This window comes from Vigna unguiculata, chromosome 2 (genome assembly GCF_004118075.2).
Source record: "Vigna unguiculata cultivar IT97K-499-35 chromosome 2, ASM411807v1, whole genome shotgun sequence".
NCBI lineage: Eukaryota > Viridiplantae > Streptophyta > Magnoliopsida > Fabales > Fabaceae > Vigna > Vigna unguiculata.
In genome coordinates, this window is record NC_040280.1 from 24990885 (window position 1) to 25051314 (window position 60430).

The 60430-nt window shown below is 32.7% G+C and overlaps 5 protein-coding genes across 9 annotated transcripts; 3 read left to right on the top strand and 2 right to left on the bottom strand.

The window, feature by feature from the left end:
* Positions 1–20594: 20594 nt before the first annotated feature.
* On the bottom strand, positions 20595–25738 carry LOC114171547 (homeobox-leucine zipper protein HDG5-like). Of its 3 annotated transcripts, none has more exons than XM_028056501.1 (12): positions 25622–25738; positions 25178–25409; positions 24925–25085; positions 24654–24771; positions 23774–23965; positions 23023–23496; positions 22684–22785; positions 22384–22596; positions 22105–22273; positions 21750–22018; positions 21576–21671; positions 20595–21487 (listed from the first exon to the last, which is right to left on the bottom strand). In XM_028056501.1, exons 2-12 carry the CDS (start codon positions 25313–25315, stop codon positions 21044–21046), a joined length of 2376 nt encoding a protein of 791 aa, XP_027912302.1. In that variant the 5' UTR covers positions 25316–25409; positions 25622–25738; the 3' UTR covers positions 20595–21043. The 3 variants fall into 3 exon arrangements, with proteins under 3 accessions (XP_027912302.1, XP_027912297.1, XP_027912299.1); XM_028056496.1 differs by having other exon boundaries at positions 24925–25088; XM_028056498.1 differs by having other exon boundaries at positions 24925–25088; positions 25178–25403; positions 25622–25726.
* A 10279-nt stretch (positions 25739–36017) lies between these two features.
* On the top strand, positions 36018–39095 carry LOC114169725. The gene is made up of 5 exons (XM_028054997.1): positions 36018–36196; positions 36303–36409; positions 36826–37436; positions 38012–38114; positions 38661–39095. The coding sequence occupies exons 1-5, from the start codon at positions 36119–36121 to the stop codon at positions 38701–38703; spliced, it is 942 nt and encodes a 313-aa protein (XP_027910798.1). The 5' UTR covers positions 36018–36118; the 3' UTR covers positions 38704–39095.
* A 618-nt stretch (positions 39096–39713) lies between these two features.
* Positions 39714–44114, bottom strand: LOC114174004 (uncharacterized protein At1g32220, chloroplastic). The gene is made up of 7 exons (XM_028058724.1): positions 43881–44114; positions 42748–42841; positions 42561–42649; positions 42404–42459; positions 41515–41661; positions 40471–40596; positions 39714–40179 (listed from the first exon to the last, which is right to left on the bottom strand). The coding sequence occupies exons 1-7, from the start codon at positions 43994–43996 to the stop codon at positions 39899–39901; spliced, it is 909 nt and encodes a 302-aa protein (XP_027914525.1). The 5' UTR covers positions 43997–44114; the 3' UTR covers positions 39714–39898.
* A 286-nt stretch (positions 44115–44400) lies between these two features.
* Positions 44401–46813, top strand: LOC114174005 (dolichyl-diphosphooligosaccharide--protein glycosyltransferase subunit DAD1). Its single transcript, XM_028058725.1, has 5 exons — positions 44401–44641; positions 44730–44777; positions 45887–45974; positions 46176–46219; positions 46504–46813. The coding sequence occupies exons 1-5, from the start codon at positions 44558–44560 to the stop codon at positions 46585–46587; spliced, it is 348 nt and encodes a 115-aa protein (XP_027914526.1). The 5' UTR covers positions 44401–44557; the 3' UTR covers positions 46588–46813.
* Positions 46814–49182: 2369 nt separating this feature from the next.
* LOC114174002 (glycerol-3-phosphate acyltransferase, chloroplastic) lies at positions 49183–57827 on the top strand. Of its 3 annotated transcripts, none has more exons than XM_028058722.1 (13): positions 49183–49594; positions 50495–50592; positions 51113–51199; positions 51351–51448; positions 53037–53094; positions 53609–53710; positions 53807–53868; positions 53978–54088; positions 54530–54608; positions 55681–55800; positions 55875–55988; positions 56564–56733; positions 57377–57827. In XM_028058722.1, exons 1-12 carry the CDS (start codon positions 49255–49257, stop codon positions 56696–56698), a joined length of 1404 nt encoding a protein of 467 aa, XP_027914523.1. In that variant the 5' UTR covers positions 49183–49254; the 3' UTR covers positions 56699–56733; positions 57377–57827. The 3 variants fall into 3 exon arrangements, with proteins under 3 accessions (XP_027914523.1, XP_027914522.1, XP_027914524.1); XM_028058721.1 differs by having other exon boundaries at positions 49184–49594; positions 57351–57827; XM_028058723.1 differs by lacking the exon at positions 49183–49594 and adding an exon at positions 49986–50219 and having other exon boundaries at positions 57351–57827.
* The last annotated feature ends 2603 nt before the right edge of the window (positions 57828–60430 follow it).

Consider the following 60430-nt stretch of genomic DNA (forward strand, 5'->3'; position numbering starts at 1 on the left):
GTAAAATATGTAAAATATGGATATAAGGGTTAGTTTGCAATTTTATTTAAAATTTAATAAATGACAAATTAATATGTAGTGAATGATGTAAGATTCGAAAAGAAATAAATAATTTTTAGAGTAGTCGAATATATTTAATGTAAAATATTAAGTTTTAATTAATAGTAGTGACATGAAGCAGTGTACCCAAATTTGGTCAGAAATTCTCTCTCTTTCTCATTGGTATGTTATTTTGAACTTTTTGTTAGGAGAGGTTGGGCTAATGATTAGAATTTTACACAGTCAGCGAAAATGAAACTTGGAAGATACACCGTACTAACCAACCAACCAAGTGTAAAAATGGTTTGGGTTTATAATGTAATTGACAAAGAAAAAACAGACTAAAAAGAAAATTAATAAATTTACTAAATTTACCAACAGGAAATGACAAAAGATGTCTTTTATTAATAATTAAAGTGAGTGGCACGCAATAAATGCGGCAATGGGCACACGAAACCTGTTATTATTATTGACTGTGGGAGGCGAAGCTTCCCTGCTTTGCGTGTAAGCTCAGGTTGCGGATACCCGCTTAAAATAGCTGTGTCTGGTGTTGAAAGCAGAGGGGTATTTTGGTAAAGTTGATGAGCCAGTTGGGTTTTCGTTGGAAGAGTAAGGGTAAAGATTCTGTTTCTGGAAAGTTCTTGAATTGACTAAAATGCCTAAGGAAGAGCGCGAATTCACTTAAATACCTAATGTGCACACTTTGTGCTGTGACTTGTAAAACAAAAAATAATGTCCTTTTCTTGGGGACCACACCACAACCAACCACATCACAAGTAAAAAAAATTGTGTGGAGGGGTTAATTTATTGCTTGTATCAGATAAATGGAGTATATGCTAATTAAAGTTACCAACATATACATATTATTATTAAATAATAAAATAAAATAAAAAATAAAAAGAAGCATTGGATATGGATTTGAATCCATATCTGTGATATGATGGGATGGGACCAGAGAGGAATTGGATTGGATAGGAGATAATTGAGGAGAGGCAGAGGAGTTATGATGCCACATTTATAAAGGGTAGCTACAAAAGTTTAATGAGGTAGCTAGCACAAGATGATGATGATGATGGGTTTAAGAAGGGGTAACTTTGGAGGTGTCTATTTCCAAAGCACCCGCGATATTGGAAGTTAAATCACCCAAAATGGGTTGAAACTTGAACCGCAATCTCATTGGAGAATTTCAGTGAGATGGACCAACTTCAACTTCCTCATAAAATAAAGACAGAAAAAGAGCCAAAATTAGGAAAAGGATTATCTATACCAAAAGACCCCCACCCCTTTCTTATCTACAACATATATATAAAAAATGGAGCATATCTTCATCATTGACATGGTTAGATAAACAAATAGAATAAATAAAAAATAACGAAATGATTAGAAGCAGACACTAGCGATGTGATGGAAAATTTGGATTAGGAGATGATGGTGTGTGACTGCAATATTTGAGCATTAAGAGGCACATGGATTATTGAGCAAGGTAACCGTTGTTGTATTGTTGTATATTATTTTGAGGTACTAGAGGAATATCTTGTGCACGCAAAAAAGATACGAAAATACGTGATGGTTGTACGCGGAAGCATTCCTTAATTACGAAGCAGATTTGACAGAAAAGAAAGAAGGTCTTATTAACAAACAACAACTCATCCATTTCCCACGCAACGTTCTTCTTTTTCTTACCAATTCTCTTGAAATGCAGCCAAAGATTGAGGCCCAAACATAATCTAAGAATCAATCATTGTGATCCTCTCTATGGGGCTATGTCACATTCTCAAAGCTCCATTGCTTAAGGTATCGTTAATATTTTAATATTTAACATGAAGAAGAGAATAACTCGTTTGGGAAACAACTCATTCCTGCATCTTATCACTAATAAATACATACTTTTTTATTTCAATATTTCAAAGTCTATTACGACCCTTTACTACCTACTATTCCCGGTCACACTCAAACAAACTAAACTACTCATTATTTAAATTAGTTTAATTTGGTTATTTAGTAGCTTCCATTTGAGTTGACTCTAAAAACTTTGAGTTCCATTTATAGTTATTTCCATTAATAACATATTAACTATCTGTTTTTTGATGAAATGTCTATCTTTGCTTAGATCTAAAATGTACTTTCGATTTCTTCTGAATTTTGATCCACCACATGAAAAGGAAATGAGTTAACAAATCAACAACAACCAAACCATCAATTATTAAACCTAATATTTATATTGGAATCTAGTTGGTAGCGGTAGGTTTACTGTGGAAGAAAATTTCAGTGACGTATGTACACCAAATAATAATGATAGGTTTGGTTCTAGAACATTGTTTTTAAACACCACATATGAAATCACCAACGATCACTATTTCGAATTAAGTCAAACATCATCACTGTAAAATACCTACTAAGTCATTTTCTTTTTAAAGTAAAAAATATAAATACGAAATATATATTCAACAGTAGTACTAAATTTAATCAGCAATAATTAATATTATATAAAGTAAAAAATTAAAATTATTTGGCATTATTTCTTTAAGACTAAAAAAGACATCACAATGTAATAATATATCAGTTTCGTTTTATAAAGAAAAACAATAAATTGATCAAAATACTTTGTCGAATCTTATATTTATTCGAAAAACTCAATTAGCTTATCATATTTTTATTAATATCAATTGAGTTCTTACTTTTTAAAATATGTTATAATTAAATATTTTTTGTTAATATTGATAATATTAAATATCTGATATGTGCCAGTTTGTAATTTTTTTATATATTGTATTTTACTTCTTAATTTAAAAAAATAATATCACATATCAAGTTAAGATTGTGTCATATGTCAAGTTTTGTGTGAATCTCAATTCAATTTAGTTTCAATCTTTTTAAAAAATAAATACAACATTTAATTTTTAAATGTTATATTTATATTTTATTTAAATTGTGTTTTAAATGTATTTGTGTTAATAATTTATTACATCCTATTTTAATATTATTTTTTATTTAAATTTATATTTAAAATATTTGTGTAATATTATTTATCAATAATTTTTATACAAATGTTAAAATTGATTAAAATAAAAGTTTTATAAATTCAAATGTAAAATTTTAAAACAATTTTATAACAATTTAAGACAAATATATTTAAAATTGTTTAAAAAAATAAATAAATTTTGATATAAAATATAAATTTGAAATAGACTTAATGTTATAATAAATATTTAATAAATATATTAATTTTAATAAAAAATTCATTAAAATATCTGTATAAAAGTTAAATTTGTCCAAGATAATCAACTTGTTCAATTTTTTTTGAAAAAATAAGACTTAGATAAATCAAAACAAGATTAAATTGAGAATAGACATTGACGTCACATAACATTAATTTAAATGTTTTAAAGGATTTAAAAAATTAAAAAAAATACAAATTAACACGTAACAAATGTTTAACATTATTTCATTAACAAAAATAACTTGTTACACATTAAAAAAATAATATAACGAAAAGATTAATAAATTACTCCTGTAATTGATTGATAGTTTATATATAACATATTTATATACAATTAGAACGTGATCGATTTAGTTTTTAGTTTTCTAATTTTTGGTATAAAAATTTGAATATCTTTATAATATGTTTAGATCATGTAATTTAAAATAGTAATTCATATTTAGTGATTTTTTTATAGTAAAATATATTATTTGAAAGATAAAACAAAACAAAAATATAATTTATAAATTTTTAAAAACTGTTTCAAATAATTAAAAATATGATATCTGAAATGTATTAAAAAAATAAAATTCTACTATTAATCCTTTTTTTTCTTTATATATGCACTGAAAAAATTATTTTATAAATATTATTTGAATATTCTAATTTCATTACTAATTTTCTGTAAAATTAAATTTTAATATTTTATATTTTTAAATATCTTAAAAAAATTATCTTAAAAAAATAATTATTTTATTCAATCAAGAAAATTAAAACATAAAATATTTTAATTATTCTATCCAAAATATATTTAAAAAATTAAAATAGTTGAATTCCGAATACATTTTACTTTTTTGGAGTTATGATAATATTTCATCCAAACACAATCTTGAATTAGAAATAATCATGATATTAATTTTCCGATTGTGTGGATATAAGAAAAAATTTTAATTAAGTTACATTAAATTTTAAATTAAAATATTATATGCACCCACTTCTTTTTCTTTTAAAAAATGTTACTTTAGTTAACTTCTTTTCCAAGTCAAATATCTCCTTACTTGAATAATCTCTCTTCTCTAATCATAAGGTCCCAATGGTTTTTAAGGAATAAAAGGATGTTTTAGGAGAAACACCCTTATGCAACAATAAGTGTTGAGAGGGAAGGAGTATAAGTTTTGCCACGGTGATGGTTACAAAGGTTTTGGTATTGATGAAGAAATTCCAAGAATATTTTTTTATTAAAAACAACAATAAAAAAAATCAATGTTAAATACTGATAAAAGTAAAGACATGGAGTTTGACATCGCACAAAGAGAAATCCTAATAATCTTACGAAATTAACAGTGTAGATTAGTTTATTTTCGAGGGAAATTAATTTCTCGTTCAATAATATAGAAAACACAGAAGTAAAATAAAACAAAAACAATAAAGGCACATGGAACCTTCCCATTAAAAAAAAAACAGAAAAAAAAAGGGAAAAGATAAGAGTTTGGGAGGGCTTTGTGGTCTGAAAAGAACCTGTGAAACTCCCACTTGTGCACAGAACAACGAGGCATAATTCTTGGAATAGAGTTCGGAAGGTTTTATAGAAAGAAGTGACACGTGCCGTGTTCTGAGATTGGAGAACAAAAACACCGTACGAGAAACACACAGGTTTCCTTGGTAGGAAAGTTCTGCATGTGGTTAATCAATAACAACTACATGGTTCACAAATTCTATGTTAATATGGCTAAGTCATTTTGTTTTCTTACATAACCAAACCCTTCCCAAAAAATCATAACATAGGAAAATATGTGTTCAAACTTTCTTTCTTCACTATTTATATATATGTGTAGCCTTAGTCCATGAATGAAAAGGCATGTAGTAGGATATTGTTCCAAAAAGCAAAGCTTGCAAATCAGCAACAAACATGGTTGTGCTGCTTAAAATAGAGGCACCATTATTGGTGTCTATGAATATAGTACATAAGGATATAGAATGATGAGGATAATATAAAATTTTTGCTGTTTTTTTTTTCTCTTAAGAAAAGTTTTTTTTTCATCAAGTGCCCTGATTTGTACACTTATGAAGGGATGTTATTAGTAATGCCCATGTGGCCTAACATTTTTGTTTGTTTAAACAACATCAAGAAAAGTAAGACAATAATATAAAAAGAGACAGAGAGAAAGACTATAATATCTTTAGGTCTGTGTATATATGGATAAATTTATAGAAATTGAATTTTTGTGACTCTGATTAATTTGAACGAGTAGATTATGACAATATAATTTTTTGGTCAAAGAAAAGAACGAAGAATTGGAGAATTGGCCAAAGAAATGCTAAAGTTGAATTTTCCCTTTGAGATGTGGAAGACTCTGATCTAGGGTAATTTTCAAAAGTCAACTATTTGATGTATATGTAATAACCAAGTGTCATAAATTTATATAAAAATCCTCAGAAGAATTATTCTCTAATAAAAAGGATTGTGCATTTGATGGCGCTAATAATGAAAACATGGAATTAATTTTATGAATCCACATTAAAAAAAACATCAATGCTCTGATTAGAAATAAAAAGGTAGGAATCATTCTTAAAGTGAGAAGTGCAGACACTATCTCCTGGGATATCAAATCTATATACATGCAGTTATGAAAAAAAAAATCACACGAACCAATATTTATGGGTAAAATTTGTAATTATTTATAGATAAAATTTGTAATTCATATTAAATGAATATGTATGAATAAGGAGAATATATATTTAATCATATTTTTTTATGGTTTGGATAGTATCATGCTAATGTAGTGCATACCAAGTCATCATTGTTAATAAATTTTGTTTGAATACCTTTTTTAAAAATTAACAAATAAAAATAAAACTATTAATGATTAAAAAATAGTTTAAAATTTGATTTTAAATATTTATATTTTTTATTAAACGAATGAAATTAGTTTTTTTTCATTTATATTTAGTACTATTAAAATTTATTTATTTAAAAAAATTATTTGTATTAATAAACTATTCCAGAATTTATTTAGTTACTCATTGTTAATAAATTTATTTCATGATTTTTGTTACAAAATTTTTTCCATAACTTCAATATAAAGTTTAGTAATATTTGTAATTAATTTTATTGAAATAACTATTTTTTAATTGTATATTTTATTTTTATTTCTATAACAAAATAAAAACATAGGTGCCTATAGCCCTCTGTTTCAATTATTAATATTTAAAAAAAAAATCTTATATAATGTATATAATTCATTTATTTCATTTATCATTTATAATGTTTAAAATCACAATGGAAAGCTAATATCTACTATACCTTGTCATAAAGTTAAAACAGTATATATATATTGAAATAAATATATAAAGTAATTCAACATGACAAATAATATATATTTTGATTTATTCATACATTCAACATTGGAGTTTTGTTAAAATAAACTAGTATCGCAAATGTGAAAACACATACCCCATACCACCTTTGATTTTGTTAGTTAGTTGGTTACACACTCAGAATTATATCTATATAAAGTAATTTATTAAATAAAAAAAAGTAATATCTTTTTTTTAAGTTATTATTAAATTTAATAAAACTTGTAAATAAACAGTGAAAACATGTGCATGATATCCAAGTACAAGGTTTTGAAATGGAAGCAGAATTTGACTTCTTTATATTGGATTCACAAACAGGAAAACAGAGACCGAGACAAATTCCAAAACCACAGACACGGATAAAGCTAGCTACCCACTCTGACTTAAAAGTACCAATTTAGTTTACTCATTCCCACATCCCACATCGGATGAAAACTATGGGTTTTAAAAAAACTTTGCGCATTAACTTGAAAAAAAAAATCTCATTTCACACCACTTTCTCAGTCCCCATTTCATGTACATTCGTTGACCAAATCTTTGAATTCTCACTTCGCACCAACTTTTTATAGAGCCTTCGCGTTAGTATTAGTATTTCGTTAAATTTGAAATTTTAATTTTTGATTCATTAAATGCAGCTCGTAGCATAGGGGAAAAAACCCACAAAGAATGTGTGTGAAGTAGGAACATGGTCACATATTTTGAAGGGAATTTACTAGGGAAGGTGTGTTTTGATTTGATTTTTTTATGGCTATGGAGGTAGGATTTGTTTTATGGCAGAAGGTAGCACCACGTATTTGGGGTAGCTAAAAAGAAAAGAAAAAGTTGAGGTGAACTTTAACATAAATTTGTGGGTGCACAAGGTAACCAAGTTTTGTGTCCACATTTGGTTGAGAATAGCCTATGATTCACAGCCACATATGCAGAAAAAGGAAAAACTAAAGAAAAAGAGGTGCTCCTTTGTCTGCGCAATCACTGTTCACAAAGCACTTTTACTTAACCCCACTTGTTTTATTCCCTCGAATCAATAATATATGTTCTGAAATGTTCACAGTGACAACTTCAATGGCCCAGTATCTATCTCTATATATCTATGGTTTTGGTTTTGTGGGGTTTATTTTCTCACCAAATCACCTTCTCTAAGCTTAATTCTATAGGGTTCAATGAATGGAATAAAGTTAAATGACATTAAGTTGATCTAACAGTTTGAGTTAGATGTACCTAATTTATTTGCCTAAATTTTGAGTTCCTATTTCCTACCTAAAGGTACCATGCAATGGAACAATGCAAGGAATCCCCTGGGGTCTGTGTTGTGGTTCACATTAATATTCTAGCGGTGTGGTAGATTTCTTGATGTGATGTTGAATCATCCTTCCTCTTCCACTCTTTCAACCATTTTCTTCATTCCTCTACACATCACCAACACCCTTTTTCTTATTGTTTTCTAGTCATTTTCTTCAATTTTGTAATTTTTAAAAAAGTTGTAACAGATGAGATTAGACTTTTAGCTTCTAGTACATGATCAGTCGGTTTGAGAGATACATTAAAATTCAACTTTTATTTTTTTTTTCTTTTAAGAATTAGAGTTGGTTTAAAAGTAATTTCAATAATATATAATAAAAATTAAATTTTAATAAAAATATCAATATATTATTTATATAAAAAATTAAATGGTCTTAATTTGGATAAAGATAAAATTGTTTCATTTAAAAAATTATTGAGACTAAATTAAATTAAAATAATAAATATTAGAGTAAATTCAATATAAGATACTAACGATATTTATTTAAACGTGAATAAATTTTTTTAAAATTAAAAATTAAAAAGTAAAGATAAAAAATTTGAAAAAAATACAAAGCGACACGTAACATACATTTTTCTTATCCTATTAACTATTTAATCATAGTTAGAAAAAAAAATTAAATTAAACAAATTAACAAAAATTTTAACTTGATTGAAAAATAAAGTTTCGGAAAACATTGAAAAAATAAAAACTAAAGTGATATTTAAGTCTTAAATTTTTTTTTTCTTCAACTATCAAATATTATTTTCAAATTCGGTTGTCATGAAAAAAGTGTTTTACATTAATTTATACTTTTTAAACTAAATATTTTATAATTTAATTAAAGACGAAACATAGTTTTTAATATTACTTTTAAAAAAACTTAGTTAACCCAATGAATAAATATTTTATATTTAATTTAGATAGCTTAGACTAAAAAATATTTAAGTCAAATTTTTTAACGAATAAATTTCACTTTTATAGCATTTGATAAATTTTAACTAACACTAAAACTAATATGTTAAATAGTATGTTGGTAACTCCCTTTGAATAATTCTTTTTTTTTCTGGTTGGTCTAGCTGGTTTCGATTCCAGCTTATTTAGAAATTTGAAAAAGTATGAAAAACTTGTGTTTCTGTGATGTAGAAACATTGAAACATTTTATGCGTATAAAATTATTTTCGTGTCTTCACGTGCATAATCACTTAAATTCTAAAATAATTGATCCTCGATGATTAGAATATTCGTTACCTACTACTACGAACTTAATTTATTGCATCTGTATTCACTTTCCAGCACAAAATAGAACAAAGAAAATTCTTAGTTTCTTTTACCTTTCAAAGCGCTATTATTCAAATAATAAATTCAAATACATTTACCCTGAGCCAGTAGATAATATAAAATAAAATTTGAATACGAAAAGAAAGAAAGTGTTGAAATTAACCAAAGTTTGGTGGAATATGAAAGGAAATTTCCTTACAAGTGAGCAGAGACATCTAAAATATGAACATGGTGTGAAAATAAAACAGAGAAACATAGTTTTTTCTTTTTTCTCAATCATTTGGCCACTTGTCCCTTTATTATGTTTTGTGTAACACCAATTATATGCCTTTAAGAATGAATGTTTTGACCTTGTTAATAGATTGGTTCAAAGTTAAATGGGCAAAACTCTGACACACTTGAAACCTTGACCAAGTTGATAGTGTTGTGTGTTGATGTTAGGCAAAGACCATGACTAGGACCTCGATCATCTTTATTTATTTTTTCGTTGAACAGGTCAAAATCAAAACGACAACTTCTCAAAATTTGCTGTTAATTATGAATGCTTGGTTGGCCATTGCCTAAACGACACACACTCATTTCATTCAACGATTTTATGCTTTTGAGGTTTAGCTTCAATAGTTTCCACTATATATATTTTTTTAAATCTTATATCAGGTAAACATAAAAGTACAAATTTTATCTTGATTTATAAGATTAAAATTGAGTTATTTAAAGTTTATTTTTTAACGTGATATCCGAATTACAAGTTAAAAGTTTTGTAAAGTTTATTGCTTAACCGTTTTTGCTTTAACAACCAGTGTTGCATAGTGCATGGCATGCATCATATGCAGAATCTTGGTCAAAATTCAAGTTATGCCTTTTGTTCCTTCCTTTCCGCTTTAAAGGTGAAAGGTTTTACTTGCTTCAAACTTCAAGGTCATTTTATTAAGTTTTCTGCACTATTAGCACTTCATTTGTCTACGGGCCTCAAAGTTAGTGAACGACTACTGTTACAAATTGGAGGAGAGTGTGAAAAAATAACATGAATTAGAAAGAAACACTCGTCGACAAGGGCTGTTTTCAAACCTCGGATGAATTTTATAATGTACAACGTTTTGTCAACTTTTTAAAACCTTAATCATTGAAGAAGACATATTTGGGTCTCTTTGAAATGCTAAATTAGTTGTTATTGTTACTAATGACGGTGTAATTTAAACAAAAACAGAAGTCAACAGGAAGATGAGGAAAAAAAAAGTAAGAAAATGTTGAGTGGCTTGGCCGTTTGGAGTCTTGGTCGTAAAGCATGCTTCGGAATTGGTTTGATGGGCACCGACAATGATTATAGTGTTAGCCTTTTAGGCTATAATCAATGGTCGGAGCAAGAAGTAGGAAGAATGAGATTGATTGCAGAAAAAGAGGAATACAGAGCCAAAAAGAAAAAGAAACTAATTTTTTTTAAAAAAAATAGATATAGGAAGAAAAAGTAGAATAAGTGGGCCTCAATATTTGTTGTGCTTGAAAATAAGGTTTGAATTGGTCTTAAGAGGTGAGTTTCTTTCTATACCTCCATAGTTTCAATAGGCACCCTCATGAATTTCCAAATTCTAAATTTACAGTTTTCATTTTTAGTTCCAAATTATTTAATACAAAGATGTTTTCAAATGTACGGTTCATAATACAAATTTGTATTTCAGAATACAAAATTGCACAACTATTTTTTAATTACATAATCTAGAATTTAAAATTTGTATTTCGAAATGTATATTATGAAGTATAAAATAAAAAATACATTTTAGATCGCATAATATAATTTTTTTTTTCAATAAAAAACATAATATGAAGAAGATGAAAAACCAAGGAGAAATCTGCAGTAAAAATAAGAAGATGAAGAGTGGGGAAAAAAATACAGGTGTAGGAAAAAGAAGATGAAAGTAGTAATATAAGCCTAAACAGGTCATTTTACTACTTGTAAGGAGGTACAAGCTATTGTTTTGGGCCGAAACATGAAATTAATTGTTGGCCCATGTTCAATAGTCCTTATTGTTTTCGTAATTATAAAAAAAATTTCCATTGGTCGGCCTGTTTTGTTGCACCCACACGAAGGCTATAATGGCTATTTACCCTCCTTCTATTACTTATGCACTCCCTGTCTTGTTTTTTATTTCTTCTAAATTATACTCAATTTTCTCTACCTCGTATAACCCTCCTCCTTCTTTACAAGGGATACACTCACTTCTTGTCCTCAGCTATGAATCCAGAAAACATTGAATGGAGGCAATAGCCTTTTTTTTTTTTTTTATTTATCAAAATTAAGATTGTAACACATGTTTGATGTGTTATTTATGTCAGTGAAGATTTGGAGTGATTAACTAATTTTGATGTGCAAACAAGACAACTTAGACATGAGTAAAATTCATAAAAAGAGAAAATGCTAGATTATTATATGTTCAGTGAGCACTGAAAACTCAAATAATATGCTATTTTCCAATTAGAGTATTTTTGGTCATCAAAAAAAAATACTAAAATAAAAATTAATACAATTGCAGTAAAGTTTACAAACGGGTGAACTATATAGTAATGGTGGACAAAAAATTCAATTTTTATGATCCAATCCACTTTTTCTATGATCCAATCCATTTAATATCTATTCTATTAAAAATCCAATCCATTTAAAATCCATTTTATTGGATTTGGATATCAATTTAATCTACATTTTATATATTTTATGGATTGAATATCCATTCTCGAAATCTAGATTTTCAAAATAGATAATCCAAAATATCCAATCCAAATTTTCACTTTATATTTTTTGTTAGGTTAGGTTAAAGGTTGAGACGGACTAGCCCAAATTTAGTCGTATTTAATTGAGTTGACATGCCCCTGTACAAAATTTGACCGAATTAGGCCAAATTCTGTCAAGTCGGTCCCGATCGAGATTTGACCCAGTTGATCCTGGACAAATTTGGAAATATTCAGCCAAATCTGTCAAATTCTTTGGTGTCAGCCCTATGGACACAAATTTGGATCCACATCCATTATTTGGATCCAAAATGGATGTAGATTAGATTTTCGATAAAGGTGATACCATAGAATTTAACATATTTTTTGTTGAGGCCAACGAGGCCAAATTTCAGCATGGCATGAAACTGGATGACTTTCGAAAGAATTTCGGTCGGGGATGACGTGACAAAATTTGGGCTAAGGTCGACTCGACAAAATTTTAGTCGAGATCGACTTGACTGGATTCGACTGAATTTCGGCCAGGGCTGATTTTGCCTAATACGATCGAATTTTGGCCAGAGCTGACTTGGCCAAATGTGGCCACATTTGGGTCAGGGTTGACTCCACTAAATTCGTCGGCCGGGACCGACTTGACTGAATATGGCCAATTTTCGATCACAACCGACTAAGTTGAATATAGTCAAATTTCGTTCGGGACTTAGTCGACCGAATACGGCTAAATTTGGGCAAGTGCCGACTTGACCAAATTTTTGTCATGACCAACTCGACTGAATTTGGCCAAATTTAGGTTAGAATCGACTCGCCTAAATATGACCAAATTTCGATAGCGATCAACTCTGCCGAATACGACCAAATTCAGGCCAGGACAAACTCGATCAAATTTTGGTTGAGGCCAACATGACCGAATTTTGACCGGAGCCAACTCGACTGAATTTTGGTCGAGGCCAACACGACAAAATTTTGACCGGAGCCAACTCGACTGAATTCGGCCGAATTTTAGTCATGGCCAACTCAGTTGAATACGACCCAATTTTGATCGTGACCGACTCATTTGAATACGGTCAAATTTCACCCTAGGTCGTCTCAACCAAATACGACCAAACCTCAATCGGGGCCAACTCGGCCAAATCTCAATCGGGGCCAACTCGATTGAATTCGACCAAATTTTGACTGGAGTCAACTGGCTGAATACAGCCAAATTTTGGTCGCGGTTGTCTCGGTCGAATACAGTCAAATTTTGTCTAGGTGGACTCAAGCCAATGCAGTCAAATTTGGGTCGGTGTGAACTCAACCGAATACTACCAAATTTTGTCCAAGATCAGTTGGGCCAAATTTCGATCGAGACCGACTTTACAGAATTTGGCCAAATTTTGTATAGGTCACGCCAACTCAATCAAATACGACTAAATTTGGACTAGTCGGTCTCAACTTTTAGCCTAACCTAACCAAAAATATAAACTGAAATTTTGGATTAGATATTTTGGATTATCCATTTTGAAAATCTAGATTTTGAGAATGGATATCCAATTCATAAAATATATAAAATATATATCAGATTGATATCCATATATAATAAAATGGATTTTAAATGAATTGAATTTTTAATAAAATAGATATTAAATGGATTAGATCATAGAAGAAATATATTGGATTATAAAAAATTGATTTTTTGCCCACCCTTGATTAGAATTTTGTGACACATCTCTTCGCATATTGAATGTCAGAATAGAAAATCAATAAAAAAATATTGTCTGCCAACATCTAAACACTTTTCTAAAATCATCAATGTAATGATAGGAAACATCTGTAAAAACTTCAAATTATTGTTGTTGCATAAGGTTAACTTTCCTATTTCCGGTAAAATAATGTTCTTTCTCTTCTTTCGATCAATAAGAAACTTGAAGAAGGATAAACAACAAAAAAGAACCTTAGCTATACTGCAACCAGTAAACCAAAGCACCATTATTTTATGAAAGAATCAAGTATTTCACTGCAATAATGTGAGACGTGAAACATGGGACGTGGAAGGTAAGACGTGGGCGTGATACGTGGGACATGCGACGTGCGACATGAGGCGTGAGACGTGAGACGTAGGACGTTGGACGTAAGACGACGTGGGACGTGAGACGAGAGACATGAGACGTGAGACATGGGACGTGAGATGTGAGACGTGGGACGTGAGACTCGGAACGTGAGACGTGGTACGTGAGACGTGAGACGTGAGACGTGAGACGTAGAACATGGAACGTGGTACGCAGGACGTGGGACGTGAGACGTAGGACATTCGACGTAAGACGTGGGACGACGTGAAACGTGAGACGTGGGACGACGTGGGACGTGGAACGTGAGACGTGAGACATGAGACTAAGGACGTGAGACATAAAACGTGAGACGTGAGACATGAGACGTGAGACGTGAGATGTGGTGTGGGACGTGGTGTGGGACGTGGGACGTGAGACGATGGATGTGAGACGTGGGACGTGAGGCGTGGGATATGGGACGTGAGACGTGGGACGTGAGACGTGGGACGTGGAACGTGGGACGTGAGAGACGTGGGACGTGGGACGTGGGACGTGAGAGACGTGGGACGTGGAACGTTAGACGTGAAAGACGTGCAACATGCGACGTGCGACGTGAGACGTGAGACGTCCGTATACACTAAACCTTCACAGTTATATTTATAAACTTTAAAGCTTACAATTTAATTGAAAATTTTAGAAGTTTAATAAAAGAATTATTAATGTAGCCATGAATTTGTACTAACAAATTTAAATTATACTCTTGTAAAAAATGTATTAATAAAAAGAGATTAAATACATATAAAATTGAAAGAATAAAAATATGAGGGTAAAAGTATTAATTAATGTTTATTTAACACATAAAAATAAAAATTGTAAGGATCACAACAATAATTTATATTTATTGAACTCTTAAATGAGCAAAAGGAAGCAGAGGATGATCTGAAAAGTTAAACTAAGGATAAGCAAAAAAACTAATTTTCATGATTCAATCCATTTTATTATGATCCAATCCATTTAATATTCATTTTATTAAAAATTCAATCCATTTTATTGAATTTGGATATCAATCTGATCTACATTTTATATATTTTATGGATTGTATATCCATACTCTAAATCTAGATTTTCAAAATGGATATTCCAAAATATCTAATTCAAATTTTCAGTTTATATTTTTGGTTAGTTTAGGCTAAAGGTTGAGATGGACTAGCCCAATTTTGTTGGTGTGACCCTATACAAAATTTGGCTGAATTAGGTCAAATTTTGTCAAGTCGGTCCCGATCAAAACTTGGCTCAGCTGGTCCTAGATAAAATTTGAAAGTAGTCGGTTGAGTTCACCCCGATCCAAATTTAAGTGCATTGGGCTGAGTAGACCTAGAAAAAATTTGACCGTATTCGGCCGAGACAACCGCGACCAAAAGTTGGCTCCAATCAAAATTCGATCGAATTCAATCGAGTTAGCCCCGATTTGGCTGAGTCGACCCTGACCCAAATTTGGTTGTATTCAGTTGAGACAGCCTAGGATGAAATTTTGCCGTATTCAAATGAGTCGGTCATGATCGAAATTTGGCCGTATTCAACTGAGTCGGCCACGATCGAAATTCGGTCAAATTCAGACGAGTCAGCTCCGGTCAAAATTCGATCGTGTTGGCCTCGACCAAAATTTGACCGAGTTGGTCCTGGCCTGAATTTCGTCGTATTCGGCAGACTTGATCACGACCGAAATTTGGTCATATTTAGGCGAGTCGGTCCTGACCTAAATTTGGCCAAATTCAGTCGTGTTGGTCATGACCAAAATTTGGTCGAGTCGGCACTAGCCCAAACTTAGCCGTATTCGGTCGAGTAAGTCCTGAACAAAATTTGACTATATTCAACTTAGTCGGCTGTGATAGAAAATTGGATATGTTCAGTCAAGTCGGTCCCGGTCGAAGAAGTTAGTAGAGTCAATCGTGACAAAATTTAACTGATCAAGCCCTGGCCCAAATGTGACCATATTTGGCTAAGTCGGCTTTGGCCAAAATTTGGTCGTATTAGGCAAAATCGGCCCTGGCCAAAATTCAGTTGAATCCAATCAAGTTGATCTCGACTGAAATTTTGTAGTCGACCTTGGCCCAAATTTGGTCACGTCGTCCCCGACCGAAATTCGTTCGAAAGTCATCAAAGTTCATCCCATGCTGAAATTTGGCCTCATTGGCCCCGATAAAAAATCTGTCAAATTCTATAGTGTCAGCCCTATGGACACAAGTTTTAAAAAATTTAATTTGAATTTATTTTATGAAAAATATATTTTGGATTTTGAACTTGATCCAAATATTTAGATCTGGATTTAAACTTAATCTAAATATTTGGATCTGGATTTTTAAAAAATCCAATATATTTTTTTTGAAAAAAAAAATTGGATCGAAAATCTAATCCAATTATTTGGATCCAAAATGGATGTGAATTGAATCATTAAAAATCTAATCCATGATCACCCGTACTATACAGGGTGCATTTGAATATTCGCATGTGAAATATGTTTTAGTGAAAAGAGAGGTGAGGGCCTTTTGAGGGAGAAAAATATTAGGCATGATAGAGAAAGAATAGAGTATACTTTGAAAGAAAAAGACGAAAGAGGACTGCATAAGTAAGAGGGAGAAGTGTCAATTAAAACGACCGTTACAGTAGCAGGGCCCCCAGTAAAGTATGCAATTTTAAGCCCAAATGAGTCTGGGCTAGAAGATCTTATGCTCAAGTCCAATTACTAACATTAGTTTTGCACCTTCTGTATAAAAAAACAATAAAATTCTTATTTTTGTAACACCTTCATTATTCTTTAAACATTTGTTTTGCACCATTTAACTTCATTATTCTTTCGGCTTTAGTTTTATACCCCACCTTTACCTTGTGTTTGGATGAAGCATTTCAACAATGTTTAGAAATTGAAATGTTTTGCATTTGAATTGCTTGCAATTAAATTCCATTCATTTTTTAAATAATTTGTTTGGATGAGGAAATTAAAATACCTTACATTTCAATTTCTTGTTTGGAAAAAAAAATTGAATTTATTGTGAGATAAAATTTAATTTTAACAATATTTATGTTAGGCTTAATTATGTTTTGAGTTCATGATAAATTTGGAAACCCGACGATCAAGAAGGGCCCGACGACACGGACGGATCCGACGACCCGGACGGGCTCGACGACCTGGACAGGTCTGACGACTCGGACGAGCCTTCCAAACCGTCGGGCCCATCTGGATCGTCGGGCTCGTCCAGATAGTTTGACTCGTCCAAGTCGTTGGGCCTGTTTGTGTCGTTGGGACCGTCCATGTCGTCGGGCCCGTCTGGATCGTCGGGCTTGACGGTTTGGAAGGGTCCGACCGGGTTGTCGGGCCCGTCCAGGTCGTTAGACCCTTCTAGGTTGTCGGGCTCGTCCGGGTCGTCGGACTCGACGGTTTGGAAGCGCCCGTTCGGGTCAACGGGCAGTCCGTGTCGTAGGGCCCATCCAGGTCGTCAGGCTCTTCCGGGTCGTCGGGCCCGTTTGGATTTTCGGGCCTGTCAGATCGTTGGTCTTGTCCGGATAGTATGCTTCATCCGAGTCGTCGGGCCATTCTGGGTCGTCAGGCCTGTCCGGGTCGACGGACGGGCTCGTCTGGATCATCGAGCCCATTTAGGTCGTCGAACCCGTTTGGTTCGTCGTGCCCGTTTGGATCGTCGGGCCCGTTGGGTTTGTCTGGGTCGTCGAACCCGTTTGGATCGTCGAGCCCATTCGGGTCGTTGGACCCGTTTGGGTCGTCGGCCCTGTTTGAGTCGTCGGACCCGTCTGGATCATCGAGCCCATTCGGGTTGTCGGACCCGTCTGAATCGTCGGTCCCGTTTGTGTCACCGGGCCTACCAAAGAGTTTAGAATGTGAGGTTGAGTGAGAAGAATTTTAAATTCCACCTATTTTGAGGGCATTTGAATTTCTATTAATTTAGCTAATTGAAATTCCTCAAAAAAATGCTTGCATTTGAAATGCTTTTTAATTTTTGTATCCAAACAAAGCACTTCATTACAAAGAAATCTAAATTCTTCAAAAAAATGAATTACTTCATTAAAATGCTCTATCCAAACACACTCTTATTTTTCCTTTCATTAAACATTTTACATGTTTTTTTGTATTTTCTACCGTATATTTTCTATGGAAAAAATAATATAATACCCTCACAATTTAATTTCTATAATAAATATGTTTTTTTTTTATCAAACTTGATATCAATACTCACGTTTTCCATCAACGTATCAAAGCAATACACAATATCATGAGTTGTCAAATATTGAGTTTTTTTTTTTTTAATTGTTATTAGGTACCGAATGAGTTAAAAAAAATTAAGGGTTAAATATGTTTTTCGTCCCTTAATTTTCAGTAAATTTTGGAATCCATTTTGAAATTTTGGACTAATTTAATATTTCATCTTTCGAAATATGTGGATTTAGTCATTTTAATCAAATTTTGTTAGGTTTATTTGATGTTTCGTACGCATTGCATAAATGTATTTGAGTTGTGTATACTGTTTGACACATTTTTGCTTTAATGTTAAGTCAGATACTGTTATGGAAGGTGCTTGAACTGTCAAATAAACTTAACAAAATTTGATTAAAAGGACTAAATTCACGTATTTTGAGATATGAAAGACTAAATTGGTCCAAAGTTTCGAAATAGACTAATTCTAAAATTCACTAAAAGTTAAGGAACAAAAAAACATATTCAACTCAAAAATTAATTAAGACTTTTAATTGTTTAACTTTAATGTTAAGTCAGATACTGTTATGGAAGGTGCTTGAACTGTCAAATAAACTTAACAAAATTTGATTAAAAGGACTAAATTCACGTATTTTGAGATATGAAAGACTAAATTGGTCCAAAGTTTCGAAATAGACTAATTCTAAAATTCACTAAAAGTTAAGGGACAAAAAAACATATTCAACTCAAAAATTAATTAAGACTTTTAATTGTTTAACTATAATTATTCGGATCAAAACGATATTAATAAAAATTTATAATAATATAATAATATTATAGTACATTTGTTTAAAAGTACTAAAATAAACCATAACTTTACGATATATTAACATTTAATTTTTTTATAAAATTTTAAATAAAATATGTTCAAATTGGATTTTTAATAATATATCAATATTTATCAGTAACTATAAATTTATATACAGACTAAAAATAATAATATTTTATATTGATTAAGAAAAAAAATAACGAATTACTAATATTTTTAATAACTCGGTTTCAATCGATTTTCCGATATTCTTTCCCCTATCCTAAGATGAGTTTTATAATTTATTTAAATCAGTTATGTAATTGGTTTTCCAAGCTTACAGGTCAGTTCGATTCAATTTTTAAAATAGAGGTTTTTGTTAATAATTATTGGTGGGAATTTCTGGTGTTTAATCATTAATATTGTGTTTGACTAATTTTAAACATCAAACTATCCAAAGTTATTCTTCAAAAATATACATTATTATAGTAATTAAATTAAACTTTCATATATATATATATATATATATATATATATACACACTTTTTGTTTTTTTTTTTCTTTATGATAACTTTATTTTGTTTTTTCTTGCAACTAGTGTCTAAGCAAAGCATGAACGACTCAACTTTAAAAAGGGCTGAGTTGAAGAAACTACATTTTCAGAAGAAAAAGATGGTTCTATGAAGGAATGAGTTAAAACAAAAAGAATTCTACATGAGGGGGTAAAGTAAATTGTTCTGAAAAAAAATAATAGATGTGGATTAGATAGAAGTATTATGCCTTTTTCCTTTCTCTAGGGTCTTTATTCTGATTGTCCCGACCTCTTGGATTTCTCTCAGTTTTCATTATTGGCTAAGAAACATAAAATCAAAGTTAGATTTGCACATTCTTATATATAATATAAAGTAGTCTTATATGTGTGATGTAATTCTCTCACACTCACCGAAACAAATATCTTGAGTATAAAATTAAATATCAATGAATAATCTGATAGCGGTTCAACAATGATAACATGATAGGTCAAACAAATAACAAATCTTTCGATAATATGTAACACAATAAACTCAAGAAACAATAGATTTGATAAGATAGACTCTCGCCTATGACTTTAATATTATTTTAAAAGGTGAACTTTAAAAATAATTCAATCCCACAAAAATGACTTGTAAGACAAGATCTATACTCATATATATACTCTAAATTAACTTTATCTTTAATTGATGTGAAACTTCCTTCCAATATTATAAAAATAAAAAAAAATAACCCAACTCTGATATCATACCCTACCCTAAATGTCTCTCTTTTATGAGGCAACTTTTTCCCTATCCTTCAAAGCCCCTTCAAAGCTACTAAGTTTATTTTCCCTAAATCCATTTCCCTTATTGTTTGTTAAGAAAGACAGAGTCTATGAATGATTGAGTTATAAACTCAATCGAACTCACCATAACTAATGTTTTTAGAAAAATAAAAAAGTTCAAGTATGAAAGGAGTTGAACCCAAAATAAACTACGCCTTTGCAAGAAAATGTTAAAGGGTGCAGTGAAATAGAAGGGCATAATAACATATACAGAAGAATGAAAACAAAAACGATTTCAAAAAACAACCTATATGAAATGACAATTGCATATGTATATCAAGAGTTGTGAAGGTAAGGTTTTGAGAAGAAAGAGAAGATGAAAAGGAGAGAAAAACATAAACAGGTAAATTAAGCAAAGTTGAATCATGATAAGCATCAAAATAAAGACAATAGAGGCTGACATAGAAACAAGAGTCAATTCCCGAACCACAGCACCCATGCTGAGTGGTGAGGCCATGGCCTCACTGCAAAGCCTAAGGTACTATCTGGTGCGCTCTTGACTCCCTCAGTCCCTCTACCCTCACACACATAAATTCATGCCATTCCACATTGTTTCTCAATTCTTACAACACAAATCCATTCATCACACACTTCCCTACCTAATAATCCCCACTCAAACCCATTTTTATTCTAAACCACTCTTACCCTCGTTACTGCTTTCCCCCATAACCTCATTCTTCCACTCTCACTACTTCCTCTGCCTGCAACCACAACCTCACAAATCCAAAAGGGTAAACAAAACTCGGGTAAAGGAACCATTTTGTGACTTCTCACTTCACTGCTTTGGAGGTGCACTGGAAGTGGGTTCAGTGCAAAGGAAATTGGTGCCATTCTCACTGCTACTGGAAAGAGCAGCTTCGATTTGGTGCAAGGTGTTGCAGAGGTGGTTGTTGATGGCCGTGACACTCGAGAGGTTGAGCTTTGCAGAAGGGATTGTGCTGGCGAGAACTTGCAGCCCCATGGTTAGGAGGCAACCTGGGTTGAGAGATGGAGGCTCTGAGGAGTTAGCATTGATGGGTGTGTCAACGTTGGGTGATGATAGCATCGGCACTATCATGAAGCCTTGGGGGAGAAGGGCAATGCAAGAAGGGTCCTCGCCACTCATGGCTAGCTGGATCGAATCCACATCAATGGTGGTGTACACCACCAAGCTTCCAGACTGGTCGGTGCAACTCTCTTGCAGCATTAGCTCTACGTTCTGGGATGAGTTGCTTGCTACCTGCATATATTTGTACCAATAAATAACCTAAGGTTTAGAATTCAAAAACTTTAACTTGTATTTTATTTGATTTGGCAAATGATCTTACATTTATGCGAAGAAGTGAAATGCAGTTTCCTGGATGTGAACCATTTGCAATGTGAGCCACCTCATTCAATGAGTTCCCGTTGGAAAGAGCATCCATCTGTAAAAGAAAAAAAAAGACTCGGGTGTTCATTACTTGACCTTAAGAGTTGAAATTGAATTGCAAAGTTTGCACTACCTGAGATCTGTGACGTTCGTCCCTGAGGAGATCAAAGACCTTGGTATGAGAATAGGGCAACCAAGTGGTTGAAACAGCACTTAGAATCACACCATTAGGTTGACCAGGCTCTGTGACTTTCCTTGTTGTGATTCTAACTGTGTCTTCAGGGGAATCTGATATAGCTGTCCACGATTGACCCCCAGAGGTACTCATGTTAAGGCCAAACGTTTTTATCATTCTTTGGGCTAGTTTCATCAAGTTCTTTCGCGCTTCTGGCGAAGGTATCACTGCAATTGTATACGCCTCACAGGTTATTATCATATACATAATTGTTGAAAAGTTATTAAGACTAGGGAGATAAGATTTTGAGAACCTCCAAGATCTGATATGTTTCTGGCCATGAGGCTCGCGACCCTCTCGCATTGTCTCTGCAAAACTCCTAACCAACGCTGTGCTCCGAATGCCATTCCACTGTATACATAGTTGCTGAATATCTGATGCACGGGTTTCTCTTCTATTTTTGCATGCTCAACCCATGTTACCTACATTGATAAATACACAGAATCGAAGCAGAATGATGAAATTAGACATGCATATCCAGAAAATGCAGGGAATGAAATAATTAGAATGCACCAATGGGGCTAGGACTTACCCTTGAATACCCATTTGGCATATCTTGAATCACGCAACCAGAGGATCTCCTGCAGTATTTGGGATAAGAAGGGTGAAAATTTTGGTGAAAGTTGTCAACAGGAAAATCAACAATGGCCCAGGTTCCTTCCTCAGCATTTTGTTGACAATAACGAAGAAAATGAGTCTCGCGAGTGGACACCAATGGAGAAAGAACTTGAAATTCTGCGTACATCTAAAAAAATATACAACCAATTTATCAGTAACCTAGCTAAATTATATACCACGCTAGCAATTCAATACTTACAAGCAACATACTTACCAGCTGAAGAGTCCCGCTTGCATGACCAGAAGCACCAGAAGATATGATTTGGACAGTTTTTGCTCGAGACACGATTGTTGGAAACAATTCCATCCATTTTTGCTAATAGAAGGGGGAAAGAAAAAGAAAGAACTTTCATTATAGTTAAGGTTTAACTTCATAAAACTTAAATTTCATACTTTTTGTGAAATGTTATATATTAAAGGTGGAGAAGAAAACTATAGAAATAAACCAAAGGTTCCTGAAATAAGATTAAAGTGAATGACACTTCATTTTTTTAGATGAGAGAAAAGGGTTTACGCAGAATGAAAAAAGTGTTAAAATTCAGCGATGACTTACACCATCAAGGAACGCGTCAACAAGAGTGACGCTGTTCATTATAACCACAGAAGTGTCACGGCTAGCTTCAGTTCTCAGTTCACTTCGCTGCTTGAGATTCTGAGGCCAAGGAAATATCCTTGCGTGCTCTTCGAAATTCAACACTTCCCTTTCACCATCACTGCTTCGGATCCAAAGCGGCTCGTTTGTCTGACACATCTTCACAAGTTCTGCCATGGAAGAAGCCGCGAGCTCTAAGGCCAGAGACTTTTCTTCTTCCATCAAGATTCCTCCACCCTCCGCAAATGGTGAAGCTTCGGGAGGCAACATTGGCACAGGAATCATTTCTGTGCACGGAGCAACAGGATCCGAATAGTGCCTTGGATATATGTTCATATCCAAATCCAATGAAGGGGCCATGAGAGTTGGACCTGCTGTCATTGTTTGTAATGAACGCCCAGTGTACCTTGAAGTGAGGCAACACACGCGTTCTAACTGCAAAATCAACATTAACGTTAATTGTAAATTAAAGTTTAAGTTTACATAACTTAATTCAAGAGTAATAACGTAAAACCTCTTTTAGCGTTTAATTTCTGTATGCATTACTAATTAATCAAAATAGTATAACTTCTAATGTATTTATTATATAAGTTAAACGTTAATTTCTCGTTTTGTGGACTATTTTTTCAACGTTCCAAAATTTTAAGCCGGTTCATACATCAACACGAAAATTTGAGCAAACATTTGTTCAGTGTGATAATGGTAAATATACCTCTTCTCTTAACCGGGCATTTTCCATGCGAAGTTGGTGTTCATCCAAACCCAGATCAGCACCCATTATGCATTGGCCACCACAATTGGGACACATAACGTTACGCAGTGCAGCTTGTAGACGATAGTTCTCACTCTTTAGAGTCTCATTCTCGGCTCTAAGTATGATATTATCTGCACGATCTTGTTGTGCCTATTTCCCAGAATTGATAAAATCAAACATGAATTAATGGTTAAAGCAAAACAACCAAAGACTCTTCCGTATGTTTCGTAGTCTTACAGCACGTATAGTAATGAATGAGGGTATAATCTTGATGTATATAATTCGCGAAATCCTTCAACATAAATGCTATCAAAATTTATGGAGGAGAAAGAGAAGACTGAAGACCCTCCATCATCCATTCAAACCCTAAAACCGTAATGATAATAGCAATAAATATGAGTACCGTTCGAGACCACTTGGGACAGGTAGGGTTTAATGCGTACATTAATGGAATACAGACTGTATGATGGACTTACCAAGAACCACAAGTAAATGAGAGTTTCCCCTCTTCCTTTTCTTTTTCTTCTTTTATTTATTGCCATATATATAAATATATTAATATTTATACATGATGGCTTTTTTTTTTTAATCTATTTACCTGCAATGTATTTATCTCTCACTGTCTATGTAGCTGTTTATTAGGGCATAGGAAAGTTTTAATGCAAGGGAAGTAAACGCGGTTTCATTGGGAAACGTGCTAGCAGTATACGTTAGATTTAATGGGTGGAATTAAGAGCATGAATACAGTTTAGGGTTTGGTTTGATTATTATAAGGTAGTAAAAGTGAACGTTTTTAATGGAAGCTGAGAAGAAGAATGGTAATTAAGTTTCAGCGTACCTTCATCTGGGTTCGACGGTTCTGGAACCAGAACTTGACCTGGCGCGGTTTCAGGCCCAATTCATGGCTCAGTTTCAGCCTCTGTTTATCATCTGGGTGAGGACATTCCTTGAACAAACTGCCAAAGTTACATTACACATGCAACAAGCAATGAACAACAAGTTAAAGCCTTCGATTTCCGTTTCATAGCAAGAAAACAAAAGAGAGAGAGAAGAATAAGGGAAAGAGAGAAAGAGAAAGAGAGATCTAGAATCATAGAACATATTCTTACGCTTCCATTTCTTGGATCTGGCGAGCAGTGTGCCTGTGATAGCGTTTCTTCTTTGTGGGTTGTTCACTCTCTTGTTCATTCCCTGACTTATCTTCAACCTGTTCACTTCCCGACCCACTCTCCATCTCTTCCTTCCCTCGCAGCATCACATCTTCTTCCTTCTGCTTCAGAAACAGAAGTGGAAGAAATCAAAAGAAGAAAAAGATTTAACAGAAGCATGCAAAAAGAAAAGAGGAAAAAAACAGTTAATTACCATGGAAGGAAAAGGTTGAAAAGGCATGGTGGGGATGAAGTTGAAGTTAGAGTTCTGGATCGAGGAGGAAAAGAGAGTATCGGAGTTCACTACTACGTTCCCTCCCATACTTGACATAACTTGGCAATCCCCATACATTCTTCTTCACCTGTGTTTGTACTATTTTTAACGTGCTAAGAGAGAGATAAAGCGAACCAAACCAAACCTTACTTCAGTTGAGCCAAACCTGTCTCTAACACCCCACAGCAAAACTTTCCCATATCAGAATCCAAACAATAAAAACCTTTAAACCATCAAAAACATTCTCATTCAACCCCGAAACCACAACAGCGTAAAATATTCCTACGCTACACAACCGACCAACCAAACCAACGAATCTTAGAAAGATTTTTTAGCATGTCACACGAAAAAAACAAAAGTCAGAAAAGTTTTGGTAGAACATACCAGAAGTGATCTTAGTTGAGTTGAGAGAAGAGTTGTGTGACACACGCACACAACACACACAAAAGGGGACCCTCTGTTTTCTCTTGATCCCTCCTTATCCTAGTTTCTTTGTGTTGCTCTCTCACATAATATAATGCTCACATTGATAGTACTGTGTTGTAATAAATCGGTTAATTGAATAATTTACTGTGAATGGTAAGTGCAGGTCCACAGAAACCGATCACTGCCACTTACTCCGTCGGCTGTTACATGCCACGTGCTGCTCTCTTAATGGCCATTCCAAACGTTTCCCACACCCTTCGCCAAAGTCAAACCTTTTTTCCTTTCAACTCCTCCCCACGCGCTTCTGCCTCCTTGCACTCCACCACACCTAGAGTCTGCATCACACGCGCCCTCTTGTCTCCAGATAGGACATGGGAAGAAAAGAGTTCGGATTGGGAGAGATCTTCCGTGGATGCGATAAGAACAAAAGTTGAACCCTGTGTGTGCATTTTCACTCCCCGTTTTTTATTTACAATAATGGTTAAGTAAAAAATTATTTTAAGAGTGATTGAAGTTTTTTTTTTACATAAGTGGGGCAAATTTTTGCACAAAGTGGATAAGTTTGAAAAAGATTATGACTCATGGATTAAGTTATGTGGAATTCATACAACTTTAATTTTAAATGCATAGAAACCGTTAGAAGTTATAACGACATAAAAAATATATTCTAATTTTGACTCAGAAATTCACATATAAATTTTGTGAATTTTTCTTACTTTACTTGTGAAATAATTACGAGTCAAAGTGATTTATTTAATTTATTTTTTTATAATATTGAGACAAATTTATTCTATGTGTGTAAAAAGTTGTAAGAATTTTAGATAATGTGAAAGGGTAATTTTAAAATGGACAATGATATTTTAACAATTAAATTTTTATAAAAAAAAATATACTTTGATTTTCATCCTTTATCTTCTTACGTGGTTTAGTATGGACAATTGATCTTTTTCAAAGAGAGAATAGTAGTATATTAATCAATGATCCACACTAAGCCAGATCAAGAAATACAAAATAAGAGTTAAAATATGAGAGTTATAATATCATTATCCATTTTTATAATATTTTTTTTATGATCTGAGATGACATCTTTTAACTGGTTTTAAAATATAAATAAATGAAAAAATGAAAAAAACTATGATATTTTGACAAAAAAATATATAAATTTGACAAAATCTACTTTTCAACTTACACCAAACTTTTTTTTTTCTTTCAAGTCATACCAACATTTCTTTCAATACCATCACGTTGTCAAAAGTTTGTTAACAAAACTTTGTTAAAAGATAATTTTCTAAATATAAAAAGGTGAAAAAACACTTAAAAAATATCATCTCATATTGTAAGATAAAGTTGTCAAAATGAAATCGTTAAAAAATAATTTTAATTTAAAAATAAAATGGTGGGATGGGGAAATTGAGAAATTGTTTTGTTGGGGGGGAGTTGAAAGAGAAAGATTGACGTTGGAGATTTTGCATGGTGGAAAGGGTGAGTTATTTATTGAGGTTTGACACTGAAAGCAGTGAGATGGAAGGGAGTCCCTTTCAGGTGGGGACCACGCCATGGATGGAAAGGCTCTAGGGAATTAAATTTTGGTGGAGGAACTAGACAGGGTTTTTAATTGCCTTGGAAACTTAATTATGATCATTCTGCAACAGATTTAAATTTTGCATGATGAGGGGAGCCCAAGTTCCTGGGTTATGGTTGGGTCAAATATGTCAACTTATGTTGCTTTCAAACCATTTCTTATCTTATCTTATGCGCCCTTCAAACCTTTCTTATTTCTTCCTTAAGCTTTCATTTCTGTTCATCTTTCTTCATCTGGAATCATTCTATGCCTTCATTTTCCCAAATTCATTTCATTAAGGACAACAACAACATGCCACAAAAACTCTTACTTTTTTCATTCGCTACGTAAAATAAAACCTTCTTCTTTCAAAGTCAATCTGTAACTTCCACACACTTAATTCAACGAGAGTTACTAAATGGAGTAAACTTATTGTTAATTATCAAATTAAAACCAGTTATACACCTCTAATGTCTGTTATGCTTTATGTTAATCCTATTCCTCCTTCACTATTATTCACTGTTATCAGTTTTCGGTACTTTTGTTTTTTCAACTTTTATGTCATACAACAAATTCTTCTAATAAAAAACAACTGAGTGTTAAATACTAGTTTTTTAATCTAATAAATGCTTTTTTTAAAAATAAAAGTTTCGCGTCTTTTAATTCTTTATTGTGTACCTGAAAACACGCTATGCAAATTTCCGTGCTGGTTTAGAATAAAAATCAACGCGTTCATTCGATTCATAAAAATATTAATTCTTTGTTTCTTTGTTTAATTGTTAAAGTGTAATACATGATTTTATTATTTCTTTATTTATTTATTTGTAATGGTTCTAAAGACAAATTTGTAACTGTTCCCTCATTTTAAAGTAAATGAGAAGCTAAGGTCCTTGGGAAAGCTTGAGAAATAGGAGTATTATTATATTCACTAAGTTTCTCATTATCTTCATTCTAATTTTCTTTCTTACGGTAATGAGTAGCTAATTTCTCTCTACTTGTAATTAAATATGATTTAATTAATCTAGCATCAAACATTAGTTTTGATTATTATTATTTCATATCTATAGTAGTTTGTATTCAATTCTACTTTAAACATTGAATTCGAGATTCATTCTTAAGTATTTCTTTTTCTTTTTTATTATAGATTAAAAGCTGAGTATTTACAGACAGAGTTAACTCTTTATAGTTTATTGATAAGTTAATATTTAAACATACAATTTAAATTTAAATTATTGAAAATTAATAATTAATTTAATAAAATAGATAAATAAAAATTAACATATGAATGTGACTAGATTAATTAAAAAAAAACTGGTATTTGCGATATTTAATTCCAACACATTGATATTAAGTTTTTTTTTACTGGCTGATTTATAACTGACACCCTCATCCTTTAATTCAAGTTGAAATTCAGTATATGTAATTGTCAATATTTTGAATTGTAAACATAGCAAATAATAATAAAAAGGTTTCATCCGAAATAATATAAAACAATAAAATATTATAATAAAATAAAATTTAACTGTATACAATAAAATATTTTTTAGTTTAAAAATATAAATTTCACTCAAAATCTCAAATTTTAGAATATTAATTATAAATTAATAACAATGATAATAATAACAATAAATTTGATTTACTTAAATAGTGATTATATATTACTGATGGCATCGATACCACTTAATACACAGTTTATACATTGGTAATTTATTACTGAATTATAGAAATTAATAATTACTTAAATATATTTAACAATTATTTCGATAGATTAAGAGCGTAATTCTAAATGTTAAAATTTCATACAATAATATATTTTTTTAGCAATTAAAAAAATATCAAAATAAGATAATTCTAAATTTGAAAGTCAAATTCCAATTTTTAAATTTTACCCTTCAAAAAATAAACAATATCATTTTCCTAAAAATATACTTTAAAAATAAAATTTCAATAGTAAAAATTTAAGAATTGTTTATCATTGAATTTGAAAATTTCAATGTGAACTCAAAATTTTAACATTACGTAATATTATTTCTAAAGGATGCTAACTCAAACTAATTTATTTCTTTTAAAAATATCGACTTCATAATTTTTTTATGATGATAATTGTAAATAGAAAACAATATACTTGAGAATATATATATATATATATATATATATATATATATATATATATATATATATATATGCGATTTTAAAGTTTAGTATATAATTTATAATGTATAAAAGGCAGGAAAAAAGGAGAGTTAAGTATCTTAAAGTGTCATTAAATTCTATTATAGTATAGTAATTATTATATCTGGTTGGAGCTTTATCCTTTGAACGTGAGAATATATATTAAAGAAAGATAGAGCTCTGGAATTAAATAGTGTCCTATGACCACCAAATTTATTTGAAGAATATGGTCCACCCTATGATCATAAGTTGAATTCTGTCTTTATTTCTTTAAATTTCACCTTTATTATTTTGAATGAAGATAAGCTAGTGTTCAGAAAATTCTTCCAATAATGCATTCTCATACATCAACTTTATTCTTTGCATTCTATTGAGAAGAATTCCAATATGTGCACTTTTTCGAAGATGTTATTTTAATAAACACTCTGGTGTAGTTGTTTTTATCTGTCATCTATGTTATATACATTAATGGTATAAGGTGCAAGATCCCTCTTTTTCCGGAAACAGAACCAAACTCACTCTCATTTTCTTTTTCTGTGCATACTCAACTCTCCCCTTTGTCTCCCTCTTTCTGACTCTTGCCTCTATCTCACCAACCTTGCTTCTTGATCAGGTCCTGGAGAGGAAGCCACGCCTGAGCCTTCTGCTACCTCCACTCATAGTCTCTCATCTCCTAGGTAAGTCTTCCTTGCAGCTTAAAAATCTGATTTCGAAATTCAACTCGAAATTCTGCTTCCATTCAGAGTCTAGCCCAGTGCTCATCCTTTCTGTGTGATTGGATGACGAATTCTTCTAGGTTGGGCTGAGGAATTCTGCTCCCCCTCTCCTAGGTTGTCTTCACCCAAGCGTTAACTCAAGAATAGGTAAGAGAAGTTGACTCTTTAACTCATTTTGATGTGAATTGTGTTCGTGAATGATTTAATTGCATGATTGCTTGCTAAATTGGTGTTTGAGACTGTTGGTGTGTGAATTTGAGTGGGGGATGATTTTGAGCGAGCTTGCATGTGAAGAACAGGGAAGATTTCCTGGTAGTTTTGCCTAGGCGAGTTACTCTCGCCTGAGCGAAAATACCAGATGATCACCCCTGTCACTGCGCGAAATCTCGCCTAGGCGAGCTGGAGTCGCCTGAGCGAGATAACATCTCGTCTAGGCGAGCCAGTTTAGCCTGAGCGAGAGTTCGCCCAGGATTTTTAAATTGTCATTGTATGATGTCTCGCCCAGGTGAGATCAACTCGCCTAAGCGAGATAAACTCTCTAGCTTAGGCGAGACTCTCTAGCTTAAGCGAGATTCCCTGCAAAAGTTAGTTTTCTCACTGTTTTGATTACATGATGCTATATTGAGTGCCTTAAGATGATGATAGTTGATCTCGTACGTGATGCTTATGCATGTTAGACGGTGTGATGGAATTGAGTATGAAATTGATGTGAATGGGAATATGTTGGAGTTAGGATTTGAAGGGAAATCCTAAGGAATATGGTTTTAGTGAATATAAGGGCATGAGGACTCAGATTGGTGGCATCCTGACGCTCCTAGTAACCATTAAGACTCAAGTAGAGTATGATGGATTACGTCGGGGGGAGTAGCAGGAGGTCCTGGTCTATGAATCCGATCCGTCATAGAGGTGATGGGATTTACCTTGAGAGTGGTTGGGTGAATACCCCTTGTGCCTAAAACTCTGCAGAGTTTGGGAACCATCTCAAGTGCAAGTCACCAAGAGCTCCAATGCCACTTACATAATCCGGATATCGAGTCTAGAATGGTGTGTAATGTATGGTTGAGATTGATTGGATGATTTTGATAAATTGCGTGATAGATCCTGTTTTCTGCCTAATTGTAAATATTGCTTGAATTGCTCTTGGTTCAAGTTAGCTTACCCTTCTTGTACGCTGTGTGTTCCTTGTGTCTTCTGTTTATGCAATGATTGTCCTTATTGAATGGCGTGAGCAGATATAGGTGCAGGTGAGGATACACCCCTCCGGGACAGGAGATGATTATGTTAGGCATTCTAGTAGTAGATGTATCCCTTTTCCTTTGCTTAGCTGATCGGATGTTTTGTAACATTTTAGTAGTGTAAGGGCGGTATGTATTGATCAGTGTATGTATGGTTATTTTGAAGATGACTGTATTATATTATACATGGCCTACGTCATCATCTGCTTCTGAATTATTAAAATTTAAATGTTTTGTTTAATAGTTTAAAAACTATGAAAATGGGATGTTACATAAGGAGTACCATATATAATTTAAATATAAATAAATGAGGACATAATATGAATTAGGGATATTAGTAGTAATATTATATAGAGACACACCTTACACCTAAAGGTTAGGGTTCATATGCTGCCCCCAACATAGCAATATTTGTAATCTGATCCTTCCATAACCAACATAATGACTTTTTTTCGTACTTGGTTGGCACCGCTTCATGTCTAGTACATTACATACAACATGGAATCTCAAGCCACCAAGACGTTCTGCTCTTCTTCTCACCAAATGCTTCAATTCTAATTTGAATCAAAAGAAACATAGCAAGATAGAGACCAAAACGACTAGATTGAAATACATAGGACGCAATATTACTTATATAATTATAATATTTGTATAATTATAAATAACTTAATTAGATTTTGATTCTTATATTGTATTTGTTCTTTTTATTAAATTGAGCATCAATATTAATAAATAAAGTTAATTTTTTTAATATATTAGGAAATTTACGTATTAGTGAAAGAAAATATTCGATTAATTATATATTTATATATATGATAAAGTTATTATATTTTTTACATAAAAATAATGTGATTCTTTTCTCATCAACATTAATTTAATTTTGGATATGTGATCGTGTACGATGCTAACAAAATTATGTTAGAAAAAAAAAGATGGAAGATGGAGAAGACATTTGGATCCACGTTATCACTTTATATATATATATATATATATATATATATATATATATATATATATATATATATATATATATATATATATATATATTATAAATATAAAGGGAGATTCCCTCTTTGTTTCTACATTTCATAATTTCAACTTCACCCTTTATAATTTAATTATTTATTAATTTTTTAAAAATTAACGGTTATTTTTACAAGTTTTTATAAAATTATTTACTTATCTCCTTTTTCTTTTTTTCTCTTATTATTCATCAACAGTTATTTTTCTCATATTTTCTCCCTACATTTTACTTTATTTGTTATAAATATACTTTATTTGTTATAACATTACAATATCATCAATTATTAATATAATTCAAAAAATGCGTACACAGAGACGCGATAGCGTCTATGTTTACACTAATATATATATATATATATATATATATATATATATATATATATATATATATATATATATATATATAATCTATAACAATATATAAAGGGGATTCCCCTTTTTGTGTCCACTTTTCAAAATACTGATTTTACCATTTAAATATAATAATTTATTAAACTTTTAAAAATTAACCGTTACTTTTACAAACTTGTTATAAAATCAGATGTCTCTACTTCTTCTATTCTTCTTTATTTATCAATGGTTATTCTTTTCTTTGTTCTGATATTTCACTTTATTTTTAATAAATATAATTTTAAATAATATATTAACTTAATAACATTATAATATTATCACTTACTAATATAATATCAAGCATATTTAAATGCATACACACAGGCGCGATAACGCTTGTGTTACACTGATTAACTTAATAAACTTAATAACATTACTTTATTATCACTTACTAATATAATATAATATAATAACTTAATAATTGGAGTGCCATTATTATTGTAAAAAACACAATGTCATCAAACTTAAGTTACACATATATCTAGTTAAGTTATACATATATTTAGATACTAGCATATATAAGTCAAACTAAATCTTAAATATTCTTAATATAAACATCTTTCTATTTAAACAATAGAGACTTAACTGATTAAAAAAATATATAAACAAAAATAATCACACGACTAAATATAGAACTAAATTAATGGTTAAACATTTTATTATATTGACACGTGTTTATCTTTTAAATAATGTTAAAATATTATGATTAATTGAGTCAAAAACAAGTACTAAGACTAAAACGAACCAAAAATTTAAATACCACATTACTAATTAAAATTTTATAAATATATCAGAATATACTAAAGTTGTGTAATTATAAAATTCAACTATTTTATTTTATGTTTGTAATATGAAAAAATTAATTATAAAAATATGATTAAAATTAAAAAAAGAGAGCATAATATTGTCCAATTGTATAATAAGTTAAATTTAATTTCTAATTAAAATATAAATGAAAAAAAAATATCAACAAATATGTAATTTAAAAATAATAAATAATGTAAATAGAATTTACAAGGTAGTTCGTTAAATAATAAATTTTTATTGTCCAATAAAGTGTACAAATAAAATTGTAATTGAAAAAGAATAAATCACAAACCCAGACCAAAAAAGTATTTTTATAAATGATATGTAGGTTTTTATGTCTAACATAGATTAGATGTAACTGTAGGAGTCGTAAATTTGATGTCTAATTTCGTGTATATACGACAAACGTAAATTTTTTGTAAATTTTTTATTTAACTTTAACCTAAATTTATGTCTTCCAAGACATGAAAAATATCTATATAATATAAGAAAAACCACAAAAAGTTTTATAATTTTTTAAGTAATGTGGGTAACTTAAACAAATTTGTAAAGTATAAAAAAATGGGACAAAAATACTAAAAAAATAAAAAGTATATAGTAAATGATAAAATTTCTAAAATTGTAGATCCCCATTCCCTTCCGGAAAGGATTGGTCACTACATTTCTCGTCTAATTTCCAACAACTTTCATTTTTAGAGCGCTTCCACCTAATGTCCATAGCAAAAGTTATGATCATTTAAAATTTTTAACCATTAAATCTTGATAACTCTAAATCCATGGTTAACATGTCAAATGTAACACTCTACATTTGAATACAATATAATAGAAGTTACCATACAAAAATTTGAGTCAAAAATAATTTTCTACCCATTTTTAGTTAATTTTACAAAATCAATATTACATGAGTTAAGCGTAATCCACTATGACTAAGAAAAAACACAGATACATCGCTATTAGTAAATGATAAAATGAGAAAAAAGCAACCTCAATGTTAAAATTATCTAGCGAAAAAGAAGTTTTCTAGTGAATCGCACACAATAATGGTAGAAAATGCAACATTAGGCACACAATAATGACTATCACATACACAATGTTCATCATCAAGGCTTTTGTTTGTGAAATTGATGACTTTGTTCGTGAAGAGGGAAGGAAAAAATGAGAACTAGGAGTTTTTTAAAATAAATTTATGTTTGATCCATATGGATGAGACATAAATTTTGACAGTTATAGATTATACATAAATTTTGAACACTTTTTTTATTGATAAAAATAAATTAAATTAATAAGATAATTTGGTTACCTCAAACCATATACACGATACAATCAAGTTTTATGGTTTCCTCTCCCATACTAAGCCTATTGTACATAAACCTATCATTCTCAAATAACACAAAAGGTTAAAACATTGCATGTCCATACATATTTCGCAAGTATGATTTTTAGAAGTCACACAGATTGAGTAACCTAATAAACCTGTTTTGTGTTAATGAATAAATTTTAAACAAAACATTAATAATTATAAAGGGTGATAAATGAAACACTATTAATTATATTTGGGTAAATATATTTTTAGTCAAGAACTTTGATATGAAATTGAAATTCATTTTTATTCAAAACTTTAATATATTTTAGTATTCAAATTTTAAAAATAAATGGATATAATTAAAAAAACATATTTGAGACATTAAAAAAAATATAATTGAGTTAAAATGACTATATATTCGTTTATTTTTAAATTTTAGAACTAAAATATATCAAAGTCTCAAACATAAACGAATATCAATTTCAAATCAAAGTTTATCAATAAAAAGATACTTAACCTATTATATTTTAAAGTTAAATTCAACGTCAAAGTGTATTTACATTTATTTTCTTTCTTATTAACACAAGCTATATAATACATTTTTTTTAACACAACATACCTTTCTTTATAATGATCGGTCTAACACTATTGGTGTTAGTATTAAAAGTATATATGGTACGTGTATGTTTACCTTTTAAATCCTGTATTATTTATCTCAACTAATAATTTAGGTAGAAAAAAACTTGAAAGGTTTTGAATTATTTTTATTTAAAATTTCTATAACCATATAATGATAAGTCTAACACTGTTGGTGTTAGTATTAAAAGTATATATGGTACAAGTAAAATTACCTTTAACTCCTGTATTATTTATCTGAACTAACAATTTAGGTAAATTATTTTTGAAAGGTTTTCAGTTATTTTTATTTAAAATTTCTCTTATTTTTTATTAGCATAAATCATCTTAAATTTTGTAATTTTGAAATCCGAGATAATTTGTTGTGTGGCAGACTAATAAGAATTTTCTTAATTTAAAACCTAAAATAAAATTCATCCAAAAGCTCAGACATAAAAACATAATTAAGAATATATAATTGTAGTTAATCTGAAAATAGGTGTGTGATATTTTATTTTACCTCTTCAATTATTTGCGTCACTAGACGGAGGCGTAGGGTTTAAATCGAAGGGGTTTTAGGATTAGGAAGAAGAAAGGTGCGAGGTGGAGTTCATCGTAATCGAAACACAAAGCATGGGGAAGAAGGAAGGAGATCTATGGGACGATTCGGCTCTCATCACTGCCTTCGACCACGCTATTTCCACTTACAAGGTTCTGTTCTCTCTCTAATTGCAAATAATTTCGTAACCATATTTTCACTCTTTGCTATTCAAATTATGTGTTTATCTCATCAAATTTGCGATTTATATATTCACAGAAAATGCATATCAGTGGCAAGAACAAAGGCAACACTGTTCAAGAAGCGGAGACAGTGATCGGAGAAGAAGCCTCCTGTGTTGACTTCGCAAGTTCCGACACTACAAGGTTCAATTCAACTCGCATTAGTGAGCGTATAATGTTGAACATAAACACTCGATTGGAATATGTTTCAATCCTCTCCGTGTTCATTAATATATATTTATATTATTTTATCGAGCTATCGTGCATTGCGTGGTATTTCTCAAACGTGTAACAAGTTGTATCTGCATATTATTAGTATGCCCTACACTGGACAATTTTAGTCTTTGTTTGACCTTCCGCTTCTCATAATAGTGCATTAAACAGAACATAAACCGTCATAGGTTGATGTTGTCATGCCACCAGGAAAAAAAATGTTTCAAATGATTTTTCCTATTAGTGTTGTCAAAGAGAAATTAGGTCATGATATAGGGTTATAGTACACGGCAGTGGTTTTTATCGTTAGTAATTTTTCTCAATTTATTTTGCTTTATTGAACTCAGGGATGCTGACACGAATGACCATATTCCAGCTACTGACGTGCCTGATTCAGGTGAGACTAGTAATGAGGCAAAACTGGAAGAGGATCATCACGTAGAGTCACTGGTGGAGCAACCTTGCGTGCATTCAGCAAGTGGTCAAGGCATCCAGAGTGGGCAGAGCAATGCATATACGGAAGGTGTAGATGACTATAATCAGTTAGTTACGCAGTATTATGAACTGGAGGAGAAAAGGGCGAAGATTTTGGAGCAACTCAATCAATACGGCTCTTGGAATTACCAAAATGGGGCTGCTGTTTCTAGTTTTGGTGTACCATATTCTGATCCTCAAGAGAATTCAATGGCTGCGTACCAAGTTTCTGATCCAAATGCTGTCTGTACATGTTGCCCCTGTTATAGTCAATGTCTGCCGGAACCACGCACATCAATTCCTGGTTGTTCTTTGGGTGAATTATCTGTTGGCAAGCCCTGTAACAATGCTTATGTGGAAATGGATCATAAAATGTCATTTCCTTATAAGGATGATGACATCCGCAAAATGGCAATGGGAGCTGCAGAGAAGGCACTGTCTACGATTAGAACAACCATATCTGGCGATTTTAATGCAAACGAAGGTAAACCCATTACCTAAAGTAAACAGGTGCATGAATATAGTTGTTAAATGAATTGAACTTAGTTAGTTATGTAGAGATCAAGCGTTTTCGTTCATAAATGCATTTGTTCTGTCATTTTTGTGCATCTGTAGGACTGCTGGTTGATAACTTGTATACATATATTGTTACGTTTGAGCTGGTGCCATCTGAATTTTTTCTCTCAATGTTTGTCTAGTTTATTGTTTTCTGTTAACCATTTTAATTTGAATGGATGATTTAAGAGTTGAATTATAGTCTAGTTGGCAATCATAACTTGCCATCATTTATTTATAAAGTTTGGTATCAATTGTTTTAAGGTATGTTGGTTTTTAAACGATTCACATATTGTAACATAATTATTTCCTCTTACCTTCTAGGGTTGTGTTCAGTTTGTTGATGAAACTGTAATAGTTAGCAAATGCTTAATGTCCTTCCACCATGTTACGTTTCTGAGGCTTTACTTTGCTATCTAGATATGCATCTTTATTTCATTACTATCTCATTTTTTTAGTTTATTCAGTAAGCAGCATAATTTTTGTTTGCTACTTGCAATTCAGGAAAGGAGAGAAACAATTCTGAACCCGAAGAAATTAGTGGCCCGGAAACGGATCTTGCTGCTGTTTTGAATGCCTGGTATTCTGCTGGCTTCTGTACTGGAAAGTAAGTGTTAACGCAAGTTTCATTTGTGATAATTGGTTCGTTTGTCATTCAAGCATTTTTCTAACTTACTAAGATTTTTTATTATTTTAACAAAATATAGTTTTTTGGATTATCTTAGAATTATTGAACTTTGGCTGGTCCAATCCTTTAACTCTCAGTTTACTCAATCAAATTTAATCTCTACTGAACCTTTTATAGTTAATGCAAATTTTTTCAAGATAAACCTCTTGATATTTTTCATCGTCAAATCAAATTTACTTGTGTACCTCTGTCTCCATTATATCTGTTTTCAGTTGTGAATATGGCTGAACACTAAGCATAGTCACATATATATTGAGGCGTAATAGACTTTAGTTTTTATTGTCCTTTCAATTGAAACACATGATAGGAGCAATTTTTTTTTTAGACTTAGAATAATAGCAGTTATTGCACAAAAAATTGTCTGGTGTCCATGTTTAGTGAGCTTTTTAGGTTATCTATCTCAAACAAACCTCTAGCTATGTCTTCTTTCTTTTTGTGTAATGATTGGTGTTATGATGATAACAGGTATCTTGTTGAACAATCCATTCAAAACAGAAGACAAATGTAAACTCGTGCATCTTCAAATGGAGTCAAATGGGTTCTCATTCAACTGTGCAAGTCCTTGTGATTATTTCTCAACAGTTGTGTAATTAGTCTACATCTTGGCTTCTTTGGGAAATCAGGGCTCTGGTATTATGATCTGATTGGACAGGCTGGCTCATAAATTTTGAAGCCCCGGTGCTAGTTTCCTAGCAATATTTTGTTGGACACTCGGGAAATGTTTTTACTCTCTGCTGCAGACATGAATTTCTTGCTCCATTTGGTTTGGATTGCAGAACTTAAAAATGCATAAATATTTTTTTTGTTTAATGTCTGTATTTAGCGAGAGGACTGATCCCATCACTTGTTACTTTTTTTCTTCACCGGTCTACATTATAGAAGCCCAACCATGCTTGAGTACTTGCGCAAATGTTATTACTTTCTTCGTCTGTGGTATGATTTAAGTTATTTATATTGGATACATTTTAGGTTAATAGTTTAATCTAGTGCGTATTCAATAAGTATTCATCGTGAATGTGTCTGTGTGAAAGTTATATTTCTACAATTAAGAAATATTGTGAAATTGTTTTTTCCACATTATCCATGAAAATTGGTTAAAATAAGCTTAAAACAACTTATTGATAAATCATTGGTATTTTCACGAATACTCTGAAATACTTTTACCAACGTTTATGTACAGTGGAAATAACATGATCTAGACGCAACTTATTTCTTCGTTGAAAATATTAAGAACCAGTTGCTTCTGTGCTTTTATTTTACTGTTCATAAAAGCGTATTAGCACTGTTAATTTCACTCATACACCACGTAGGGCCCAAAACCACGGTTACTAGAATGGCTAATGGTTGGCGTGCTATCATTCTAGGGAAGATTTTATTTACACTTCCTAATGAAATCCACTTTTCAACAAACCATATCGTTAACGCACCTATTGTGAAGGGTTTCAGAAGTGAGAAAGTCGTTATTTTAATTATTATTTTGCGTTCTTTTGATTTCTATCACTTTTTTTACCCGAACACTTAATATAAGTGAGAAACTCGTTTATTGCATTATATGTTTTTAACACCATAATCCCCACACACTACTCAAGATTTTGCTCCAAAAGCTACCGGTATTAACGAAGCGAGGAAAATGGCCTCAATGTAGTTATTCCCTGTACAATTTTTGTAACTGCATATCGGTTGACTTGCCACATGTATGTGGATCATACCCGTACTTTATTGGCAGCTTCCTTAATCTGCTCAATTGTAAAAACGCCAAAGAAATCATCATCTGTGACACCATTGATAACTGCCAATGCAACGTCATCAACACTAACAGGTGGAGCCAAGAGTAGATCAGATGCAGGAAGAGAGCTTAAAGGTTTGGTGAAGTTCTCTACTGCTCGTAGAAGTTTTTCTGCTGGCTCCCCTACCAAATCCAAAGGAACCTCAAAACCGTCCACTCTCCTTTTCCCATATATGAACCCAGGTCTGAAGACAATACCTGAAGATGTTAACACGATGGTGAGATTCAACAATGCAATCAATAAAAACAATAAGGCCAATCTATTAGCTTATTATCCTTTAAAAATATGATATTCATCTTCCAGAAAATCTATTGCAGGATCCTCAATGAGCTTTCGCTATATTATTTTTAAAATAGTCTTTTCAATTCAACAGATTGAATCGTTTACATATCTGGTGATGCTATCAGTAAATAAGTAACCATTGGATCCTTGTTAACAAATCTGGAATACCGATTTAGTTTAAGACCAGGACAGACTAGAATAATTACCTGAATTGGGGTATTTAGACAGAACCTCGGATTCTGCTTTCCTCTTTCCAGTGAAGTACCCAGAGGAAAGTAAAAATGACGGTAAGTTATAATCGTGAACTGAGATCAAGATGAATTTGGGAATTCCTGCAATAATGCAGAAGTGAGGTGAGAACAGAATATGGTTCCATTCAAAACTTCAAAGCATCTAAAGAAGAAATATCCCGAATAGAATGCAAGTATGTAATAGTATAAAAGCACATGTCTAAATAGAATTAACGTGAATGAAAGACAACGGCTTACAAGAATTTCTCATAAGAAACTTTTGTGCAAAAATGAAATTGCTGAAGTATTGGGAAAATGCCAATGGATTTTTTGACAGTACTGGTAAGTCAGAGTTAGCTGCTTGTCAGTCCAGGTCTTAACTATTTTCTTATATTTAATTAATTCATTACTTGAGCAATAATTCATTACTAATCACACACATGGCACTCCAGAGAACACTATTTATTACAATTAGCAACTAAACCTCACGTACCATTGATCCTATTGTTTGATCAAATTTTCAGTGACAACCAAAAATAATGTATTTTGCAGTTATACAAATAGTTGCATCGGTTAATTCCACTAATCCTTCCCTAGATCCATAAATATTATGAAAAAAATAAATAAAGCAGAGAAAAATTGCAGATTTCAACAAAGTGAAGATAAAGAATAGCATCTCTTCGGAGAAAAGAACTCTAGAAATCCCATGTGGATTCATCTCCTACTAGCTAGGATATTTGTAAATAGTTGTGATCTTCTTCATGTAATGATCCTATTAGACAATTCATTGCATTTGTTCAAATAAAGCTACCTATCTGTGGTAACATATTAAAATGAACTAACTTGAATGAGGTTGAGGCTCGCTTCATAAAATCAGAGAACATTGCTAACAAAAGGTTACGTCATGCATTATGGAAGGGTATGCATGGAACTTTATGTCTAAAATATAGTCTAACATAAATAACGAAGGCGAACACAGGTGAATTTAACTGCAAATTAATGCTCAATGAGATGGTTCACCATATTCCTTTGCAGCATTCACAGCCACAACATTAGCCTCGCCATTAATTCTTTTCATCTGTTCGTCACTACCAAAACCTCCAAGTGTTGAAACAACTGCTGTAGCTCCCACAAGTACTTCATCCCAGTTTACATAAAAAACATCTCCTGCACATCAGGCAATATACTGATCATCCTCCAGAGGAAAGAAATGAATATCTCTTGAAAAATTGCTTATATGCCACAACACATTATATTTTGTATATTCCATAATATACATTCAATGATATGGTTATTGTGTTAAAATGATACCAAATCAACCTGAATAATTGATCAGAGGAAACAATAGGATCTTTTTCACGGATTATACTAGGTGTGTGTATCTTCAGGCTAATATGATATACACCAACAATTGCAAGGAACCATGAAGAGGATAATATAAGATTCATTGACATTATATTTTAACTGGTCAAATCACAGTGTATTAGAATTATTCAAAGCAAATCCCGTTAATTATGATTTATCATGAATTCGTAATACACTAATTTGACGTCTATCAATGAAATGAAATGCTTAAATTCAACTTCAAAAGCATAAAGTTCTGTGCTAAGATTGTGCCATGATTTTGGGTACATCTCCATTTCTTTTATCAATAAAAGGATATAAACATACACACAACTAGAAAGGCAAGAGACAAATATGCAAAGTTCAGTAACACAAACATATTGGTTAAAGATATGAACTGAGCAAATTGTATGCATCTTTATCGATCTTAATAATTGCCTGTTCTTCTCTACAATCCCCATGGTGCTTATTCTCACCCTACCCTCTTTCTGTGTATGCTCAGATTCCCTTAATCAATATCAAGAAAACAATGATGTTCTATTTATTATAGGTTAAGTTAACATGCCTGAAACCCAAGTAACCTGATCTACCCATGCATCGGCATAATTGGGTCGCCCTGACCTGTAAAACAAAATGTTTGTTAAATAACTAAAATCAAAATACAAGGAGGAGGAGATGGATAGACAGACAAGTGCAGGAAATTGGATGAATATTTCTGAAACCTGCTTAGGCTTATGACCTCTATGCCCCTAGATACTGCTGCCTTGCATATGGCGGAACCAACAAAGCCATTTCCTCCTAAGACTACAATCTACAAAGAGAGACATAAACTCAAGAACTTTTATGTAAAAATATTCAAAAATGCACAATTTATGTCTCAAATTATTCAAGAATGAGATATATACATACCCGTTCACTTTTAACATCAGCCACAACATCTATGGTGGTAGATTTAGAATCAGCATTGACACCTGCTTCTGCATAACTACAGCTAACTGCAAACCTGCAGAACAGTATACATAAACCATTAGACAACACTTAATAGATATTTAAATCCTGTCTAGAATCATTCAACAATCCGGACCCATTAAGCAAAGGGGAAGCCAAATTTGGTCAATATCTATCACCATTGTTACGTAACTCCCACAATAACCCTGTGTACCGTGTACCAAAATCACCATACCATATTCCCATTAAACAAAGAGGAAATCAAACTTGGTCAATATTAGTTACATAACTCCCTCCACAACCCAGTGTGCCACACATACTGAAATCCCCACAACATTCAGAGCTTACTGAATTCCCCGCGTACCACCAGGTTCTCCTAAAAGGAGATCCTGTAATGAAAATGTAAAAGGTGACGAACTATGCACCTGTGCCACGGTAACGGTCCATGACTATCACCGAATAGCTGCCAACTTGGATCAATATCTTGAAACAGAGACCATCTAAACTTATTGCAAGCAGTGTTTGTCACATGCAACAAGAAATTTGAGAATCATATTGAAAAAGTATGCACACTGCAGAACAAAATCACACCTTAAAACCTCTTAGAGAAGAATGAGGAAGGGAAGTAGAATCTGTTAAACAAAAAGTATTTTCCTTGATCAAACATTGTAAACCATTGAACCTTGTTAAATAAGTTAACCGAAAACATGCTGAAACCCCACCAACAACATGCTAAAACGACTTCATTTTTTTACTGTCCCAAACCAGATATCTAAAATTTGTAGATCAGAAACTAATGAGGTAATAACAAAAACCACTAGCTCAAATTCCTTCACTAAACAACCCTGAAATTGTACTTACAACCCATTATGTCCACTTCCACCCTAAAACTCAAATTGACGAGTGTGAAACCGAACCACCCATCACCGAACAAACAAGAACCCAGTAAACTAGTTTCGTGGACACAAATTCCAAAAACCGACAATTAGCAGAAAAAACAAGAATTTCAGCTTCATTTTAAAAAAAATTAACCCAGAAAAAAAAAATGAAGGAGAAGAAATTGAGAAGTCGGGGGAGGGGATTGGAGTGCTGACCCGTGATTTTTGAAATGCAAGGTGGGTTGGGCTTGAAAAGAAGGTCTTGTGAGGGAGAAGGCACTGGGAACCGGACGAGCAGAAACAGCAGGGAGAATAGACAAAAACGACGCCATTTCAGCTTAGGCACTTGTCAGAAGAGAACAACTGAGATGGAAGAAGAATGACGAAATCAATATTTATACTAGAAGGGACATATAATTTGTAAATTTGAAACCACTCAAATTCCTAAGTGCCTCCTTCTCCCTTCCACAATCTTAGGTTCAAAAGAATATTTATAAAAGTATTTAATGTGTGAAAAAAAATTTAAATCTCTTGTATAGATAATTTATAATGCATGTTTTGTTCTCTTACCAATTAAATTGATTTTATTAATACGACAATCAAATAAATTAAAGTAAATTATAATTGTTAATTTAGTTGTTCTTTTTTTTCACTATTTTTTTGTATAATTTTAAAAAATAATAAATAAGTTAAAATAAAAATTCTTCAGCTAATTTTTGTGTTTTTCTTTTTGAAGTGGGTTAGGGCCTAAGGCCCAAGAGACATAAAAAATGCAAAATTTTGGAAGGTAATCTGGCAGAGACGACTTCAGAGTTGTGGGCGTTGAAGTTTGGAGTTTAGAGAAGAGAAGAGGGTTTTTGTTGTGCATTGCCAAATCGCGAAGATCTGAGAGAATGGCGAGGTCTAGCAGCAAGGATGCACAAGACCTTTTCCGCGCTCTTTGGTCTGCGTATGCTGCAACTCCTACGAATCTCAAGGTTCTTCTCTTTCCTTCTTCATTCATTCATTTAATCTCTACACTCTTTTTTCCCTTTTTTCCAAACCCAATTTTGCTGTTTCTTTCAGATCATTGACCTCTACGTCATGTTCGCCGTTTTCACCGCTCTCATCCAGGTACTTTCCACTACGTTCATTGCATTTGTCTTTTTGTCCTTTTTATATTAACATTTGCTTATCCAAGTTCGATCGTTTGAATGTCAAATTTAGCGCCAGATCAGTATGCTTTTTATTTGAGTTGATGGATTTGAGTTATACGCTGTTATTGGCCATATCTCCTTGGTATTTGAAAAAAAAAACTTGAATTCAGAAGATCTAGGCCTTGTTCGTTTACTGTTTTCTAAAATTTGATTGTTCCTGAGCACATTTGAAATGTTTGTTCCTTGATTACATTTCGGTTTTCTGGTTTGTGCTCTGAACAATTGAACAAAGCACTGAAGAAATCATAGGAAGAGAATCAGAAAGCATCTCCCAGCTGTTTCTGTTTTGTGGTTTTTAGAACTCTTGTTTTGAGAGCAACTTTTTAATTTAGATTTTGGATGAGAAATTGATCGCTGAGTAGTGTGGAATTCCTTAGAAAAACAGTTTTGAAAATAATAAGAATTGATTGGAATCAAACGTGCCTGATCCTGGGAAGCAAAATTTTTGGGCTATTGATATGTAAGGTCGTTGGTACTTTTTTTTTCATATTACTATATATACAGCAATTTCTGCTGCTGCTTAGTGGCAGATTTCTTCTTTTCTTAATAATGAAAGCTCAGGGAATGATGTTGGCATTCGATTAACCACTGATCTCTATTTACTGGATATAGAAGCAGAATTTGTTTAATGGAAGATACATTCTTCTCTTAATAACCAAAGCTCAAGGATTGATGTTACTCTTCTATTAGCCTTTGATATCTGTTTACTGGAACTAGAAGCAGAATTTGATTGCCTTAAATAAGGGTCTCTAATATGCAATCACAAATCCCTCCTATTATGACCTTAGAGAGGAGGGTTGCAATAAGCTAGCTTGTGCCTTAGATGTTCTGGTGAAACTGCACAGGCGTTGAGTGTGGATCCAGGAAGTGCCTCCTGAACTTTGTAGTCCTGTTTCTTTATTGGATGTTCTTGCCGCTTCTAGCTTTTAAAAGAATAATCTTTTTGATAAGGGTTCAAGTTATTTTGTGGGCTTATGTTAAGTTGCATGTGTCGAAACCGGATTCTTACTTTTTGTTTGTGAACAGGTAGTTTACATAGCTTTGGTGGGATCATTTCCTTTTAACTCCTTCCTATCAGGAGTGCTTTCTTGTGTTGGAACTGCTGTTCTTGCTGGTAAGTGTTCCAGGTCTATAACAATTTGCAGGCTATCTTATGAATATTTACACACACGAACACATTTTGGTACAGTATGAGCCCTCTGAGTCTACTAAGATACATGTGCACAGTATGGGACTTATATACCTGCTACGAACATATGTATAAATATTGTCCCCGTCTTTCTGATCATTGTCTTCCCCCTTCATTGTGGACCAGTTTGTCTCAGGATCCAAGTGAATAAAGAGAATAAGGAATTCAAGGTAAGATTTCTTCTTGTCTTGTCTATTTTTATCTTTGAATTGATATATTAAAATTGAGAACCTGCAATTACCTTTGCAAGTTGCTAACCATAAGATTTCTTTGGTTTGGTTTCTTTTATTCATCATGTTATCTTTCAACAATCTGGCTAACTGATGTAGTTTTAAAGTTAGAATCTACATCTTTAACACGGCAAATCAAAACAAGAATGAAATGAATTCATATTTGTGTTTATTTGTTCAATTAATATGTTCTTACATGTATTTGATTTTTCATCGTTCTGCAGGATCTTGCACCCGAGCGAGCTTTTGCAGATTTTGTTCTCTGTAATTTGGTGCTTCATTTGGTGATCATGAACTTCCTTGGTTAATTTTGGTTCATGTGACTGTTGTTGGTTTTGATTGAACCCTTGGATAATAAACAGTAATAGTAGTATACCTAGACTTTTGTAATAGTATTTATAGACAGTAACTTCCAACTAACTACTTTAGTATTTTGTTGATTCCCCCATTCTGGGGTCTCTGTTTTGATTGTAGAAGCGATCTTTTCCATATTTTGAAGTTTAAGCTACCAAAAACACTGTCTGTCTTTCTCAATCACAACGAATCTATACATTTTTTGTGAAGGCAAATTTTCAGGCAGGACGGGACACCAAGAAATAAAGGATCTAAAGGGGGAGATGAGTGGGTAGGTTAATTAATTGCTCCATGGTTTCTTTAATGTGTCAATTCCACCATTGGCTTCTTCGCCAACTTTATTATTGATTCTCGTTGATGAGATGGAGATCGCAAAAAATATTTTGTAGGTGTCAGTCTAGCCTGAGTATCATAAAGCTGTTGTCATCTATGAATTTTGTGAACTGTTTCATCTATCCACAAAAGTTATTGATTTGTCAACTTCACGGGCGACAAGAAAGGCAAAACAATCTTGAACAGGGTTAGCGAGCTCCACTTTAAATATAGTTTTGCCGTCTTCCTCCTTAAATATGCTACCATTTTTGGGCTGTTTGACATATAGTATAATAACTCAAGCTTTTTCTAAACTGAATAAATTAGCTCTTGTTGAAACAAAATCAGGATTGTCGAGCAACAGTGCATAAAGACTACTTTATTTTCCTCTAAAAATAATAAAAATTGGCTCTGACACTTGTCGATATTATGAAGAAAATTAAAACGTAAAGAATTTATACGAGCTTTTCATGAATTGTAAGCTAATACTACAAGGAGAATGATAGAAAGGTTTACAAGTTTAGAGAAATAAAGGAAGAGTCTGTTTCAAATAAATCTCCAAGGGGCAACACATGTACCACAAATCTTGTAGTGGTTGAGGTAGCAATTTGGGGGTACATGCAGCAATAGCCGGGAGGAAGTGGATTTTGTGAGTCCAACCCATCAGAACAACCTTTCCAATCATCTTGTACGAATAATGCCTTGGATTTTGGTATAATATACCAAATGTGCTGGTAATATCAAAGTAATAATCATGAAGGAAGGTCACAAGGTAGAGAATTTTTTTTCCCCTAAAGAAACTGTGGTTCCATTCTTTAAAAGTCACAACCTTTAAAATCTTTAATTTGAAATAAGTGACAATTTCTGGTGTTCGATTACTATATATATATATATATAGGTGGAGGGGGGTCACTGTTGCCACTTCCGTGACCGGTAGCTGATGGCTGGTTTAAGCTAATACGTTTTATTATTATCGATATTCCTTTTAATAGAATAATTACTTCTTTTGAACATAAAAGAATACTTACATCTTCTTCATGCTGTTTTTAAAGGTGTCTCCAAAACTGTAATCACGGTGTAAAGTGACATTTTCTGACGTTTACGTTGCTTATTACTCCTCGTTAATTAAGTGCTTCATGCTTCATTAAAATATTCACTTCCTCAACCAAAACAAAATTTAACTACATACATCATCCCTTTTGTTGCATTTTATCCCTTTGTCCCTTCCTATAACGGAAACGTCTCTTCTCGCGTCATTGCGAATGAACTTAATGCATCTTTCATATGATGATGATATTTCTATTACTTAATGCATGAGTTTTTTTTTTTTTTGAAGTGGTGTACGAATAAAAAAGTTGAAAAAAATACTGCAGTCACTCCTTTTTTTTCTTTTCCTTTTTCTGATTTCAAACACGTAATCGTTTTCGGTATCAAATATGACAAAAAATAGCATAGAACAAATTAAGATAGGGAAAGCATCAACTTGCAGGAAAACCATTTCATATTAACTTCCAAAGGAAATCGCTTTCCAAACAAAAACTAAGATAACAACTCATCTAAAAGAGTTAGCCATAGATTATCACCGTAAGGACATCTCAATCCCAAACTAATACTTATCGAAAGGATGTATTTAAAATTTATACAAAAAAATAAAATATTTGGTGATTTTTAATTAATTTCAAGCAGTAACCAGAGAAAACATTAAAGGAAGTGTTCCCAGCATTTATGAACGTAATGCAATAATAAATCTACACACATTTATGGTAATTACTTTAAAAATCCTAATGAAGTGATTTTTGATTATGTCAATGTACAAATTTGTTAAACTAAAAAGGTGGAGAAAAAATCAAAGTTGGAATTCAATGGAAGAATGATATACTCAAGAAAGCGAAAGCGACATGTACGGCACATGGCTTAAAGCGTAGAAAAAAATATAAACCATATTAATCCAACAAAGAATGTTCAACAGAAGCATAATAATATTAATATTTTACACAACTCCTCATGCATTTTTTTATCATAATTTCTAGAAATAGAAAATTATACGTATTAATAATTAAAAGACTCGTTTTAACAAAATAATGTTATGGTTAATTGACCGTGGAGAGAGAGAAGGGAGAGTTGAGTTTTATCCGTTCAAGTATCGGTTCCGTTGGAGAAGGGCCACGTGTCCACTGGTCACACAGTGGCACGTGGGTCCCAGGGAGACGAAAAGCACGTGTGCCCGCCAATCCCACGCTCGCACTCACCACATACGAACGGATCCTATCTCTGTCTCTCACCTCTCTTTCGCGTTTGATCTTTGAAGAATGAGCATGACCGGTTCTTCAGCTTACTGTGTGGCACAAGCCTTCCCTCCCTTCTTCCGCCTCTCTAACAAAACTATGTTCCTCCTCTCCACGCCGCCAACCACATTCTTCCCTACGCCTACAACTCCTAGGGTTCCGCTTCTTTCTTCAACCGCCTCCTCCTCCTCCACCGCCTCCTCTTCCTCCTCCTCCATCTCCCTGCGATCTTCTACCGCGCCCTCGCCCTCCTGCTCCTCCGTTACTCCTAAAGACAACTCTCTCGTCTCCGCCAAACATTCTCACCCTAACATGTCCGCCTCCGTCTCTTCCCGGACCTTCCTCAACGCTCGGAGCGAACAAGGTTCACTTCACGTCTCCTCTTTCCTTTTATTTATTTATTTATTTATTTTCTTTTATTTCATATCTTCGCACTTCGTTTCTTCTCTATATATGTTTATTGCCGGCCTCTTCGATTTCTTTTGCGTTTGTTTATTTTCCTTGTGGCGGTTGCTCACTGCGGCTTCGCTCGGTTTGTGTTTCTATTTACTTATTTTTTAAATGTTGAGTTCAAATTGAAATGGATCGAGAAAGCGCGGCTACGAAGTTTGGAGGCTTACCTGAGGTGACGGTGATTGTGTGTGAGGTTTTTCTATTATTTTATTTTTTTTCCTTTTTATGTTTTTAGGTGCTGATTGAGGTTTGTGTTTTGGTTGTTGGAAATAAATAGCGTTAAATTGGTGGCGTGAGTAATTTATTCTCTCTGTTTTTTTCTTCTAATGGACTGTTACGTTAGGTGATGAGCATGCGAATGATTCGATTAATTTATTGTTTTTTTATTTTTATTTTGGTTTTAGTTTTTAATGTGCGGCTTGTGTTTTGAGTCTTGTCCTATTTATTAGTTGTGGAGATTTGAGAAATGAGAGAATGAAAGTTATATAGTTGAGCAATAAGGGACTGATATGATCAGTCAGTGTTCAATAGCAAGGGTGTGTTCACCTAACTCTTTCTTTTCTAAAGAGAAATAAATTCGCTAATATTGTTTTCGGATGTTTATCATTTTTTTTTTCTGAATTGGGTTGAGCGGCAACTTCTTGTTCGCAGCAATCCATCAAGTTTGACCATGTCTATTATTCGACGAGGGAATTTTGGATTAAGATGCTCTGGCAATCCCTGAATCAAATCATTTTAATTAATTTCTTTTGTTTTATTCTATTCCAAGAATTCGTTTTCCTTTATACCACATTCATGGATTATTTTGCAGACGTTTTTGCTGGAATCAAGAAAGAAGTAGAAGCTGGATCTCTTCCTGCCAATGTTGCTGCAGGAATGCAAGAAGTTTACAATAACTATAAAAGTGCAGTAAGTTTCTATTCACGTGCATCCTGTACTGTCATATGAACTTTTTCTAATATCTGTGGTGTGGGACAGATATTAGTCCACTCATTATTCACAATGAAACTGAACTTCACGAATGATGTCTTTCAAGCATATTGTTGTCTATCATCGCTGTCATCTATCCTTGTTTCTTTGGTTCATACACTGACACAGTTTATTATAATTTTGGTGTTTGGTGCTCTTTCTGTTGCTGTATTAATTATGGTTTTATATGTTGGTATAATGTTGATTACTTGATTATCAATTCCAATCACATATCATGGTTATTCCAAATGCTAGATCTTGCACCCATTTTTCATAAAATCTGTCTTTTTTATGTTTTAATTGTTACCTGTATCTTACTAGCCCTAGAGTGGGTATCGTTTAGAATACCAAAAATGGGTTGGTTATCCTTAGGTATATACTAATTCTCTTTTTATTAATTTTGCATTTGAAAGAGTCAAATAACATACACACATTTCCTTTTGTGTGCTATGCATTTCAGGTTATCCAAAGTGGAGATCCCAAGGCAAATGAGATTGTACTGTCAAATATGATTGCTTTATTAGATCGAGTATTTTTGGATGTGACGGTAGGAATGACTTCTGGAAAATACTATGTTCATTGTTTCCACAATAGGAATATTTTATTTACGAATTTGTCACAGACTAATGCTGCAGAGTTAGTTTGATATTGTTTCTTGTTATTAGTTCTCATTCTCGGAACATCATTGATCTTAACAGGATCCTTTTGTTTTTCAACCACACCACAAGGCAAAGAGAGAGCCTTTTGACTACTACGTGTTTGGGCAGAATTACATCCGTCCTTTAGTTGATTTCAAGTGAGTTTACTAGCTATAGTGTCTCTTTATACTGTTTGGTAGCAATCAAATTTGTTTATCCGTACATTTTATTGTTGATCACTTATGCACATGATTATGAAAAATTTAATGTGAAAGAATGATATCCTTGAATTGAGCACTTTGTATTTTTAGCAAGTTTATGCCTACAATAAGCTAGGTTCTGAAGAATTTGTGAGAAATGTATTAGGGAATCTAAAAGGTAGTATATGCAGGGAGTGTCCATAACCAAAGGGATTATGTTTTTTTTTTTTTGGCGAAGGGGGGGAACTTAACGTGTAGTACAGGCCCTATTAGAACATTGAAGTCTCAATGTGTTTAACACATGGTGTTGAAGCTGATGGTATCAAGAAAAATAGCAATACAGTTATTTATGATGATTTTTATGTTTCTTCTAATGGTGTACAAACTACAAATACAATGTACACATTATTAAGGCATATCTTGTATGAATTCTGGAGTCTGCACCTTCCAGTAGTCGATTGCCCTTTGATCTCCTTGAATTTTTGCTTGGTGGTTAGTGAAATCCCATACTAGGTTGAAGTAATTGTTGTAGAAATCAAAAGAGCAAACAATGTTATGAATGTAAATAAATGTAAGTTAAAATTTTGATTGATAAAGATTCCTGGAGAAGCTTGTAAGCAGAACACCACACTTGAGACATATTGAAGATGCTATTTTTCTAAGATTCACCTGTAAATATTGAGGCTTAAACATTGAGGGATAGCAGTTTTGCTGTGTATAATCCTGTGTGGTTTGAGCTATCAAACTATAGTATATAGAGCAAGAATGCTGAAGTTTTTAATCTCTCCCAGTCTTTAAAAAATTCTGCTTCATTTTTGCAACTTTTGAGTGTATATTTCTTTTTAGAAAAATCTGCATAGGCTGTTAATAGACAAACTAATTGACCTGTGTCGGGTCTTGATACAAACAAGTTTATGACAAAGTGGAATGGGGTGCCTACTACCGGTATGTATGTTTGTGATTATGTTGGACGTTTTTCGTGGTTAACCTTAGGATAGAAATGATAAAATAAGATTGAAAAACCCTTTTCTTAATTGGAGCTGTGCCTTTGCAGCATTCTATGCCTTGTTACTGGCTATCCTTCTCAGTTTTCTATGTGCCCTCAAAAGGAGGTTTACTATGAATTGGTGATGCATACAGAACAGGCAAAATTAACTATGTTCAGCCATGACTCTCTTCATATGATTTTATTTCTGGTGTTATCTGGTAGTTAACTTGATTCTTCCTTGTTGTGACTTGTATCTAGAGAAGAGCCTTTGGTTTTGAATGAATTAAATATTGCTTTTCTGCACATGTTAATTTAAAGGTTTGGAACCATGCCAATTACTTCTGAAATAGGCTCTCTGTTGCATTTTCATAGAACTGTATACTACTAATAGGTATCTAAAACACTTCCCGAAGTGTAATCCCTGGGTGTGGCAATCTGTATGCCCATTTATATTCATGGCACTTAAAGGCCCATATATAATAAGCTTGTATCAAGACAATGTCTATTCCATTTGCCTGCACCTCGTAGCTATTCTTAAAGGTGATATTTTTGTTGCAGAAATTCTTATGTTGGCAACATGCCCCTTTTCATTGAAATGGAAGAGAAACTTAAGCAGGTGCCAATTTTTAATACGCTTTCTTCATATTGAGGGATTATTTACTGTGAAGTATGGTAGAATTTGTATTAACCTTATCTCACCAAGTAGGGTGAGGGCAGTGATCTAAAGTCCAGCATTTCTCCTTTATTACTTCTGTCTTAACCCAAAGGTCGGTATCTATGCATGAGGCATATAACCTTTTAGGAGTTTATGTTTATTAGATGTGTAAAAGTCTTTAAGTTTAAATCTTAGATCGAGATTGTGGGAATTGACGGAAATCATGTGATTGTCTTGATTGTTTTCCGATTTTCCTACAATTCTGGTAGTAGATACTAAGTTGATGTTTCTAATGCTTCTGCTGTATCTATAATTTTTCTTGTAAGTACTGCTTATTACTTAAAAAAATTGTCCTGTACTTTACATGAAATGCCAAACTTGATTCTGATTTGTAGGTTCCTGTGTATGTTTGCCCTATGTTAACATTTTCATTGATGTGGGAGAAAATCTTGAAAGAATGAAAAAATTACTGCAGGGACACAACATCATCTTGATGTCAAATCACCAAACTGAAGCTGATCCAGCCATCATTGCATTGCTTCTTGAAACACGACTCCCATATATAGCTGAAAACCTGGTACAGTTTGCATATTTATTGTCTGGTTATTTTGAAGGACGGGCTGTCCATATTTATATTCCTTCCAGTTATTGAATTATGCCGTTTGTTCCACAGACCTATGTTGCAGGAGATAGAGTTATAACTGATCCTCTGTCCAAACCATTCAGTATTGGCAGGTTTATTTTTGTACTTCTGTTTATCGAATTAAAGATTTGTGATGTTATTTTTCCTTCTATGAACGAAGTTGACTTCTGAAACCTTTTACTTATACTTTCGTTTTAATAGGAATCTCATTTGTGTTTACTCTAAAAAGCACATGCTTGATGATCCAGCACTTGTAGAGACGAAAAGAACTGCAAACATACGAGCTCTGAAGGAAATGGCTATGCTTTTAAGGTATATCCGTTGGTTTATGGAGAAATGGATGCTTTTATTTAGGAAAAACTAACAATTGGCCTTAAGGTACTGTTGAAGGGAAGAAAAATAGAAGATGTTTATTATACAAGTATTTAGTTATCAAAATTTGAACCCAATTACATTTTTTCTTGTTTTCCGTATGAATAATTAGAGAAATTAAATAAGGTTTCTTAATTATTATCTAATGCCCCAGTACACTTTATGCAGAGCATAATGCGTCAATTATAGTGCATGCTTATTAATCAATTCTCCTAGCACACTTTTTTTAGACCTTAATGCATCAAATTGAGTTCCGTTTTCTAGAAATCTGCAAAAAGATCATAAAGGAAAGAGGATGTAACAGCAGAGGGCATGTTTACTTTAGATAGTATTTTTTGTATGTAATGGTTATTTATCCGTCATCTTGGACTTTTGGTACAGGAATGGATCACAAATAGTCTGGATTGCCCCTAGCGGTGGTAGGGATCGCCCAGATGCCCAGACCAGAGAATGGGTGCCGGTATGCTCACCCTCTTGTTAAAGTAAAATATAAAAAGTGTGGCACAGTTTTAGTTTAGTCGAACTTCAATTACAGAAATATACCTTTTGACATTGACCTGAGGACAGATTGGATAAACTTCATAACTAGCATTTAGAGGAAAAGAATAAAGTTGAAACAAATCAAATTCCTCTTACGGATGACAGTTAACTTATGTATCTCAACTTTAAAAGAAGCTAAGCGATAAACATCTAAAAAGATTGAAATGCACAATTTGATTTTAACTTGTATGATAAGTTTGATTTATTTTACCTTATTTCCTTCTCTTTTATGTGACTATTGAAAAGTTTGTATTGGCATTTAGTGCTACAATCTTGTACACTTCCAGAAGGGTACTGCAACTCTTGTTCTTTATGGTTATTCTGTTATTTGCTATTAGAGTATATTCTTAGAAAAGGATTAAGATAGGTAGGCATTTATCTTGTTTAGAAGCAATGATGTGAGTCAGATATAGTACTCTATTTAAGCACCATCATCAATTGTTTGCAAAGGCTGCTTTGTGAATTTTATTTTTGAAAATGATGAAATTTATCTGATCCAGTGTTTGATTCTACAGTGAAACCATATTCCACTTGTTGGGCTATAGATTTTTTTTGGAGGGGTGGCTAGAAATAAAATCCGGATTTCTGGCTCAATATTGAGTTTGCTTGAATATCTGGGCCATGGATTATTTCACTTGTGTTCTATGTTATAACTGTACTTCCATTTGAAGTTGTTATAGCCTTGTGCTGGTTTGCGTGTAATCTGTCCTTCATTCTATGTAAGAGAAATTGATTTAAACATAGGAAGGTAAGTTTGAAGGACTGTATCCTATATCCAATACCTTCTTGGTGCTTGTGGGGTATTAATAGAAGGGGTAACAAGTATAGGGTGTGTATTATATCCAATGTCCTACTTTGTGAATGCAGTCAAGTAGAATGGTGACCTTAAGATTTGTGAGTGTCATACGTTCTAAATAAAAATATTGCACAATTTCCAAGTCCATAATATTTACGTTACCATTTTGTTGATGCTTTGGCATATTAATATTCAGGCACCCTTTGATATTTCTTCGGTAGATAATATGCGAAGACTTGTTGAACATTCAGGTCCACCAGGTCATGTATATCCTTTGGCGATATTATGCCATGATATAATGCCCCCTCCGCTAAAGGTATGGTTTTCTTGTCTTTGAGAGTCTACCCTAATGCTTTATCTTAATTTTATTGCGACCATATAATTTTGCAGGTCGAGAAAGAAATTGGGGAGAAAAGAATTATATCCTTTCATGGGGCTGGCATATCAGTGGCTCCAGCGATAAGCTTTTCTGAAGCCACTGCTACTTGTGAAAATCCTGAAAATGTGAGTTTGATGAGCTGTACTGAACTAAATTTATTGTCATTTATTCTTGCGGTTTTCTTCTTAGAATTCATTTTACATTTTTTTATATTCAAACTGAGATGTGACTGCTTAAGAATGGGATACAACATGAAATGATTTATAAAGTAGTATTTTTCTTTAAGAAATGCTATTTGTATGAAAAACTTAAAAAAAAAAACAAAGAGTGAAAAGTATGGGATGTGATGGGTACTGTGATAGAGAGGTGTTAATGTGTAAGTTGTTATATGGCATTACAAAATAGTATATTGAGTCATGTGAATCTATAGGCTTCCTACCCTCCTGACTTGTGGAACTATTTTGTGCCAATGTATTCTGGGGATGTACAAGACACCTACAATATTTGCTGGTTGAGTGTAGTTTTTCGTAATATGATGAACAAAGTCAGTATTATGTATCCTTGGGTTCCCTGCTCGTGTTCACTTATTATTTTTTGGTTGTAGTTATCTGAACTTGGAAGTGCTTTGATACATGAAATTCAATATCTGGAAGGTTCTTTTATTTTAACTTGAATGATACAGTGTGGGTTTTCTGCGTAGGCTAAGGACGTTTTCACAAAAGCCCTGTACGATTCTGTGACTGAGCAATATAATGTGCTGAAATCTGCTATACATGGAAAAAAAGGATTTGAAGCATCAACTCCTGTAGTTTCTTTGTCACAGCCATGGAAGTAGTTGAAATCTGCATCTTTTTCGTTACACTGATGCAGGTACAATTCTAACTACAGAAATTTGATATTTTTCTATGGTTCTATTGTACAACTTATAGATTAGAATTGAAATCCTATTTATTGTTGGGGGTTCAAATACTTCTTCTGTACATGCTTCTGGTATTTTGTTGATGTTTATTGCTTTTGGATGAACTGCATGATTTTCTTGAGGCTTGAGCTGCAATTTATTATTGTTTTTAATACCATTCTTCACTCTCAATAATGTATAGCTAATAGCTTGCAATTATTAATATGGTGAAAATGATAATAAGCCTTTATTTTTGGCAAATATGTTGTTTTGGAATTGTCCTTGATAGTTACTTGAAGCATTTGAGATTTTTTTGTGTAAGATGTTCATAGCACTTAACTGATTATGGTTCGGTTACCCCTTAATTAAAGATTTTTTATTTGTAATAGTATCAAATATAAATTATTGCTTGAATATTTCTAGCCCGAGATACTATCTAGTTAACTTGTTTACAACATGATTCGGAATTAAGCTAAACATTAACGGTAAGAAGCAGATGCAAGCTCCAAATAAAATGCTTGTCTTTTCTTGAACCTTAAATTGTACATTTACGTGCTCTACCCTACTGACTCTATTTTCATGGATGGAGGCTCCAACTGCTTTGTTCCCTTTCAGAAGCAAGTTGCAAGACCTCAGTCAAACAAGTTCGACTGATTCCTTTGAGGGACTGCCTAATTACTACACCGAATGATTTAGCTTGATTGAAGATTGCAGTCAAATACATATTTTGTCGTTTTCCCTTTGCTCTTGCCGTTGTCAGCGTTCAATTAATCTGGAATCTGTTTCAGATGGTTCAAATTCAGCTGGTTACTGTACAGGTCTCTCTTAGTTCGGTGTCAGATCCGGTTCATTGGCTCTGATAAAATATTAAATATTTATCTACAGTTTTTTTATCAGGTTAGCTAGCTGAATAGATAAAAAATCTAATTTCTACCATTTGTATTTTTAATGATGTCCAGTTTGTTCAATAATAGAGGAATAGATGTTAATATTACATGTTCAGAATCGAATTGTTCAGATGGAATCATTACATGTTGGCGACATGAAAGTTCTACAGTTACCGTTATTTTCTCATGTTTATCATTGTTTGCAATGTGATAGGTATAATTTATGTGGAAACGCTTGGTGTCTGCATCAATATCATGAAAACATGGTACATTTATATTGTTTCCATGTTAAAATAATTAGCTAATAATCTCTTGACATAAGTAATTTGTTGGATTGAGCCTATCACTATTGCCGTGAAGCCTGAAACGGGATGTTATAGCTATTCATTGTTGTATCCTGTTTAGTAGCATGCAAGTAGGATAACTGGATAAGTAGAAACAGTGATGATTATTTTGTTGAATGGAATAGTGGAAATGAGGTGGATTTCATAGTATTGATTTCCTCCATTATAGCTATTCATTTTCCCTCAATCAAACATCTTTAATTTTTATTGTATTTTTCCTTCACAAGCTCCGAATCACTTTGATAGCTGGCATCGTTGATTGTCTCGGTTCACCTTTGATTCCGATGTTTCATACAGTGTTCAACAAATATTTCAATCATTTCAAAATAGCTATAGTCCCCTCTATCTGATTGCAGATATTTTAAAATAGGGGTTCTCTTACGAAGTAGTTAGTAAGAAATATGGGCTCTCTTACGAAATAGTTTTATTCTAGTTAGTAATACACGATATTACTAATTTCGCCGTTTCCTATATCTATGATAATGGGCCTCGTCTTTATTTTCCTATTCTATTGATTGGTTATTGAAAATGATTTAATATTTAAGGTTCATTCTTTTCTTACTTGAAAAATGAATATTTTGCATTACCTCTTTTTTGCTTGGTCTCACTTTATACAACTCATTTCCCTGAATTTTGAAAAACCTGCGAATAAATCTTTGAGGACATTGTAAAGTCACACATCAAAAGTTATCTTTATGTGTTTCGATCCTTCGTTGTTCGATAGATCCTCATTCTGACCTAATACAACGTCAGAAGGATCTCCGTGTTTTAAGCTTCAACCATTAAATATTTATTGGATTATTGTAATCGAGCAAGCTCAGAGGTTGTTGTGACCTGAATCTAGACTAACGTTGTTTCGTTACTGTTGTTATTGTTAGGTAGCTTTCTGTATGGAAAAACACCCATATCGGTCATTAACCCTTCACTTCTTCTCTTCTTTGCTTAAAGTAAATATTAGTTTCGCTGGTGAAGATCCCTGAAATTTTAAAGTTTGGTTATTGACTATTAATCTCCACAGGATGGGCAACTAATAAGTTATTATCAAAACTTGTGACTAGCCTTAAAATGAGGTAGCCTTCTTTCGTTTTAAAACTTGTAACCAGATGTGGAGAGTCAGAGAATTGGTGATTCCCCTTTCATTTTTCCTTCAGCTTTCCATTTCTGTTGTCCCTTGTAAGTTTGTGTTTCTAAGTATGGACATGTTTGAATAACAGTGATTTGATTTTACTACGTGTAGATATGGCAATAATGATTTCACTACATGCAAGAGTTTAATACTCGGCACCCAGCCCCTGCACTGCAGGATTCCAAATCAGTTAATGTGACCAATGCCTTTCCACTTTCCTTCTGTTTGCTATACGAAATACGAGAACGGGTCGACAACCAAGGTCACCGCCCCATTGTTTATTGGTTTAGTGTTCCTTTTTTTATTCCACAACAACATCACCCAAGTAACGACACATGTTAAAATTAACATAAAACTACCAAATTTCATACATATCAATCCAATCTACCAAAACAAACATCTCTCTTGCAACATAAAACTATGAATCTTAACACACAAAGATTCTACGTATTTAGCACTCGTCATTACTTTTTAAAGAACACACTCCAAGAAAAAAAAAACATTATTAGGATTCTTTTTCACAAACTTCTCCATAACAAATTTTGTCCTATCAGACCTTCAATAGCTTCTTGAAAAAGTTCCATTTATTGCTATTAAGTTTTTAAAAAGAAAATGAACTTTAAAACAGCTAAAATACCTCGAATTGATTAAAGTAAAATTCTAAGACGAGGTGAAATAAAGTAGTGCCTGATTCATATTTCAAGTTCCATGTACATAACACATGTACATAACAACTATTACGATCCAGTTGTTTAAAAAAAATGATGGCAACTGTTGTCTGGTCCCAAAAACCGTAGGTAGTAACGTTACGACACTGCTCAAGTGTAATGAAGCTTAGGGGAATGTGATTTGAATAACCCTAAAACGAGTTGTTTGAGGTTGCATGCACGAGGCTCTGGAATAATGTCACATTCTGATGCAGGGTAAAAATTACTTCTTTATTACTTACGATGACCAACGAGCCTCACCAAATCTTTCCGAGGACTGTGCATGTTCCTTCCATCACCCAATTCAGCTTCTAACACACCAAATTTTTGCAATCATATCCACAAATAACTCACTCTACTCCTTCAATTGGGAACACGTTCTTCCTTTAATCGTTAAAACAATAAAAAAAGGTAAAATAAAATTGCAATCTGATTAGTTTAAAATTACAGAAATTTATGAGTTATTTATTATGAGTTATTTTTAATTTACTCGTATCTTTTTAGTCAATACTTTAGATGGGTTTATTCAAATCACATGTACATTTACATTATAATAAAATTAATAAAATTGATGGAACTGTGGAGTTTATCCAAAATGAAGGTAT

Bases quoted from the DNA above. Each gene is read 5' to 3' on its own strand.
- LOC114171547 (XM_028056496.1), bottom strand. From the start codon at position 25,315: ATGTATGGGGATTGCCAAGTTATGTCAAGTATGGGAGGGAACGTAGTA. The intron at 22,274-22,383 runs GTAAGTCCTAGC...TTATCAATGTAG, and splicing joins TGCCAAATGGGTATTCAAGG to GTAACATGGGTTGAGCATGC. The intron at 21,672-21,749 runs GTAGTGCAAACT...TTTCTTTTACAG, and splicing joins ACGAACGTCACAGATCTCAG to ATGGATGCTCTTTCCAACGG.
- LOC114169725 (XM_028054997.1), top strand. From the start codon at position 36,119: ATGGGGAAGAAGGAAGGAGATCTATGGGACGATTCGGCTCTCATCACT. The intron at 36,410-36,825 runs GTTCAATTCAAC...TATTGAACTCAG, and splicing joins GCAAGTTCCGACACTACAAG to GGATGCTGACACGAATGACC. The intron at 38,115-38,660 runs GTAAGTGTTAAC...TGATGATAACAG, and splicing joins GCTGGCTTCTGTACTGGAAA to GTATCTTGTTGAACAATCCA.
- LOC114174004 (XM_028058724.1), bottom strand. From the start codon at position 43,996: ATGGCGTCGTTTTTGTCTATTCTCCCTGCTGTTTCTGCTCGTCCGGTT. The intron at 42,460-42,560 runs GTTTCAGAAATA...TTTGTTTTACAG, and splicing joins GAGGTCATAAGCCTAAGCAG to GTCAGGGCGACCCAATTATG. The intron at 40,180-40,470 runs GTAATTATTCTA...TAACATCTTCAG, and splicing joins GTCTAAATACCCCAATTCAG to GTATTGTCTTCAGACCTGGG.
- LOC114174005 (XM_028058725.1), top strand. From the start codon at position 44,558: ATGGCGAGGTCTAGCAGCAAGGATGCACAAGACCTTTTCCGCGCTCTT. The intron at 44,642-44,729 runs GTTCTTCTCTTT...TGTTTCTTTCAG, and splicing joins CAACTCCTACGAATCTCAAG to ATCATTGACCTCTACGTCAT. The intron at 46,220-46,503 runs GTAAGATTTCTT...ATCGTTCTGCAG, and splicing joins AAGAGAATAAGGAATTCAAG to GATCTTGCACCCGAGCGAGC.
- LOC114174002 (XM_028058722.1), top strand. From the start codon at position 49,255: ATGAGCATGACCGGTTCTTCAGCTTACTGTGTGGCACAAGCCTTCCCT. The intron at 53,095-53,608 runs GTGCCAATTTTT...AAATTACTGCAG, and splicing joins TGGAAGAGAAACTTAAGCAG to GGACACAACATCATCTTGAT. The intron at 53,711-53,806 runs GTACAGTTTGCA...TTTGTTCCACAG, and splicing joins CATATATAGCTGAAAACCTG to ACCTATGTTGCAGGAGATAG.